Source organism: Bubalus kerabau, chromosome 14 (assembly GCF_029407905.1).
Source record: "Bubalus kerabau isolate K-KA32 ecotype Philippines breed swamp buffalo chromosome 14, PCC_UOA_SB_1v2, whole genome shotgun sequence".
Taxonomy (NCBI): Eukaryota; Metazoa; Chordata; class Mammalia; order Artiodactyla; family Bovidae; genus Bubalus; species Bubalus kerabau.
Window position 1 is genome coordinate 44694377 of NC_073637.1, and position 72089 is coordinate 44766465.

At 39.4% G+C, this 72089-nt stretch overlaps 1 non-coding gene across 1 annotated transcript; it reads left to right on the forward strand.

Annotated features, from left to right (window-relative positions):
- Nucleotides 1-29936: 29936 nt before the first annotated feature.
- LOC129627491 (small nucleolar RNA SNORA61) lies at nucleotides 29937-30068 on the forward strand. Its single transcript, XR_008702630.1, has one exon. It is a non-coding gene; the product is annotated as a small nucleolar RNA SNORA61 (small nucleolar RNA).
- The last annotated feature ends 42021 nt before the right edge of the window (nucleotides 30069-72089 follow it).

Below are 72089 nucleotides of genomic sequence, written 5' to 3' on the forward strand. Positions count from 1 at the left end.
AAGGGGTTTTGGCAAAGACAAATGAAGCTGATAGACCTTCCAGATACAGGGTCAAAAGTTTTCTAATAAGGAAAGATTAAGGACCTGGCAATGAATTTGCTGTTAATTCAGCCTCATGCAGTAGGAACCTACTTAGGCTGACAAGACCTTTGTCATGGAAGGCAGATGACGGGGCTACTGCCAAGGGTATTTCTCAGTACCAGTACTTGGTGGCTGTTGTCTACAGCCGTGTGTGTGGGGGGGAGGGGGGGAGGAAAAAGTTTTCTTCGGCCCAAATAATTCAAATTGATTTAAGAATCAAATTCTTAAGAATTTGAGAGAAGTTTCCTCTACTTTTCCAGATTTTTCTGGTTGGTCTAAGAATTAAATTGTCATGAGGCAGATTAACAAGAAAATATCAAACATAAGTTTAATAGCACGTATACATGGGACAGACCCAGGGAAACTGAGTAATTCACCAAAATGACTGAAACTGTCACCTTAAACACCATTTCAACTAAAGACCAAGGAGGATCTTGTGGATAACGGTTTGGGACCTCGAAAGAGAAGAAGGCAATTGACAAGAAAACAGAAGAGCAAGTGTTTGGTAACAAATGTTTCCTGGGCCATAAAGAGACCATAGGACACAAAGAAGAATTTTAACACAGAGATTTTGCTAGGTTCTTCCTTGTCTATACATGCAGTTCATATTATAGTTATCTACTGATAGCTCATTTCCTGGAAGAGTTTCTCTATCTACATTCTTTAACCAATTAAGGGGAAAGTCAAAGGTTCTTCTGAGTTTTTTGGGCCATGATTTTTTTTTTAGCTCAAAATAATCTGCATGACAAAGAGACATACTTTGGGGTGACAAATTTTGCTTTTCTACAGAATATATGTATATATACACTTACATACACACATATATACATATTTATATATATATATATTTATACACATATATATAATAAACATATTATAAATGGGAAAGTATATTATAAATATATAAATAAATCTAAAACAATGATATGATCTAATATAAATATTTTAAACATGAAAAAATTAAATTTTATTTGAATTTAATAAAAAAGGACAGAGGAAATTACTAGTCTTTTCAGATAAATACAGCTCATTAAAAACACGTGATTTTGTAGCATCCTTCTAAGTTTCAGGAAAAAAGATTATCTGAAATACTGATATTAGAACAATTAGGGCATTTACAAAATACTTCTACAGTTCAGACACCTTTGATTTTCTTTCTCTGGTGAAAGAGGAACTGATTAGCATTCTCGTGTTTCTGCCTATCTCATCTTGCCCTCATATTTCAATCTTTGATACTTGTAATTATCTTTACTTTGTCTGGACAAACGAAAAACATTCACATTCTGATCTGCTATCACAATTTCTTTTATTATTTAGTCTTTCATTTTTAAGTTTTCATATTTTAGTGGATTAAATATTTACTAAAAAAATTTTAGACCTTTAAAGCCATTTACCATAGCTCATCCCTTATTATATTTCATCTTTAGATACAGTTTATATTATTCTGGATTCAGGTTTATTTGATTTTCTTTTTTTCCCCTTTTCTCCAGAGGTATTTACAGGTAGCATATGACCTTCCTTTCCTCTTTGAAAAAGCCTCTCTGTGGTATTTATTATCAAACTATGACTTGGATGAATACAATGAACTTGTGTCACACTTTTAACCCTTCAGTAATATGTGGACATTTCTTCAATGACATTGCTATGGGAAAGAAATGAAGTCACTTGAATATGCTCCCCTTGTGGGTAATATTATTTTTTGACTAGATGAACCGGAGAATTTTTTAATTTTTGAGGTCAATGACTTACCTGGGATGGGTCTCAGTTCCTATAATTCTGAATCAATTTGTCTTTGTATATAAGTATTCCTTTCAATTGATCAATCTAGTCTTTATAGTTCAGACAAAATTTCAATCAACTGGGTCTTTGAAAACCCTTTTTCCTATTTCATTTGCTGAATTCTCTACTTCAAAGACTTGTACTTCTATGCTGGATTGTCCTTGTGTCCATTGGTGGAATATTATATATTATTTCCTAGAGCTAATTTAACCTTTAACATTTTTTTCTGTATTCGGTGTGATTGATATTGTCCCCTAAACTATTTTAGATATTAGCAGATTATACATCAAAAATACTGGAGCAGACTTCCCTCCATTGGCAGGCAGATTCTTAACCATGGGACCACTATGGAAATCTGAGCACCACAACTAGAGAGTAACCCCTCCTTGCTGCAGCTAGAGAAAGTCCACTCACAGCAGTGAAGAAAGACCCAACACAGCCATAAATAAATCAGTAAATACAATTTTTAAAAAATACTGAGTCTCAGCACTTCCTGCATGTGTCTGAAATGATTTATTTTCTGGAAGGGGCAAGAAAACCCACTTTTAATTAAAAACAAAGAAACAAAAATTTCTCAGGTAGTTTGATTCAGACTGGAAATCACTGGCCTTTAACCACTCTCTTTCTTGTGTCCTCAAAGCAAGGGAATTTCTCAGTTCAGTTCAGTTCAGTCGCTCAGTCATGTCTGATTCTTTGTGACCACGTGGACTGCAGCACGCCAGGCTTCCCTGTCCATCACCAACTCCCAGAGCTTGCTCAAACTCATGTCCATGAGTTGGTGGATGCCATCCAACCACCTCATCCTCTGTCATCCCCTTCTCCTGCCTTCAATCTTTCCCAGCATTAGGGTCTTTTCCAAGGAGTCAGTTCTTCGTATCAGGTGGCCAAAGTATTGGAGTTTCAGCTTCAACATCAGTCCTTCCAATGAATATGCAGGACTGATTTCCTTTAGGATTGACTGGTTTGATCTCCTCACAGTCCAAGGGACTCTCAATAGTCTTCTCCAACACCACAGTTTGAAATCATCGATTTTTTGGTGCTCAGTTTTCTTTATAGTCCAACTCTCACATCCATACATGACTACTGGAAAACCATAGCTTTGACTAGACAGACCTTTGTCAGCAAAGTAATGCCTCTGCTTTTTAATATACTGTCTAGGTTGAACATAGCTTTTCTTCTAAGAAGCAAGCGTCTTTTAAATTTCACGGATGCAGTCACCATCTGCAATGATTCTGGAGTTCAAGAAAATAAAGTCTGTCACTGTTTCCATTGTTTCTCCATTTATTTGCCATGAAGCAATGGGACTGGATGCCATGATCTTCATTTTTTGAATGTTGAATTTTAAGCCAGCTTTTTCACTCTCCTCTTTCACATTCATCAAGAGGCTCTTTAGTTCCTCTTCACTTTCTGCCATAAGGGTAGTGTCATCTGTGTATCTGAGATTATTGATATTTCTCCCAGAAATTTTGATTCCAGCTTGTGCTTCATCCATCCTGGCATTTCACATGATGTACCTTACATATAAGTTAAATAAGCAGGGTGACAATATACAGCCTTGACATATTCCTTCCCCAATTTGGAACCAGTCCATTGTTCCATGTTCGGTTATAACCATTGCTTCTTTTTTTTTTTTTTTTTAACCGTTGCTTCTTAAACAGAGTTTATTGGGAACTCCTTGGTGCCTCCTAAGTTAGTTCCTTATCAATATATCAGCACCAGCCATGGTACACTCACCATACAATCAGGTCAGCTAAAAGTCAGACAGTGTCATGGCCAGACAACTCTCATATGTGAATATCTGACAGGAATAATAAGGGACACTCTTAACACATGGAAGTGGTCCAGAATTACATGGCTGAATTTTTCTGAGGCCGTATTTTCTGATCTTTATCATTATCTATTAATACCATGAACTGAAGTCATAGAGATGTCAGGATCATCTTTTCCTCCTTTTTTAAAATATTTCTCTAAAATTCCAAATAATGGAAAAGCCTAGGGTACTCAATCATACCAGTTTTTGATTCAAAAGTTAAAAGCACTGTAGAGAAAATTTTTTCCAGTGCTCTGAACTCTTATGTTTATAGATATCACATCTGAAATAGATGAAAGGTCAGGTAGGAAGAACATTGTGGGGACAGCTCTGTTTGGCCAGGATTGCTTATTGCCTGAGGTGACAAAAGGCCTGGGGTCAGGCTTATTTTATACTTTTGCCTGACCCTTCAGGACACTTGTTTTCCTTCTTCTTTGATTGGACGTGCTTAGCTGTATGAATCATGTGATTTAGCTGAGGCTATAAACACAGCCTGCTCACATCATTCCCCAACGTGTCATCCTTGGAAGGTACAGAGACACCTCTGCCCTGGGAAATGTGTGGCAGTCCTCTGCCTCCACCCTGATAAGAAGAATTACAGGATGACCAGTGCCTGTAATCTCTCACTGAGTCAACATGCTTTTGATTTTCTGAGGTTTAATTTCTCTTCAAAAGAAAGTTTCTGTATCCCACATAACCTAATGTCAACATTGCCCTAGGGACAGTAGATTTAGAGAAAAGAAGTAAAATCAGAATTACAGAAACTCTGATTTTTGCCAGTTGCCCAAGAGCACCTTATACACCTGTCTGATAGTTTTCACCATTTTTAAGAGTTTGTTTTTGCTTAGCTTCTGGATTCTCATTTTGATATCATTGAAACCAGTGTTGTATGCTGAGGGCTACATCAGTCTTTGTTCTTAGTTACTATTTTCTCCCCAGGCAAGAGATGCTGAAGGTCAGAGTTGGCACAGAAGCAATAGTTATGAATAGAAGACATAACAGAGAGATCTATAGAAGTGAAAAGCATTTGTACTTGAGAGAGCTGATGGGGGAAGAAAGGTCAGATGTGATTTCAGGTTAGGTGACAGCATAGATCATGTGTCTCTAACTGAAAATAAAAACCTGGAAGAACAGGTATTAAAGGAAGATGGAACTTTAAGTTCAGTCTTGTATGGATTTTAGGTACCTGAGGAACATCCCAGTAGAACTGTTTCCTGGCAATTTTATATGCTGGGGTCTTAAATTCCAATAACCTTAGAATGTGAATGTGTTTGGAAATGGCATCTTTTCAGAGGTAATTAGTGAAGAGGAGGTCATACTAGAGTAGAGTAGACCTTCAATCCACTATGACTAAAATCATTTTACAAGGGACAGATTTGGACACAGACACACACAAGAGATGAACACCTTGTGAAGATGAAGGTAGAGACTGGGTGATGCTTCCAAATAAAGAATACCAAAGATTTCTAGAAAGCCACTAAAAGTTAACAAAGAAATGTGAAACAGAGTCTCCAGTACAGTTCTCAAAGGAACCAACTTTTCTGATTCTTTGATCTTGGCTTTCTAGCTTTCAGAACTGAGAGATGATAAATTTCTATTGTTTACGCTATTCAATTTGTGCTTCTTTGTTACAGTAGGACTTCCCTGGTGGCTCAGATAGTAAAGCGTCTGTCTACAATGAGAGAGACCTGGGTTTGATCCCTGGGTCGGGAAGATCCCCTGGAGAAGGAAATGGCAATCCACTCCAGTACTATTGCCTGAAAAATCCCATGGACAGGGGACCTTGGTAGGCTACAGTCCACGGGGTCACAAAGAGTCGGACACAACTGAGTGACTTCACTTTCACTTTCACTTGTTACAGTAGCCATAGCAAGCTAACACACTCTCCACCTCATCCTCATCTCTATTTTGAAATCACTGGTAATAAAACAAGCCAATACCAAACCAGGAAGCTCCATGACATCAAAGGTAAGGTTGCCATTGTTTGCCACAGTGCCCCTCAGCACCTAGAACCATGCATAATACAGAACAGGTAGTTGATAATTATGTTTTCAGTGATTGGTTAAATTTATTCAACCCTTTTGCCAGTGACCATACACATACTATTTTTAACTTCTGCAGCACTTGTGCAAGTTAGACACTGTTAACCTCATTTTGATGACTATAGAAACTATGATTCACGAAAAATGATGTATGAGACAAAATGATCATAGACTTTAGAGATAAAATGCTCTCAGATTGAGACCTGTCCCTGTCACTCAGTCATGGCATGACTTTAAGCAATTGGTTTCAATGGTGTGATCTGTAAAACAAGGATGTTAATACTGGAGATGGTGACTGCAGCCATGAAATTAAAAGACACTTACTCCTTGGACGGAAAGTTATGACCAACCTAGACAGCATATTAAAAAGCAGAGACATTAATTTGCCAACAAAGGTCCATCTCATCAAGGCTATGGTTTTCCCAGTAGTCATGTATGGATGTGAGAGTTGGACTATAAAGAAAGCTGAGCACCGAAGAATTGATTCTTTTGAACTGTGGTGTTGGAGAAGACTCTTGAGAGTCCCTTGGACTGCAAGGAGATCCAACCAGTCCATTCTGAAAGAGATCAGTCCTGGGTGTTCATTGGAAGGACTGATGCTGAAGCTGGAACTCCAATACTTTGGCCACCAGATGCCAAGAGCTGACTCATTTGAAAAGACCCTGATGCTGGGAAATATTGAGGGCAGGAGGAGAAGGGGACGACAGAGGATGAGATGATTGGATGGCATCACCGACTCAATGGACATGGGTTTGAGTAGACTCCAGGAGTTAGTGATGGACAGGGAGGCCTGGCATGCTGTAGTTCATGGGGTTACGAAGAGTCAGACAGGACTGAGTGACTGAACTGAACTGAACTGAACTGAATAATACATACTTCAAAGGGTGGTCATGAGGATGAAATGAAATACCATACAAGAAACCACACAGAGCAGATGACACACAAAATTTCTTTCTTTTTTTTTTTTTTTGCTAGTGTTCTAGGAAGAGCATTTAACATAAGCACCTCCCTCTTAATTTCTGCAGGGTGCCATACAGTATTATTAATAATAGACACAGTATTGTGCAACAGAACTCTAGAACTCTTTCATCTTCCTTAACTGAAACTTTATATATCTTAAATAAACAACTTCCCCCTCCTCTCTTTAGCTCCTCAGATCAGATCAGTCGCTCAGTGGTGTCCGACTCTTTGCGACCCCATGAATCACAGCATGCCAGGCCTCCCTGTCCATCACCAACTCCCGGAGTTCACTCACACTCATGTCCATCGAGTCAGTGATGCCATCCAGCCATCTCATCCTCTGTTGTCCCCTTCTCCTCCTGCCCCCAATCCCTCCCAGCATCAGAGTCTTTTCCAATGAGTCAACTCTTCACATGAGGTGGCCAAAGTACTGGAGTTTCAGCTCTTTAGCTCCTAGCAACCATCATTCTACTCCCTGCTTCTATGAGTTTGACGATTTTGGAGACTTCATATGAGTGGAATCATGTAGTATTTGTCCTTCTATGATTGCTTTATTTCAATTAGTATAATGTCTTCCAAGTCTATCCATGTTGTTGCAAATGGCAGTATTTCCTTCATTTTTAAAGCTGAGTAACGTTCTACTGTATGTATAGACCACATTTTCTTTTATTACCCAAAGTCAGACATTTTGATAAACAGCTGAGTCAAAGTTAAAGCTCTGATGTATAGATTCCAAGCCTCTATTATTCTCTTTAGAGCAAGCCACAAAGCTGAGTGTATCTTGTCTATTCTTTACCAAATGAACAACCTCTAGAAATTAAAACTCCATTTGTATTGGTGAGGACTTAAACTTTCCACCTTCTCTCTGAGAGGACTTCACATGACTGAGAGTTCTTTGTTGTTGGAAGCAGAGAGCTTCAGCCTGGGAGGAATACACCACAGAAAACTAAATGAATATCAGCAGCTAGATAGGACCAAGTGACCAACACCCATGTGTTGCAAAGGGTAATGAATGGATCCAGAAGGTCCACAGAGGCCCATCTCTTTGAAGAGGCAGCTCAGCCAAGAGCACAGAGCCTTCAGCTTTCTCCAAAACTTTTGTTCTAGACCTTACTAAAATGGAAGAATGAAATTTATTGGCATGTGGCTACTTTCACACCATAAAATCACTATAACATTTTCAATTTTGCCTATTTATTTTTATGCCAAGAAGCACCAGTTGAAATACATTAGTGACCAATCATCACCCAGTGTCCTTCTCCTTTATTGCCAAGAATTTTCTCATTAAAGATGACTAAGACCAATATTGCAGTTCTTGGATGCAAACTGGTACAGAGACTGTCATGAGTCACACTCAAGCTCAGCAGGTCAGGAGAATGCAGTCTGCTTTATTTATTTGTTGAAATCAAGCATAACATTTGAAATCCAAAGCATTCATTAAATTATTTTCTCTTAAACAAATTTGAGCTAATGTGTATTTAAGGGAGGTTCATTTAACAGATGAAGTATTTAATTGTGCCTCTTCCTTTTCTCTTTAACATATGTTTATGCCCAAGTAGGGTAGTATATCAATTCAGTACATGCAATAATCCAGCCAGAAGAAAAGAAAAGAAAAGATCATTCCATACTTACATGATGCTTTCTTTGCATACCAAGAAATGAAAGTCTCTTTCCAAACTGCTCTGTTTCATTTGGTGAACAAAATAGAGCTCCCCAAAACAATGGAAAATGAACTCTCGTAGAGTGTTGAGAACCTGCTGTTAATCAATGCTTTCTCCCACAATGTGAAAAACACACACATCATTCCTTCTTCCTTTCTGCCCTTCGCTCTCCTCCCTCTTGCATTTTAATGAGGTTCACTGTTACTATTTCCATTATCCTGATTTTAGGATTTCACAGGCAGAAGATGAATGGCTGTGCAATCCTGGCCTCCTTGGTTCATGACAGATACTGGATTTTAATAAACTCCACAGGGAAAATACTCATTGAATTTTAGCAAATATTTTATGCAAAAATGACTACAACCTTGCTGATGCTGAGAAGAAATAGTATAACAGCACTATAGTTAATGCTCCTTCTGGATCCAGACTCCCAAAATGCGAACATAGATAATTGATAACAAGTTTGGATATAGAAAAAAACAAAACAAAACTCTGCAGTAAGGGAACATCTGCAGTGTTACATACTGGGGGAGGCTATTAATAGACTCTTACCGGCTTCTGCCTGGGGAATGAAGAAAGAAGTTAAATCTTGTATATCTATAGAAGCTTCCTTTTTAAAATGGCTTTCTCTATCTCTCTGTATGTGTGTGCCTGCATTTGTATAATTCCAGTATTTTTTCTCATAAATAGCAAGTCAGGCTTTTGAGTGTTATATAAGAGCAGGGACACTGAAGAACAGTGTATTTATTCATTCACTCAACTCTAACTGGTATGTCCCAACCTTCACCAGCTTTGGAGAGGAAATCAGCTTACATTTGATCTCCCAAATGTTGTTTCTGATGCTGCAGATGCTCATGCGAGAAAAATCCATTCTTTCCACAGATTCTCTTGTTCAAATGGTTCCAAGCTAGCTCACTGAGAATCAGTTCTGGTCAGCCTTTTAGCCCACCAGGGACCATATGAATTGTCCTTGAAGGCAGTGTTGACACCCGCTGGCCACAATGCTGGTCACATAGAAAATGTGTTGCTTCTGTGGTCCCTGATGAGGAACTCTACCTCCAAAATCCATGAAACAGTCAAGGATGGGAAATGGAGTAGAGAGACAGGAGGAGATGGGTCTATGATAAAGTTTCCTCATCTGTAATTGTTTGTGGTAGCAAAGCAGTCCTCAATGCCTAAATCCTAATCCCTGGAACCTATAAATAGGTTACCTTACCAGAGAAAGGGGACTTAGCATATGTGATTAAGGTTAAGGACCTTGAGATGAGTGGACTATTCTGGAGCATCTAATTGTATGAGTGCTTCAGGGCAGTCTTTCTCAGCCAAGGTCAGAGTCAAAGGGAGATATGACAAAGAAAGATCAAAGGGATATCATGTTGCTGGCTTTGAAGCTAGAAGAAGGCCATGAGCCAAAATGTGCAGGCATCTTCAGAAGCTGGAGGAGGCAAGGAAACAGATTCTCCTCCAGAAGGAAAGGCAACCCTCCCAACATCTTGATTTTTACTCAGTGACACCTGTGTTTAATTTCTGACTTACAAAATTGTAAGTGCTGCTTAAGCTTCTGACTCAATGATATGATAATTTGTTATGGCAGCAATCAAAAACAAATACAGAGTTATCCTGATTTAGCAATCTGGCTCTTTTCTTCTGTCATTATCTCAGACTAGTGCCTTCAATCAAGCTACTGCCTCCTGTTGACAATGGGCTCACACGTCAGAGGTCAGACCAAACCCAGATGGAGAGGGACATTGGCTTCCATCACATAAGCTCAGACAGCGGTGGCCATCAGCCAACCTGTGACAGCTTTTTCTAGTCACTCATCCTGTGGCACAAACTCATCAACAAGTTCCTGACTGTCAGAAGTAGCAAATTCTTGATTTCAGAATCAACACTGCTTTTTAACCTTCACCTTTAATCCTGAAATCAATCTTCAAGTCAAATTCTGTATGCTCAGCTCTTCACAGCATCTGTGACCTGAACTTCTGTGACACCTTTACCACTAGAATACTGTGGGGATAATATTGTGCCACTTCTGGCCATAACCCTTTAACTCTCCCTGCTTGTTAATCAGCAACACATAACCAGACTAGAAGCATCTGCCCAAGCACCTCCCTCAGTTACTTCTAATCTAGTGTTTCAAAGTCATGTTAAACATATAGCCACACAATTGTGGGGTTTCTCCAAGAGGAAAGCAGTATGTCCAGGCTTTATCTAGGCAGTGACCCCCCAGCAGCTGGCACCCAGAGCACCCAAACATGCATGGACATTTCTCCCATCCCTGGTTTTTAATCTAAGAGTATTTGAACACTTGCACTTGAAACTCTTCTCTCTCTTTCTTTCTCTCTGTCTCCTTTCTCTAACACACAACACACAAGTTAGTGCATCTGTTTCCACTGATCAGATCCACTGGATGGTTACTGTGCTTTCACTTTACAGTTTGTATAACCTTATGTACAGCATTCAGACAAGGTAGTGGCAACCCACTCCAGTACTCTTGCCTGGAGAATCCCCATGGACAAAGAAGCCTGGTAGGCTATTGTCCATAGGGTCAGAAAGAGTCGGACACGACTGAGCAACTAAGTACACACACATGTGCAATAATACCATAGATCAACTGGTAAAATGTGAGTGGTGAGAAACAATTATAACTCAAAAAGTCTTTTCTGAAAAAGAATATGGTAATTGTACCTGTTCCCATCTCTGCCACATCTCCTTACTATATATATATATATATATATATATATACACACACATATATATAATCTATATATAATTTATTTGTTTATTATTTAGATGTGGCACTCAGGATCTTCAATCTTGGTTGCACCGTGCAGAATCTTCTAACTGTGGCATGCGAATCCTTAGTTGCGGCATATGGGATCTAGTTCCCTTACTGGAGATCAAATCCAGGTTCCCTGCATTGGGAGAGTGGAGTCTTAACCACTGGACCACCCAGGAGGTCCCCACATCGCCTTACTTTTCATGACAACCATATGAAAGGAGCAATTACAACTATCTATAAATTTTCAAGAAGGAAACTGATATCCACATGTACTAACTCACTGAAAGTCTCATACTAGAAATGTTGAACCAGGTTCTCAACCTTGGTTCTCATCACTCATTTCTATAATTCTTTCTACTCTTTCATTCCTCTTGACCTGGTTCCACCCAAAAGTGAGATAGCCATTTATCTAGACAAGCATCTTGCTTAGATTCATGATCCTTTCATTAAAAAAAACTCTTAAACCTATATCAAACAAATGAAGTTGCTCTTAATCAGGACATAGAATAACAGCATTACAAATCCTTGCAACGACTACAACCTTGAACTCCTGCAATCCCAGCCTTATCAGCTGCCAACCAAGTAGATATGCTATTCCTGAAATAATTTTTATTTTATGACCTTGCCCGTTAGCTACCAGGGATGCTTGACTTTAAGCAGTATTGTTTTTGTTGTTGTTCTTGTCTTAGTTGCTTTAACTCAGCATTAAAGAACCATAGAAGAACAGCTCTGTGAAAGTTTATATTTAACCTCATGTCAGATGCTCTGAAGAACAGTCTTCCTTATTAGATCCCAGAAGACAAATTTCAGAATTTGGAAATGCTGGACTCCTTCTAAATATTACCTAGTTTTTCAACTTTTGGGACTCTAAATCTCATAAACAACTATGTTTCCCACGCTGTTTTGGCCTTTAAGGAAGTTTTAAATCAAATTTGCAGGCAAGTTTCAGGATCATAGGGTATGTCTGGCTGTGTCACAATTTTAGTCTTTTATCACAGTAGTTTTTCTTTTATCATCTTCATCTTTTCCCCTTCATCTTGCCTACATCATTTATTTATCTCTGTGTTTTAGTTGTATGCATTTTAATAATCTTAAAACATTTTATGGAACTTGGTGGTTAAAAGAGATAAGATAAATTTCTGGTTTTGTAAAGTCAATTTAATAATCAAATCATGTTGCTTTTTATATTTCTCTCTTAATACTAACATAAAGCTTGTATAATCCTAAAACGATATGATTGCTATTTGGGGGGTTATCATTTATGAATGCCCACTGATCCAGCTGAGATTTAAAAGAGGTTTGGGGTAGGGGGGGAAGAGCTTTAGGGAAAACTCTGCAAGATAAGGATTGCTGGAAAGAATTATGCTATCTCATATTATGTAGGTTGTGCTTCAAGTGGGTAGAATGTTGAAGTTTTATTTTGAACTAGGATTATAGATATACCCTTTGGAATTGATTAATTTGAGCCAAGTCCCAAATTCCTCACCCTCCTCCCTCTTACTGTATGCCTAAGCTGTAATCTACTCTCTGCTTGCATTTCTGAATGTTTTCACTGTTAAAAATATTAAGTTGTTTGGATGATTAAATAAGATAATGCATGCAAAGCACTTAGCACAGTGCCTGGCATAGAGTAAGCTGACAAATAGAAGCTATTATTGTTATTATCATTAGTATGGTAGCTATCTCAAAATAATAAATGTTAGTTATTGTTGTTAGTACTATTATCATCTCAGAACATAAGAGTGGCCCACACGGACACCTGAAATCAAGGATAGGACTTTACTCAGAGGTAGACTGGATCTACTCTAATGTCACACAATTATGTGATAGAAACTCCAGATTTTTCATGTCGGCAAATTAAAGCAGCAGAACCTTTTGAGGGCAAGACTTATCAAACACCTACCAGAATCATGGTATAACTTTAAATTAGCTTCTATAACATGTATACATTTGAAAGCATCCTTAGATACCTCTCAGGATTGATTAGCTTCAAAGTGAATCCCCATACAACTAAGTGGTTTAACTTGTTGGATAGAGTTATTTAGTTTGCTATCTGGTTGCCAAAGCAATTGTGCCAAAAATGATTTTAGCTTTGGCACACATCAAACTTAAAAACCCTTCTTAATTACTATCCATCAATTGAACTGCTTCTGGAGAATATTAGAGGAACATGTGTAAAGAACATTGTATTTGTTTTTCTATTTATCAGTCTATTTATCTAAGTGAAAGTGAAAGTCACTCAGTCATGTCCAACTCTTTGTGACCCCATGGACTATACAGTCCATGGAATTCTCCAGGCCAGAATACTGAAGCGGGTAACCGTACCCTTCTCCAGGGGATCTTCCCAATCCAGGGATCAAATCCAAGTCTCCAGCATTGCAGGCAGATTCTTTACCAACTGAGCCACAAGGGAAGCCCCAAAATCCTGGAGTGGGTAGCCTATCCCTTCTCCAGCAGATCTTCCCGACCCAGGAATTGAACCAAGGTCTCCTGCACTGTAGGCAGATTCTCTACCAACTAAGCTATCAGGGAAGCCCCTATTTAGCTCTTCATTTACTTATAGTTTGTTTTTTGTTTTGTTTTTTTACTTAAATGAAAAAAAAATGTGAGAAATTATAAGTCAGATTTTCAGTTTAGGAATATATTTTTCCCAGAGAAGTGAGTTCCAAAACATTGCAGGTCAATTATGCCATATGTGAAAATATCTTGACACTTTATTCTTCTTAGGGCAAATGTCATTTCCCAAATATTTCTCAGTCCTAAATGTAACCAATGTTTATTAAAAGAAATGAATTTCAGCCAATATGACACATGTATTTTCATACATATAATTTTACACTTATCTGATGGTTTCATTCACAGTAGGGACTCTTCCTTCCTGTTTTGTTCACTTCTGAATGGCCAGTGCCTAGAATGGTCTTATACATGGTGGGCAACTATTCACTGAATGAATAAATGAATGAATAGATATATTAGCACTTCAACCTGAGAAAGCAATAAATAATACTTATAATCACAGTTCTGACTAACAATACTTTCAGTAGAATATGATGAGATTCCTTCTGTGGACAGTTAAATAAACAGCAAAATTGGATGTAATGCTGTATGACTCATTTCTATATTTTCCAAAGGGTTTCCAGAATTACAGGTATCATGAACTTGGCCTATCTAGAATAAATATTTACTTATCAAATCTAAAATATTCCCTTTTAGATATTAAAATGGTAAATTAAACTATGAAATTATCCCTCTTAGGTTTAATGTCACTGTCAATCAAATATTTATTTTTGAATCCTTTTCTTACCTTTACAATAGTTTAGTACATTTCTAGACTTTTTTTAAAAACCTAGATAGATTTAAGTGATTCTAATGATTTAAATTCGTTTTGCAAATATTCTCCAGCTTTGTGACTTAAAGAAATGTTTAATGTGTCATTTTTAAAGACATGCTATTAACTAAGCTGAAATATTCTCAACACATTTCATTATGTACAAAAGCTCCAAAACTGTTCTGAATAAAAATGACTTGCTAAGATTTAGTAATACATTATCTTATATTTACATATTTCTTTAATAGATTTACATATAACTATCAAATAATTGTTCTGACTATGCTTAGAATTTAAAATTTTACTTGTCTTTAAGATAATAGAAAATAATTTCTGTAGTAATTCTCTTCATATTTGTCTTATCTGATTATATGCATGCATGGTTGACATTTGAAGAATGTTAATCATACTTTTAAAGAGCAAAAAATAGATTATTTTTCATACTAGAGATTACTGATGACTTCTGCATAAGTTTTGAAAAAAGTGATTTTTTCCTCAAATTTACCACACAAGATATTCAATGCTTTATTTCCAATCAAAATACTAAGTACAAGCCCATCGGCAACGCTAGAAAAGTACCATTGCTTTTACAGATATTTCATATAAATTTTGCTTTAAAAAATGATGATGGTTGCTGATATTGGTCAAGATCCACCCAACTTGGTTCTTCAACAAGGCAAATGATCCTGACTTTCCAAAATGTTCACAAACACCCACAAAATAAGTGACATTGGAATTCCAGGTATTCCAGGTGGTTACACTGGAAATATATGCCAACATGCAAGTAGAATAGAACCTGCAGAACTCTCTCCATGCTTACATGAGGACCACAAATCACTGCTTAATATGGACCCTGTCTTCTCATAAAGATAAACGTGAGAAGAGGCATCTGAGTTACCATGTGTGTCTGAATCTGAGTTTCCAAATCACCAAATGTCATAAGGCAATTTATTTTCCTTATCTCTGCAGACATTTATGATCACCTCTGCCAATGACGAGTATGCTACACAGCAGCTTGCAACCTCGTTTTTAAAAACAAAGTATCTGTTTGCACAGAACTAGATTCACTAGCAGGGGGAAAAAAAAGAGGCTTTTATTAAAAAAAGTAGTTATGTGACAAAATTTAATTTTCAAAGGTAAATGTATTAAGCTTTTCTGTAAAGCCTCTGAGAAAACAATACTTGTCTCCCCCAATTCAGGTATGTCATAAGAATTCCTGGCACATTGGCTAATAACAGAGTGATTACAGAACTTCTTTCTAAATAGAAAAAAAGCAAATCCCAATAGCTAAAAAAGCTTACATTTTACAAATAAATAAACAAATTTTCTCAATATATCATTAAATATTCAAAATTAATTAACAAATAAATTTTTTTGCTTTAAAATTGATATAGATTTAAGTCCAAGGTTTTCTCAGAGCCTTGCCATTTGATGGTTCTAATAACTTAAGAGGCTTCCCTGGTGGCTCAGACAGTAAAGCGTCTGCCTGCAATGTGGGAGACCTGGATTCAACCCCTGGGTCTGGAAGATCCCCTGGAGAAGGAAATGGCAACACACTCCAATACTCTTGTCTGGAATATTCCATGGACAGAGGAGCTTGGTAGGCTGCAGTCCATGGGGTTTCAAAGTTGGACATGACTGAGCGACTTCACTTCACTGGTACCTCAGCTGATAAAGAATCTACCTGCAGTGCAGGAGACGCCGGTTCCATTCCTGGGTCAGGAAGATCTGCTGGAGAAGGGATAGGCTACCCACTCCAGTATTCCTGGGCTTCCCTGGTGGTTCAGCTGGTAATGAATCTGCCTGCAACGCAGGAAACCTGGGTTCGATCCCTGGATTGGGAAGATCCCCTGAAGGAGGGAACCACTACCCACTTCAGTATTCTGCCTGGAGAATTCCATGGACTTTGTAGTCCATGGGGTCGCAAAGAGTCGGACACTACTGAGTGACTTTCACTTTCAATAAGTTCAGACTCACCTGTGTTTCTCCAAAAGTTTTGTTTTGGCCTCATGATATATGGAACATCTCTCTCCCCGTCTATTTTCTGTGTAATTTCTGAAATTAAAATTTAGAAACAAGCTTACATAATTCTGTGTCTATTTTTAGGCTATTAATTCAACATTGATATAGAAGAGAAGCTCTGATAAAGAAGAGAAATATTTCTTCTACAACAGGCACATCCTGCTTTAGTCCCTTCAGCAATAAATCCTTCCTCTGCTCCATGCTTTGATGTTGTCATCTGCTTTGATGGCCTTGTCTTACATGTACACCAAGGCATTTCCTGGTGAAGTGTTCTGAGTCATTAGTGGCATGTGAATTTTCATTAGATTAACAACTCCAATGGAGTTTAATTCTTTTATAAGAAAATAATGTCCTCCACCCCAAATGTCTCTGCTAATGGCTGCAGTAACTTAATGATCTGCATCATGTTCATTATCACTGCCATAACTGAACCCTAGCGGTGTACCAGCAGCAAACCAGTGGAAGACTGTAGCATGACATCATCATTTCTAGCAAAAATCAATCAGATCACCAGAGGCTGGGAAGGAATGTGAAGAGTATTCTTGGAAGATGTTCAAAAACCAATCATGATCACTAATGCTCTAACTTGCAGCATCTGCTGTCTGCTTGCTCTCTCATTTAAATGACCCATGCTTCCTTTTCAAAGTCAATGCTGGAAAGATTTCAAATGCAGATGACATTCAACAGGAAGGAAGACATAAACAAAACACAAATGGGTACTTGACATCCTTAATGCCCAAGCATATGGGTCAGAGTTCCTTTGGGTATTTAATCCAGCCATGCAAATTGGCTTATGCCTAGGGTCTGAAATAGTCTGAGCCTGAAGAAACTTGGACAATAGCTCAAAAAAATACCTTGCTTAAATTCTCTGGAATATGAGGGTCAATTCCAGCTCAAGGACTCTGCACTCACTGTTCTCTTTGCCTAGAAAGATTTTCCCCAGAAATTTTGACTTATAATCTGAGTATCAATCCAAAATCCAGCACTTCTCAAGAAATGTTAGCACTGAATTAACTTTCCTGTGCATTTGTCTCTTTTATTTTCTCTATAACATTTATTGCTAACAGAAATTATTATCAGTCTTAATTATTATCAGTCTCCTTCTCCCCACCAAGAGGGACATTCTACGAGAACAAGTACATTTATCTGCTTTGTTCGTCAGTGTTTTCCCCAGTGTTCTGAAGAATGCCTGAGAGAGAGGAGGCGCTAAATGTAAGTCCATGGAGGAAAAAGCAAATGAAAAGGAATGAGTATCTAAGGACTAAATAGTCAAGTTTAGCACATAATTGACACTGAGTGAATGAAAAGTAAAGTCATTATCCCTTTAGTTATTATGGGGGAAAATATATTATTTCAAAATGGAATATGATAATTAACAAAGGAAAAAATTCTAGTCAAATTGATAATATGGTAAAGCTTTTGAATTTTTACCAGCCTGGAAGTTATTGTGATCATTGGCAATTCCAGGACTAAATTGAGTTTACTATGGTAATAGGGTTACACAAGGATTGTCAATTTTTCACAGAGGGGTTGCTTTTCTTTCAATGCTTGGGAAGGGACAGTTGCAGCATGGTATATGGATATACCAGGTATATGGATACTAGAATCAGTGGGCAGGGGCTATTACTGCTCACTAGACAAATGAAGTTACTTTACCTTCCCAAATTTCTTCTACTTCATCTGTAATCCTATAGTACCTACCTCATGTCTCAGTCTGCTCAGTATGCTATAACAAAATAGAAGAAACATTTCTTTCTCATTGTCTTGAAGGTAGGAAATCCAAGATCAGGGTGTCAGCATGTTCATATTAAAGGCGAAAGTGAAAAGTGAAAGTGAAAGTCTCTCAGTCATGTCTGACTCTTTGTGACCCCACGGACTATGCAGTCCATGGAATTCTCCAGACCAGAATACTCGAGTGGGTAGCCTTTCCCTTCTCCAGGGGATCTTCCCAACCCAGGGATCGAACCCGCGTCTCCCGCATTGCAGGAGTGAGGGCTCTCTTTCTGGTTTATAGACAGTTATCTTCTGTCCTTACATTGCAGAGAGAGATAAAAAATGATTGGAAGCAAACTCTCTGGTATTTTCTTATAAGGCAGTAATATCTTGATGAGGGCCACACCCTAAAGATTTCATCTAAACCTAATTACCTCCCAGAAGCCTCACCTCTAACACAACTGAATTCGGGGTTAGAGCTTCAACATATGGATTTTGGAGGAACACAAATAGTCTGTAACACTTCAGGAATGTGTTGTTGGCTTATGGGAAATAATAAATTTGAAGTGCTTAGGGCACTTTTGGTGCATTATAAGCACCCAAGTGTGTTGTGTGCTCATTCGCTCAGTCGTGGCCTACTCTTTCCAACCCCATGGATTGTAGCCCACCAGCCTACGCTGTCCATGGAATTTTCTAGGCAAGAATGCTGGAGCGAGTTGCCATTTTCTACTCCAGGTATCCTCCCCACCCAGGGATGGAACCTGAGTCTCTCATGTCTCCTGTATTGGCAGGCAGATTCTTTACCAGTGCACCACTTGAGAAGCCTAAGCATTAGCATCTGTAATTAAAATACATAGCTAATATAAATTTCATTTATGATTCATAAATACATAATTTCTGAAATATAGTTTGAATAGAGATTTTAGATTTTACATGTGGATTTTATTTCAGTTCAGAAAAAAATACACTGATCCCATTACTTTACTCTTTGTTTAAAATTCAGTTCATTTCACACACTGAAATCCAGTCCTTTGGCTTACATTTCCTAGCCAAGAGTGATCAGAATTCGGTCCATCACCCACTTTAGGGTTAAAGCTAGGGTTGATAAATGACAAATGATAAACCAGCTTTCGTCTGAGTTTCTGACTACCTGTGAGCTTAATAGGCTGAAAAAAGCTTCTAAAAATAGTTCTTCTGAAACCAATTCACAAGTGTTTCATTAATGATCCCCAGCAGAGATGGTACACAACACAAAGCACTCAGGAACCCTTGGTGATTTTTCAGTGGATGCTCAGGGGTTGGCAGGAGGAAAGCAAAATAGCCAAAATTAAATCCATGTTCTCAATGACAGAATCTAGGACCTGAGGGGGAAAATGCCACACATAAATATATGCCCCAAACTGGCTGATAAAAGTCAGTAAGTATAAGAAGCCATGTATCATATCCTGACATTAAAACATGACTAGAAGAAAGTCACTGCACCTCCCAAAACCTGGAGTTCCTAGACCCAATTTTATAAATATTCAACACTATATAAAAGATAAAATTTAAATGTGAAAACTCAAAAATGGAAAAATAGTAGTGAACCCAATTTTGTTTATATAGTTGACCCTTCTTATCCTCCAGTTTAACTGATGGCAGACCAAAAATATCCAGAAAAAAAAATTCCAGAAAGTTCCAAAAGGCAAAGCCTGAATTTGCTATACCAAAGCAACTACTTTATAGCATTTACATCAAATTAGGTATTATAACGGAGAAGGCAATGGCATCCCACTCCAGTACTCTTGCCTGGAAAATCCTATGTATGGAGGAGCCTGGAAGGCTGCAGTCCATGGGGTCGCTGAGGGTCAGACACGACTGAGTGACTTCACTTTCACTTTTCACTTTCATGCATTGGAGAAGGAAATGGCAATCCACTCCAGTGTTCTTGCCTGGAGAATCCCAGGGACGGAGGAGCCTGGTGGGCTGCCATCTATGGGATCACACAGAGTCGGACACGACTGAAGTGACTTAGCAGCAGCAGCAGGTATTATAAGCAATCAGGAGGCTATTTAAAGTATTCAGGAGTATACGTATAGGTTATTTGCAAATACTATGTCATTTTATACAAGCAGCTTGAGTATCTGCAGATTGTGATATTCTCAGGGATCCTGGAACTAATCCCACAGACACTGAGTGACAACTGTATACTTGCATTTTTTAAAATACAGCAGAGTGTTACCAAAGAAGCCCTGGGTATGGTATGATAAATGAGTTTATCTCCTGGTTTGATGGGAAGCATATGATTTGTTAGTGAATGTTTATGACTTTTAACAATGAGAAAAATTAAAACATTATAAAATCTTACATCAACCCTGTAAGTGAAGAAAAACAATGCTTATTTGGAGAATTTTTAAACATGGGTATATTATATCACCAAGCACTGTTTCGTCATCACTGTGGTCTGTGTTGGTCATACCTAGATCACAAAGTTCAAAGGAGTAACAGCGAAAACTAGTTCAACCGCAATTTGTCCAAAGTTACTCATTCATTTAACATGTGCTTGTTTCTTTTTTTTTTTTTTTTCCTTACCTGGAGACTCTTCTGGACTATAAGAATACAAAGAAAAGTTGGAACGTCCTTGCCCTCAAAGACTCAGTCTGAAAATGGGAAGCGCTGGACAATGAGGTAAACACACAACGGCAAATAGCGAAGTGAGAACAGAGGTACCTACAGAGAATGCAAGAGGTCAAAAAGAGGAAGGAAAGTCAAGTCAAGGAAGACTTACAGGAAAACAATGAGTAAAGGAGTTTTGAAGTTTCCTAGAAGTTCTTCCGGAAGATTGAATTAGGAAAGGTCCTGGTAGGGAAATAGGAAAACTCTCTTGATCAAAGAGACAGGTGAGTCCTGTTCTAGCTCTGAGTGGGGAAAAAAAGATCATGTTTGCTGGAAATAGCATTATTATTATTTTATTTTATTTCCAGTAAACATGATCCTTTTTTCCCCCTTTCAGAGCTGCAATAGGAGAATTCAGATAAATGGTTGATATAATAATTAAAGTCAAAAAGTCACATACCAGTTAGTAGGTAACATAAAGAGATTATGGGTAATGAATAACAGCTCATTAATTTAGGAACCTTGGAAATTATATACATATACTATTTATATATTTATATGTACTATTTACATATATATGAAATACAGAATAAGGAATCATAATTAATTATATAATCTCAAACAAATCATCTCAAATCATGGAAATAATAGATGCAAGCAATAGAAGAAAAAGGGTCAAGCTGATCTACAGATGTCATCTAAAAAATAAAATGGAAAGAGAAAGATAGAAAGCAAAGAAAAACATGATGATCCAGAGGGCAACTAAAATGAGGTAAAGATTAACCTTGGCAGGAACAGTCAAAACACAAAGAAAGTACTTAAAACTAACAAATAAATACACATTCATGAAAAGAATAACTTTTTTTTTAAAGGAAGATCAGATATGTACTAATGCAAGTGACACAAAATGAAAGAGGTGCAAGAGGCGGGGAGCTCAGGATACAATCACATTCAGTAGTAAACTTGTGACTCCAACAGATTGGAAACTTAACCCCTCAAGTACTCTGGCACCTGACACATGGAAATTGCAGAATTATGATTGTGGACATGGGAACGTAAAAATGGCTGTTAGGTTTTTTTTCAAGGTGTCCAATGTGGTAGCCACGAACTGAATTTTCCAAAGAATAAACAAAACAAGTTACACTTTCAATATGACGCAGGTTGCTATAGAACTTAAGCACAAAGATACAGATTTCAGATCCTGGCTCTTCACTTCCCAGCTGTGTGACATTTTCCAAGTTTTATAACCTCTCTGTTTCCAATTTTCCCTGTTTAAAATGGCAATAATAATACTATATACTTCAAAGAGCTCTGTCAAATGACAATAATAAAATAGTGTACTTCACTGGTTGTCAGTACCGTAAAGGACTTAGAACTGTGGACTAACACATAGTGAGAATTGTTTGCTGCGAAGTCACTTCAGTCATGTCCGACTCTGTGCAACCCCATAGATGGCAGCCCACCAGGCTCCCCCGTCCCTGGGATTCTCCAGGCAAGAACACTGGAGTGGGTTGCCATTTCCTTCTCCAGCGCATGAAAGTGAAAAGTCAAAGTGAAGTCGCTCAGTCGTGTCCGACCCTCAGCGACCCCATGGACTGCAGCCCTCCAGGCTCCTCCATCCATGGGATTTTCCAGGCAAGAGTACTGGAGTGGGGTGCCATTGCCTTCTCCAGTGAGAACTGTTTAAGAGTTAGGTACTGATGATGACAGTGGGGATCATGATGATGGTGATGGCCTAGGGGTTAACTCCATGGTCCCCAGTGTTAGACAAACCCCTGCTCTTTTGCATTACCTTTGTGACCTTCAACAAATCTAATCATTCTAAACTCTAGTGTCTTCTACTGTCACTCTTCTAAAAGGGAGTGACAATAACCACTTAGCATCTTGTGAGAGTTAAGTGTAAGGGTGCATGAGTAGTGTGATGAATGTGAGTCTGCCGAGACCCTTCAATTTGGAGCAAAAATATGTCATCAAAATTGATGCCATGCCTACAAGACCTCATGCTTATCCAGTCTTGTTTCACTTGTGTTACAAGCTGCTATTAGGTTTAGTATGATTATGGTGGGATCTATTATTTTAAAAAGCTTCCTTGGTGGCACAGTAGTAAAGAATTTGCCTATCAATGCAGGAGATGAGTTAAATCCCTGGGTAGGGAAAATCCCCTGGAAGAGGAAATGGCAACCCACTCCAGTATTCTTGCCTAGGAAATCCCATGAACAGAGGAGACTGGTGGGCTACAATCTATGGAGTTGCAAAAGAATCTGATGCAAATTAGTAACTAAACAACAACAACAAATTATTCTAAGAGAAACAAAGATAAAAACACACTGATAGAAGCTTCTTTTCCTACATACTGCAGCCAAGTCACTTCAGTCATGTCCTACTCTGTGCCACCCCATAGACGGCAGCCCACCAGGCTCCCCGTCCCTGGGATTCTCCAGGTAAGAACACTGGAGTGGGTTGCCATTTCCTCCTCCAATGCATGAAAGTGAAAAGTGAAAGTGAAGTTGCTCAGTTGTATCTGATTCTTACTGACCCCATGGACTGCAGCCTACCAGGCTTCTCCGTCCATAGGATTTTCCAGGCGAGAGTACTGGAGTGGGGTTCCATTGCCTTCTCCAAATGTAGACAATTATTTGTGAGGAAGAGATGGCTGGATGGCACTACCAATGCAATGGACATGAACTTGGGCACACCTCAGGAGATGGTGATGGACAGAGAGGTCTGGCATGCCTCAGTCCATGGGGTTGCAAAGTGTCAGACACGAGTGAGTGACTGAAGAACAGCAACAATGATACTGCATTGGTGAATTAACCAACATCCTAGAAACATGGTGAGGAAACTAGCCATGGCTAATTTGAGGGAAATTCCAGTGAGAAATGTGAACCGAAACTGAACCCCCAGAGCTTCAAGACAGTCCGTTGCACTGTTCAGAGGTTGTCATGATCAAGCAGAGGAGGCCCTCTTGAGGTGTCCCTCGAAAGTCACCTTTTAAGTTTATACAATAGTGAAACGGATCAAGAGGATAAATCTCTTCCTGTGGAGAGGAATGGGGCTTCCCAAAGGAGCAGGAAGGGGTTTTGAGAGAGCGATGTATGTTGGCGGCTGCAACGGGCACGCCATAGCACAGGCGGCTGCAACGGGCACGCCATAGGCGGCCGAGAGGAGCCACCCCACATCCGAGGTCAGGGGCAGAAGCCAGGAGGACCCCATGCCTGATGGGCGGCAGCCAAGAGGAGTTACCCCACGTCCGAGGTCAGGGGCAGCGGCCAAGAGTACCAGACTGCGACGGCGCAGGAACAGCCGAAAAGGAGCTACTCTAAGTCCAAGGTCATCGGGGGGGCGGCCGAGAGGAGATACCCAGCGTCCGAGGTCAGGGGCGGCGGGCGGGAGGAACTACCCCACACCCCCATGCCGGAGGCCAGGGGCGGCGGGCGGGAGGAGCAACCCACGCCCAAGGCCAGGAGCTGCGACGAGAGGAGTTACCCGCGTCCGAGGTCAGGGGCAGCAGCCAGGAGAAGCTACCCCACGCCCCTAAGCCCGAGGCCAATGGCCGCGGCGGGGAGGAGCAACCCCATGTCCAAGGAGCAGAGGTTGCGCAGGCGCAGGAGGGCCCAGGGGAGCTATCCCACATTTAAGGTCAGGAAGGGCGGTGGTGAGGAGATACCCCTCATCCAAGGTAAGGAGTAATGGCTGCGCTTTGCTGGAGCAGCTGTGAAGAGATACCCTGCGCCCAAGGTAAGAGAAACCCAAGTAAGACAGTAGGTGTTGCAAGAGGGCATCAGAGGGCAGACACACTGAAACCATACTCACAGGAAACTAGTCAATCTAATCACACTAGGACCACAGCCTTGTCTAACTCAATGAAACTAAGCCATGCCCGTGGGGCAACCCAAGACGGGCAGGTCATGGTGGAGAGATTTGACAGAATGTGGTCCACTGGAGAAGGGAATGGCAAACCACTTCAGTATTCTTGCCTTGAGAACCCCATGAACAGTATGAAAAGGCAAAATGATAGGATACTGAAAGAGAAACTCCCCAGGTAAGGCAAAATGATAGGATACTGAAAGAGAAACTCCCCAGGTCAGTAGGTGCCCAAGATGCTACTGGAGATCAGTGGAGAAATAACTCCAGAAAGAATGAAGGGATGGAGCCAAAACAAAAACAATACCCAGCTGTGGATGTGACTGGTGATAGAAGCAAGGTCTGATGCTGTAAAGAGCAATATTGCATAGGAACCTGGAATGTCAGGTCCATGAATCAAGGCAAATTGGAAGTGGTCAAACAAGAGATGGCAAGAGTGAATGTCGACATTGTAGGAATCAGCGATCTGAAATGGACTGGACAGGGTGAATTTAACTCAGATGACCATTATATCTACTACTGCGGGCAGAAATCCCTCAGAAGAAATGGAGTGGCCATCATGGTCAACAAAAGAGTCCGAAATGCAGTACTTGGATGCAATCTCAAAAACGACAGAATGATCTATGTTCGTTTCCAAGGCAAACAATTCAATATCACAGTAATCCAAGTCTATGCCCCAACCAGTAACCCTGAAGAAGCTGAACTTGAATGGTTCTATGAAGACCTACAAGACCTTTTAGAACTAACTCCCCAAAAAGATGTCCTTTTCATTATAGGGGACTGGAATGCAAAAGTAGGAAGTCAAGAAACACCTAGAGTAACAGGCAAATTTGGCCTTGGAATACGGAATGAAGCAGGGCAAAGAATAATAGAGTTTTGCCAAGAAAATGCACTGGTCATAACAAACACCCTCTTCCAACAACACAAGAGAAGACTCTACACATGGACATCACAAGATGGTCAACACTGAAATCAAATTGATTATATTCTTTGCAGCCAAAGATGGAGAAGCTCTATATAGTCAGCAAAAACAAGACCAGGAGCTGACTGTGGCTCAGACCATGAACTCCTTATTGCCAAATTCAGACTTAAATTGAAGAAAGTAGGGAAAACCACTAGACCATTCAGGTATGACCTAAATCAAATCCCTTATGATTATACAGTGGAAGTGAGAAATAGATTTAAGGGACTAGATCTGATAGAGTGCCTGATGAACTATAGAATGAGGTTCGTGACATTGTACAGGAGACAGGGATCAAGATCATTCCCATAGAAAAGAAATGCAAAAAAGCAAAATGGCTGTCTGGGGAGGCCTTACACATAGCTGTGAAAAGAAGAGAAGTGAAAAGCAAAGGAGAAAAGGAAAGATATAAGCATCTGAATGCAGAGTTCCGAAGAATAGCAAGAAGAGATAAGAAAGCCTTCTTCAGTGATCAATGCAAAGAAAAAGAGGAAAACAACAGAATGGGAAAGACTAGAGATCTCTTCAAGAAAATCAGAGATACCAAAGGAACATTTCATGCAAAGATGAGCTCGATAAAGGACAGAAATGGTATGGACCTAACAGAAGCAGAAGATATTAAGAAGAGATGGCAAGAATACACAGAAGAACTGTACAAAAAAGATCTTCACGACCCAGATAATCACGATGGTGTGATCACTGACCTAGAGCCAGACATCCTGGAATGTGAAGTCCAGTGGGCCTTAGAAAGCATCACTATGAACAAAGCTAGTGGAGGTGATGGAATTCCAGTTGAGCTATTCCAAATCCTGAATGATGATGCTGTGAAAGTGCTGCACTCAATATGCCAGCAAATTTGGAAAACTCAGCAGTGGCCACAGGACTGGAAAAGGTCAGTTTTCATTCCAATCCCCAAGAAAGGCAATGCCAAAGAATGCTCACACTACTGCACAATTGCACTCATCTCACATGCTAGTAAAGTAATGCTCAAAATTCTCCAAGCCAGGCTTCAACAATATGTGAATCGTGAACTTCCTGATGTTGAAGCTGGTTTTAGAAAAGGCAGAGGAACCAGAGATCAAATTGCCAACATCTGCTGGATCATGGAAAAAGAAAGAGAGTTCCAGAAAAACATCTATTTCTGCTTTATTGACTATGCCAAAGCCTTTGACTGTGTGGATCACAATAAACTGTGGAAAATTCTGAAAGAGATGGGAATACCAGACCACCTGACCTGCCTCTTGAGAAATTTATGTGCAGGTCAGGAAGCAACAGTTAGAACTGGACATGGAACAACAGACTGGTTCCAAATAGGAAAAGGAGTTCGTCAAGGCTGTATATGGTCACCCTGTTTACTTAACTTATATGCAGAGTACCTCATGAGAAACGCTGGACTGGAAGAAACACAAGCTGGAATCAAGATTGCCAGGAGAAATATCAATAACCTCAGATATGCAGATGACACCACCCTTATGGCAGAAAGTGAAGAGGAACTCAAAAGCCTCTTGATGAAAGTGAAAGTGGAGAGTGAAAAAGTGGGCTTAAAGCTCAACATTCAGAAAACGAAGATCATGGCATCTGGTCCCACCACTTCAGAGGAAATAGATGGGGAAACAGTGGAAACAGTGTCAGACTTTATTTTTGGGGGCTCCAAAATCACTGCAGATGATCATTGCAGCCATGAAATTAAAAGACACTTACTCCTTGGAAGGAAAGTTATGACCAACCTAGATAGCATATTCAAAAGCAGACACATTCCTTTGCCAACAAAGCTTCGTCTAGTCAAGGCTATGGTTTTTCCTGTGGTCATGTATGGATGTGAGAGTTGGACTGTGAAGAAGGCTGAGCACCAAAGAATTGATGCTTTTGAACTGTGGTGTTGGAGAAGACTCTTGAGAGTCCCTTGGACTGCAAGGAGATCCAACCAGTCCATTCTGAAGGAGATCAGCCCTGGAATTTCTTAGGAAGGAATGATGCTGAAGCTGAAACTCCAGTACTTTGGCCACCTCATGCGAAGAGTTGACTCATTGGAAAAGACTCTGATGCTGTGAGGGATTGGGGCAGAAGGAGAAGGGGACGACAGAGGATGAGATGGCTGGATGGCATCATTGACTCGATGGACATGAGTCTGAGTGAACTCCGGGAGTTGGTGATGGACAGGGAGGCCTGGCGTGCTGCAATTCATGGGGTCGCAAAGAGTCGGACACGACTGAGCAACTGATCTGATCTCATCTGATCTGTATGTTGGGAAAGTGGAACATAGAAAAAGAAGACAGTGAGGATAAAGGAGCAGACATTTAAGACTTCCTTTTTGGAATGGTATGTTGTTTGTGATTAAGGCAGTACCTACCCAAGAGGTGTGTACTCTTCAACACAATAATCATGTTGATGAACATATTATGGACATATATCCACACTTAGAAGCATCTGTAAGGGTCTCCACTGCCACTGCCTTGCTCTAATAGTGAAACAAAGAAATAATTTACACTTCTATTAAGACGAAAATGGTTAGGTAAGCTAATATTGACACAATGAAAGAATTTTAGAAATATATTCATATGAAAAAATACCACATATACAACAGCAAAAAATGCAACCATTAGAGTCATGTTTGTGAAGAATGATGAATGATAGAATGAATGTGTGTAGCTAGATCTGCTGCTGCTGTTGCTGCTAAGTCGCTTCAGTCGTGTCCGACTCTGTGTGACACCATAGACAGCAGCCCAACAGGCTCCTCTGTCCCTGGGATTCTCCAGGCAAGAACACTTGAGTGGATTGCCATTTCCTTCTCCAATGCATGCATGCATGCTAAGTCGCTTCAGTCGTGTCCAACTCTGTGCAACCCTAGGGACAGCAGCCCACCAGGCTCCTCTGTCCATGGGATTCTGTAGGCAAGAACACTGGAGTGGGTTATATTTCCTTCTCTATGTGCACATATATGCAGAAGGACAAAAAAGCAAAATGACATGATATAGTATAATCTCCGATACATGGTTTTTTTCTTTTTCTTTTTAATGCACAGGAAAAGAAACAAAGCAAAATACAAAACAAATAACAATGCTGCTCATGTTGCCTATGAGTGAGGAGATGCTGGTTTTTCTGCTCCTTTACCCTGGTGAAGCCCTCCCTGCTCTGAAAGATGCAAACCTCATAGATGATGATAAGGGCAGAGATACAGACTTCGTGGAGAGCTGTCAATGCTTCTCAGCACCCAGCTCAACTATGTAAAGATACCAGGAGAGGGAACATCTGCAGTTTTCCCATCCATGGTGCTGCTGTACAATTATGCTGAAGCCAAGACAACCCTTGATGCTAGAGGCAAGAGGAGAAACAATACGCTGGCAGTGTCTAGATGCTCCTTGCTGCTGCTGCTGCTAAGTCACTCCAGTCGTGTCCGACTCTGCGCGACCCCATAGATGGCAGCCCACCAGGCTCCACCGAACCTGGGATTCTCCAGGCAAAAACACTGGAGTGCGTTGCCATTTTCTTCTCCAATGTGTGAAAGTGAAGTCACTCAATCGTGTCCGACTCTCAGTGATCCCATGGACTGCAGCCTACCAGGCTCCTCCATCCATGGAATTTTCCAGGCAAGAGTACTGGAGTGGGGTGCCATTGCCTTAGCAGCTTTTAAAATAACCCTTGTGATACCTAATGCTGATTCATGCTGATGTATGGCAAAAACCATCACAATATTGTAAGGTAATTACCCTCTAATTAAACTATATATATATATATATATATATATATATATATAAAAATAACTCTGTGAGCTAGCTCTTGGTTTACATCACAATGTCTTCCCAAATTCCTTCCCAAACCATGCCTTCATGGTGGAGCTACTTATACTATTGTGGCTCCACCTCTAATTACTGGATGCATTTTGTGAAAATTAATTGATATGTCAAGTGCAGGAGAGAAATTCCTGGCTAGGGAAACTGAATCGGACATGCACAATTCAGCCACAGATGGAAACTGTTTTGAGGGCCAAAATGCCATTGAGTTGATCCATCTTCTCTCTTTGTTTTGTCCCTCTACAAATTCTAGAATCCCTTGGAATTTCTCCTAAATGTTGCAATGTAATTCTTTTTATTTATATTCCTTAATTTTTATGCCTTTTATATCTCCAATAATCATTTTGATTAAATGTCCCTGACCCCCTTTACCCTCACTCAAAAGTCTTGGATCTGCCCAGGGTGAGGAGTAGAACATGAAGTCAGTGCACACATGACTACACTTTTGCATTTTATACTAAGAGCATGCTTTACTTTAATAATCAAGAAAACAAGTAATATGTTATCAAGAAAATAATCATAAGGTAAAAATTTAAAAATAAATTAAAGCCTCCAGTGCCCTTTCCCATCGGATCTGAATTCCGGTCTCAGTGGTCATATTAATATAAGGAGAAATAGTAGCACGGAAGCTGTGCTCATAGTATCTGCTATATAGCATGTGGGCTAATTTCAAACAAGGTAAAAATAATATAATTAAATTTTAAAAAATAAGTACATATTAAGATGGCTGGCATTTTCCTCAGAATTAGAAATAAATATAATTTTATATACATATGATACAATGAAAGTCTTTTATACACAGATATGTGAATGTAGACTATGCCTAAATAATCAAATAAAAATTAAAGAAAGCTTTTCTTAAGTTTATATGTCTACAGAAAGTATTTTGAAGTAATCTTTTATTGATGACTTCCTACATAATTCCCAAGACTATTACTTATGGAAAAACAGATATTCCCTTTTCTTTTTAAATGCTATCTATCTTTTAAGAATATTTACCTGGTGTCAAAATGAGAGTCCAGAGATTTATAGTAATTATTAATCTCTTTGAAATAATCATGAAATATTTTCCCTGAATCCAATAAAATATTGATACTTAGTGATAGAACTGGAATGCAGTTGTTTTATTTCCGTACTCAATTGAGAAAGCAGGGGAATTTGGGAGGGATTTTATTGTTATTATTATTATTATTTTCATAGTATTTCAGAAAACAACCTTAGTTTTCTATTTCCCCCATGCTCTGTGATCTTTCCTGCTACCAAAACATGCTACAGAAAGCTTTCTTAGCATCTCTTATCTCATAATGCAACCTTCAAGAGGAGAAAGAATTTTCTTTAACAATTTCAGAAACATTCTTATCATTTCCGGATAGAATTTTAGAACTATGAAAATTTGTCTAACTGAATTTCAGCTAGTCAGCTTAACCTCCAGTCATGTTGGCCAAAACCTACTTAAGTGTTTGTTATTTTATGTCTAAAACTATGCATCAGTTCAGTTCAGTCACTAAATTGTGACAGACTCTTTGAGATCCCATGGGCTGCAGCACACCAGGCTTCCCTGTCCTTCACCAACTCCCAGAGCTTACTCAAACTCATGTCCATTGAGTCGGTGATGCCATCCAACCATCTTATCCTCTGTTGACCCCTTCTCCTCCCACCTTCAATCTTTCCCAGCGTCAGGGTTTTTCCAGTGAGTCAGTTCTTCACATCAGGTGGCCAAAGTATTGGAGCTTCAGCTTCAGCATCAGTCCTTCCAAAGAATATTCAGGACTGATTTCCTTTAGGATGGACTGGTTGGATCTCCTTGCAGTCCAAGGGACTCTCAAGAGTCTACACCAACACCACAGTTCAAAAGCATCAATTCTCCAATGCTCAGTTTTCTTTATGGGCCAACTCTCACATACATACATGACTACTGGAAATCCATAGCTTTGATAGATGGACCTTTGTAGACAAAGTAATGTCTCTGCTTTTTAATATGGTGTCTAGGTTGATCATAGCCTTTCTTCCAAGGACCAAGTATCTTTTAATTTCATGGCTGCAGTCACCATCTGCAGTGATTGTGGACCCCAAGAAAATAAAGTCTCTCTCTGTTTGCCTTGCTTCCCCATCTATTTGCCATGTAGTGATGGGACTGGATGCCATGATCTTCGTTTTCTGAATGTTGAGCTTTAAGCCAACTTTTTCACTCTCCACTTTCACTTTCATCAAGAGGCTTTTTAGTTCCTCTTCACTTTCTGCCATAAGGGTGGTGTCATCTGCATATCTGAGGTTATTGATATTTCTCCCAGCAATCTTGATTCCACCTTGTGCTTCACCCAGCCCATACATATATATTCTCTGTTTTTGGTGCTTTATATTGTATCTTCATATTAAACAATTTTTAAATGAATTTTCCAGGTAATGGCAACTTCCTTTCTATTTCCTAAATATTCCGCATACTGTAGTCCTTATAGCTGATTTTGCATTAATATCACTACACTAAGTTGTTCTCAAACTTTTATATAGATCACCTGTCTGTTGGGGGATAAATTCATTTCACTGAAGCAAATACCAGGTCACATTTTCTATTTAACATTGTAAAAATGCTTAGGGACATGTTAAATGAAGTTCCATAAAGCCGCAATTGCATATTGCCTATCAGGGTAGAGTTTAAAAGCTAATTACATATTCATCGATGCTTAGTTGCTGAACCATAGAAACACCTAAATAAGCAATTTGTAGTTATCCAATGTGAAATAGTCATCCTATTAACACTTAATTCAAAGCATAGAAAAAGTGTCTTTCCTAAAAACCAAAGATAAAATAGAAACAAATGTTTTCTATAACAGCTAATGGAGCCCAGTGCAGTGAAACTAACGAAGGGAGTGTGTTTTCTACTAACTGTTCTGTTTTCCTATTCACCAGAAAATTATACATAAAATTACAGAGATTCTTGCTAGGAATTTACAAACCACCTGTTTTTATTTCCATTAACATTTTTTCTTAAACCTCTTTTCATTTCTTCAATCTTTATATTAAAGCAGAAATACCTTTATCTTTCAGAAACTTGAAAATAATCTACTTAAGAATCTTATTTTTCCACCTCTAATTCTTTCTGATGGGTGTTATCTGAATTCAAGAATATTCCTAATACAACATTGTCACTTATAAAGCAAGGATCCTGGGAGTTTTATTTGGCTGTCTTCATTTGAAGAATTTGTGTTTTGTGTATCCTGGTCTCAATGCAAAGTTAATTCCCCAATCATCACTTCTGTGTAAGCTCAGAATAGACAGAACTGTACCATGTAAATTAGTGGTTGCACAGTACCTAGTGCAAGGCCTTGACTTCAAGTGCTTAACTGATACCCCTCAAAAATGTATCTTTTTCCCCAAAGATTGGAAGAGATATCCATATTAAAATTGAATAACTCTGAATACAAAGAAAAGGAAAAATGAAACTACAGTGAGAACAGAAGCAGATTATATCAATTCATGTCCCAATTCTACTTTGTACCAGCCATCAACAATGCTCTGTGATCTTGCAAGAAGTTGAGATTCTCTGAACCTCAGGGATTTGTTTTTATTGTATTTTCTAAAAGCACTATACCTATCAATGGGGGCTTCCCACGTGGCAAGGTGGTAAAGAATCTGCCTCTAATGCAGGAGACACAAAAGACGCATGTTTGATACCTGGGTCTGGAAGATCCCTGCAAAAGGGAATGGCATCTCATTCACAAGGTCGCAGAAAGTCGGACACAACTGAGCACATATACACACATATCTATCAATATAACAAATTTGAAATTTTAAAAGCTGGCTGCTGGTTACCATTTGAGAAACAAAGTTGCCTACTTTATTAAGTCTCTATGAGCAACTTAGTCATCTTCAGCCTACCCAGTAACCTACAGGGCTGAAAAAACAGTGCCACAATTATGTTAAACTTCAGAAAAAGATTTCTGCAGAGACCCGCAGTCCCTATTAACTGCAGGCTAGCCATAGATCTTCAGTTCTCTCCAGAATTGAAGAGTATGAGTCACTGGGAAAAGTTATTGAGAGAACAGGATGCATCTGTTCAAATCTTCTTCCTATTAGTTACTAGTATCTGCTTCTTAATCCATCTTATCCTGTATATCAGTCATAAAACTGGACAAGCATCAGTAAAATTCAGCATAAAAGCAAATACACCTCCACTCTCACATAGATGTACAAAAAATGCACATTCTCTTTATTTTTTTTTAGAATGCCTTTGGCACTAGTGGTAAAAAAAAAAAACCAGTCTGCCAATGTAGAGGATGGAAGAGATGGAGAGTCCATCCCCAGGTTGAGAAGATCTACTGGAGAAAGGACTGGTTACCCACTTCAATATTCTTGCCTGGAGAATCCCATGGACAGAGGAGCCTGGCAGGCTACAGTCCATGGGGTTGCAAAGAGTCTGACACAACTAAAGTGACTTAGCATGTACACATGCATATCTTTCTCAAAAACCCTCAAAACCTCTGTAATAGAGAAGGAAGACCACATTTAATCTGTCTAATCTCTAAATACTAGCCTGATGCAATAATTTAAATAGTGTTCTTACACAAAATATGCAATCACCCATATTTCACATTTTCTTCTCTCCTGGCACAGGTTTGTGGCTCACGCGACCTCATAGAGAAAAAGGAAAGAAAATCTTGCATCCTTGGGCTGTCCTCTGATTCCTTTGGTTTCCATGGTGATGTTTTGTTCCACTGGTTGCTGTTCATCCTGCTGGGAAAAAGCTAGCAGCCTGTATAAACTCCTGATCCACATTTTCTTGTCTTGGTGAGGACCTGAAATCTTGGCCCACCTGCATTCCAGACCTCAGCTTTATTTTAACCCCATGCAGTCTTATCCCCAGCAGTCTGAGTAAATCAATATTTCTGATGCCTGTAACTCATTTTTGAGACACCAGTGTGCTGAGGTACACAGCTCTGTATTAATAGAATACAGAAGATCTTCATATTTGAGAAGAAAATGGCAACCTATTCCAGTATTCTTGCCTGGGAAATCCCACTGACAGAGGAGTCTGGTAGTCTGCAATCCATGGGGTTGCAAAGAGTCAGACATGACTGAGAACACACACACAGATTTTCACATATGAAAAGGCTTTCAAGTCTATTGTCAAATATTGAATGTTTTGCTGTTTTGAATGTTTTTCAACCTCATTGTAGCAATTTATTTTCACTCTCATGCCCACCTCATCCCTCCTCCAGAGGGATGCTATAAACTTTCTAAGGTGTGTGTGCTCAGTCGCTTCAGTCATTTCCAACTCGTTGTGACTCCCTAGACTATAGCCCATCAAGCTCTTCTGTCCTTGAGATTTTCCTAGCAAGAATACTGGTGTGGGTTGCCATGCCTTCCTCCAGGGGATCTTCCCAATTCAGGGCTCAAACCCGTGTCTCCTGCATCTGCTGCACTGCAGGCATTTTCTTTACCCACTGAGCCACCAGGGAAACCCAGACTTGCTAAGGAAAACATCAAATAGTGGAAGGCAAAAGGGAAAAGCATACAGATATTTTAGTTAAAAATATAAAAATAATGGAAGGACCTATAAATAAATTCAACATGTTTCACCTCTCTTTTCCAGTTCATTCACTAGTTCACAGAAGAAAGTGCAGAGAGGAGGAGAAGGGATGAACAGTCCCCATATGCTACATCAAGAGAGAACACCAACAATGGCCTGAGCTGGCAAGTGACTGAATCAGCCTGGCCAGGAGAGTAAGTTTTTCAGAGTTCCCCAATACTGGATAGCAAAATCCCTGCAAACATCCCTGTATTTCTAAAATTGTTTTTTCAAATTATTTGCAAGAATCACTGATCTGAAAAGTGTGTGTGTGCGCGCACGCACATGCGTGCGTGTGCGTGAATGCTAAGTAGCTTCAGTTGTGTCCAACTCTTTGCAACCCCATGGTCTGGAGCCTGCCAGGCTCCTCTATCCACCAGATTCTTCAGGCAAGAATACTGTAGTGGGTTGCCATGCCCAGTTCCATGGGGATCTTCCCGAACAAGGGATCAAACCCGCATCTCTTAAGTCTCCTGCACTGGCAGGCAGGTTCTTTACCATTAGCATCACCTGGGAAGCCCCCAGATCATCTTAATTGGTCTTATAGGTATTTTTTTGTTGCTCTTTGTCCCTTTCTTGCTGACCCTGGAATTCCTTCACATGCTGTTCCATTGTTGGTTGTAGAGCTCAGAACATGAGAAAAATGATAAATACCATTCTCTGTATCTACCATACATTGTGTGCAGCTATATTTCCCATGAATGAATTGTGAGTGTGGCATTTTAGAGTACTTCTGAATTTTTCTTTATTGTCTTCTATTTTCTTTATATTTTTTGTGTCTATTGCTTTCAGAAAGTCATATGAACATCTTTTTCAATATTTTTTATTAATAAAGCTATTGTCAACATATGTTTTAAGGACAAAAACTGTGTTGATATTGTTTTATTTTCTAAATGTACATTTAGTCTGATTTTGATCGATTATTTATCTTATACTGAGCTTTGACCTCTGGGAGTAAGGTAATAAATATTCAAATTGTGTTCCAAACTGTCTTAAGCCCCTTGCACATAACTATCCTTGTAGAAACATCAGTGAAACATTTTCAGCCCCATGGCTATTACAATAAAGCATGAATCAACGAGTACAGAGCTTTCTCCTTTGGGTGTATTAGTTTTCGAGGACTATAATAGCAAAGCACTGTAGGCTGGGTGGCTTAAACAAGAGAAATTTACTGTCTCACAGTTTTGGAGGCTATACGTTCAAGATCAAGTTGTTGCCAGAGTTTGTTCCTTCTGGAAACTGTGAGGGGGAATCTGTCCCCTTGCCTTTCTCTTAGCTTCTGATGATTGGCTGGCAATCTTTGTTGGCTTTTATATCTCTGCCTTCATCTTCATGTGGTGTTCTCTCTGTGTCCATTTCTCTTTGGCTAAATGGCCCCCTCATAATGAGGATACCAATCATATTGGATTAAGGCTCACCCTAATAACATCATCTTAACGGGTTACTTTGGCAACAACTCTATTTCCAAATAAGGTCCCATTGTGAGGTTCAGGGACTGGGACTTCAATGTGTGAATTTGGGTGAACATGATGGTGGCCCAGATGGGAAAAACTTTGGCTGCAATGCAGGAAACCTGAGTTTGATCCCTGGGTCAGGAAGATCCCCTGGAGAAGGGAATGGCTACCCACTCCAGTATTCTTGTCTGGAAAATCCCATGGTCAGAAGAGCCTGATGGGCTAGAGTTCATGGGGTCTCAAAGACTAAGAATGTTTCAAGGAGGCAAAAACTGCAAAACATATACAAAGGTTGTTATTAGAGACACAGCACAATGTATGGGAAAGCACACAGAGAAACAGTTTATTCTGTCAGAGGCAAGACAGAGCTACGCATCCGCAGAGGAGTGCAGGCGTTTTGAGTGAAGAGTGCTGTAAAGAGGCGATTTACATCACTTTTAAGGACACCCCTTCAGGGTCTTTGTTTGCATTTGGCCAATTAACTTGTTTCTATCTCCACACCCGAATGGTCCTGGGAGCCTCCCCAAGATGTATGTACAACTTTTTTCTAAGATAGATCTCACCCACTGCAGAGGCCTATGGGTACATGTCCACACTTATTATGGGATGATGCCCCCTCCCTTCTTGACACCCAAGTAGCCTGCCCATGCATGTGCAGACAGGGAAGTCTTCCTTGATCTCAGGAGTGAGCACCTTATTTCTGCTTTAGCAGAGCTCAACTTTTACCACTAGCCTTGTCCTTGGAGTGTCTGGGTGAGAACAAAGCTTAAATTTTACTCACTTGATAAATACCAGGTGTCCATCCCAGGGTCTCATCTATCTCCTACCTTGCTTCCTCAAAGGTCTTCTTGTGACCAGAGAGACCTGTTACCCTGGCCAGAGGGAAGGTGATTCTCAGGAAAATGAGCTTGTCAGGTAATATGCAACCTAGGAGAGAAGTTCCCAGAACAAGCTCTGGGACAGAGTAGGTATTCAGTGCTTACTGGATGAACAAGTTGATTGATGGAGTGTGAAGGCCAAGCACACATGAAATGCAGTCCCATGAAGAAAAGAAATGACAGAGGTTGTTTCACCAAGACTAGAATATATTTTCTGTTGTTCAGTCGCTCAGTCATGTCTAACTCTTTGTGACCCTATGGACTGCAGCACACCAGGCTTCCCTGTCCTTTACCATCTCCCAGAGCTTGCTCAAATTCGTGTCCATTGAGTCGGTGATGCCATCCAACCATCTCGTCCTCTGTCATCCCCTTCTCCTCCTGCCCTCAATCTTTCCCAGAATAGAATATATACATAGAGTGAAATCTACTATAGTCTTTTGATTTCACCCTACCAAGATGAATTGCTTGGGAGCTATACTATTGTCATCTATTTAGATACTATCTTTGCATTTTATAAATAAAGAAGCAAAGAGCCAGAGAGGTTTAAACAGATTGATTTCCTTACTATCAGCATTAAGGTTAGTACTAATAATGAACCTTCCCAAAATTCAGTCAGTTGCTTCATACCAGCAAGTGTCCTGAATTTTTCTTCACTCTTTCAACCAGGTAGTTTCAACCAGGCACCGTTATGGGTACCATTGAGGGCTGGGTCATAAAGACTCCCCTTGACCAAATTTAAAATTCTGAGCCAAGTTTTATATCCAGACTTTGGGCTTCCCCATTCATCTTTGCATTGCCCATTCTTAGCTTGGATTTTGTTAAGTCATTTAACCACACTTTTGATCAAATTCTTCATCCTCTATCATCCTCCAGATGACATCTAATCACCTTGCTCAGCCTTCAGCACAAATCTTATCAAGTCATTTAGCCAGAATACCCCCTTACCTTTGAAGTCTCTTCTTAGTAATGTTCCATTCACCCTACCCCTTTGCTATAAATCTCCATTTGTATTTGGAATTCAATCCAGTTTTATTCAGCATGGTTGTATATATTTATGTGTATATACACTCATATACTGTTTTTTTTTCCCTTAGAAATGCCAATACCACTTAAAATAAGCTTAATTACAAAGCACCTAACTGCTCAAGTCCATACTAGCCGCATACAAAATGCCATAACCTCTACCTTATAATGCAGTGAGGGCCTCTACTCATTGGTAAATTAGATTTTAGAATATTTTAGGATTAGGGCCTACATATTACCTACCATTGTTACTAATATCAAAGTCTGACCTTTACATCTTAAATGAAAATTAGTGGAGACATTAATTCACAAAGGATGAATAAGTGAATTAATTCTCTGTTCTTGATTTCAGTACCAACGCACTCACTGAACTACATTTATTGTAACTTTATATTCTATACTCAGATTACTTCAGGGGAAAGATATGTCACCATGTCTAGTCAAAGAATGCGAATTTTAGAGGAAGATTAATACACACACATCAGGTGAACCCCAGTCACGTGTCTTGAGAAGTCACTTCCTAGACTAGCTCTGCCTTCACGTTTCACTACGTTGAAGTGGACTTGGTGCCGACGGTGTGAATAAGGTTTAACATTCTCACTTACTGCTGTGGCAGCTGAAGTGCTCAAGGATAGTGAGATGGTGTCCTGTTACTGTTGTCTCCATGGTGACAGGAACTCTGCATCCTGTGCTTGCTTCAGATGTGTTAGTGCCTGGATCTTACATCCAAGGTTTTCTCTGGTGAGTGATGCTTTAGACAATTAGCATGAATCCAGAGCAGCATATTTTGTTTAGCAGATTTCAGCAAGTATTTTATTTGGTTCCTTGATTTCTGGGCTCTGTCAATACTTCTGTAATTGTGAGGTCTGAGGGCTTTGGCTTTACTGTCTTTAGAAAGGGAAAATCTGATATAAAGACTATAATAAATTTTTATAGACATAGTAAGTAATTGTCTGCATATTCTAATTTAAAGGTTATTGTCCCATTTCTCCAACACCACAATTGCTGGAAAACCCCTTCATGTGAATTTAAATATTCCAGCTAAAAGAGCTTTGGGAAAAATGTAAGTGCACAATCAGAAAGTGGGATATTGTGTAGGAAAGATTCTGATTAGATGGAGAGGAGGACACAACTGTCTTGGGAAGCATTGGCTTGGTCATCGCATCGGCATCAGTAATCCAAGTGTTAGTCACACAGTCGTGTCTGACTCTCTGCGACCCCATGGACTGTAGCCCGCCAAGCTCCTCTGTCCATAGAATTCTCCAGGCAAGAAAACCGGAGTGCGTAGTCACTCCCTTCTCCAGGGGATCTTCCCTACCCAAGGATCAAACCAGGGTCTTCTGCATTGAAGGCGGATTCTTTACCATGAGTCACCAGGGAAGCCCCATAAGATATGGACCACATTTTGTCAGAACTCTCCACTATGTCCTGTCCATATTGGATGGCCTTGAACAGCATGGCTCATAGCTTCATTGAGCAGCAAAGGCAGTAGCCTCCAAAGACAGGAATAGTGTAAAAAGAAGACTGTTCAAGGGAAAAGGTCTATTTTATACTTTTACTCAAACTTAGCCTGAAAACTGCCATAGTTTTCTATGTATTGGGTTGGCCAAAAACTTCATTTATGTTTTTTTGGTAAGATTTTATGGAAAAAATGGGATCCCCTGCTGGCTTAGATAATAAAGTATCTGCCTGCAATGCAGGAGGTGCAGGAGACTCGAGTTCAATCCCTGGGTCAGGCAGATACACTGGAGGAGGAAATTACAAGCTACTCCAGTATTCTTACCTGGAGAATTCCATAGACAGAGCAGCCTGGCCAGTTACAGTCCATGGGGTTGCTAAGATTTGGACACAAAAATGGCAACCCACTCCAGTACTCTTGCCTGGAGAATCCCATAAATGGAGGAGCCTGGTGGGCTACAATCCATGAGGTCTCAATGAGTTGGACACGACTGAGCAACTTCACTTAAGCAACTAACACTTATGGAAAAACTGGAACGAACTCTTTAGCCAACCAGTACTAGTGAATGACAGAAGGAACACTCATTTTAACTTCCAAAACAATTTTGCAAAGCGTTTTCAAAAATCCCCTTGCATTATCAGTGAGGAGAACAATTGTTTCACAGAATAGGATAATCCTAACCATTTTTGTGTAAGTTTCATATTCTTCTCTTGAAACAAAACACAGGTATCCATCTGAGACCCGTAAAGCCATAAGAGAAAGAAATGAGTTTATTATTGTTCCTATTAGGGCTGCTGTCCTATTTCTATTTGACCTACTCTGGGTTTTTACCCCAGTGTCCACAGATGAGGAGGAAGGCAAAATGAGTTCTGCACTTGGATATAACTGCAGCTGCCATCTATAATGGATCCTGACCATTTTCAAATGTCAGGCTTCATTGAGGACTAGAGGAAATATGGCCTGTGCACAAGAACAAGACTAAATTAGAATTACACTTATCCCCTATTTTCATTGACTAACTCTCTTTGGGACTCCAACTGACCACAGAGGGGGGCTATCTCATGTACACTGTCTCCCAGTCTTACTATGACACCTGGTGCTTCCTTCCAGTCCTGTCACATGCCAGCAGCTCACTCTAAATCCTCAGGGTTAGGAGGTGTGATCAAGGTCCTGCTGAGTCTTGATCATAGTCATTACTCCATGATTCTCTGAAGCAGCCATCCCCAACATTCTTGAGACTAGGGACCGGTTTCCTGGAAGACAACTTCTCCATGAATGGGGCAGGGGCTGATTTCCAGATTATTCAAGTGCATTACATTTATTTTGAACTTTATTTCTATTGTTAGTACATCAGTTCCACTTTAGATCATCAGGCATTAGAACCCAGAGGTTCTGGACACCTGTTCTAAAGCGATCATCTTGAAAGACATGCCACCTGGAAACACCATCCTTTTCCATCCTGTTGCTCTCATATACAGACCTCTCACTGAACACTCCTCATTCACAGCAGGCTCCCATGTCTAAGAGAGATTTCACTCACTCCACATGAATGTGACCTTACATTTACTCCAAGTCTTCCCATAATTCTTCAAGAATTCAGTACTCAGGTGGCAACCATCCAGCTCCCTGGCCTCTCAATTTTTCAGTGGCCTCATATACACCCTGATGTATCCCTCTCTTCCACTATAGCTACTCACCCCCATGGCCTCACCCTGATCATTTTTCTTACTTGTAACCACTCTAATTCCAAAGTATCTTACTATGTGCTCATAAAAATTTTAACACCAGCTTAAAAAAAAATCATTATTCCTTTTATGATCCTCCAGCCTTCTATAATGGTTTCTCCCAATCCAGGAATCATATAATGACTATTGCTTGAGCTAACAAATGAGTGAACAAACTCATGAAGAGGAAAATGCCAATAACCCAGTTACAATAACATTTCTTCTTCTACTGAACAGAAAATCCTGTGTTGAGCCTGGTCCTGAGTTGCTGGGCTACACTGCTCAATCCATATATAAGCTAGGCTTCCTGCTTCCCAAGGGAAATTACTAAATACCTGGACATCACAGATGGATGGGGGATGGGAACAGAAAGCACAAAGAGGACCAGGAAGTGGTCCCTTTCCACATTAACACTGAAATAGACTTTTTATTTGAAATATGAAATACTCCTTCAAATGTGTCCTTTTATATCTGAAGAGACAGAATATATATGTGTGTATGTATATATGTGGGCTTCCCTGATAGCTCAGTTGGTAAAGAGTCCACCTGCAATGCAGGAGACCCCAATTCAATTCCTGGGTTGAAAAGATCCCCTGGAGAGGGGATAGGCTATCCACTCCAGTATTCTTGGGCTTCCCTTGTGGCTCAGCTGGTAAAGAATCTACCTACAATACATGAGACCTGGGTTCCACCCCTGGGTTGTGAAGATCCCCTGGAGAAGGGAAAGGCTACCCACTTCAGTATTCTGGCCAGGAGAATTCAATGGACTGCAGAGTCCATGAGGTTGCAAAGAGCCGGACACAACTAAGTGACTTTCACTAGCGACTAGCAACTGTGTATGTATGTGCATGCTAAGTCTCTTCAGTTATGTCCAACTCTGTGCAACCCCCATGGACTGGAGCTCACCAGGCTCCTCTGTCCATGGGACTCTTCAGGCAGAAATACTGGAGTAGGTCTCCATGCCCTCTTCCAGGGGATCTGCCCAACCCAGGGATCGAACCCATGTCTCATGTCTTCCATATTAGCAGGCAAGTTCTTCATCACTAGTGCCACCTGGGAAGCCCCACGTGTATATGTACAACTACACAAAACTTCTTTTCTTCCATTTTTCTTTATTTTTTCTCCCTATAGTTAAAATATATATAAATCCTGTCCTTTGACCAGCTGATTAAAAGGGAACTCCACTCTAGAAATACTTTGCTTGTTTTTCTTCCTTCTGACTATGTGTTTTGCTTGTTTTTCTTCCTTCTTTGTCTTTCTGTTTATGTTTTTACATTTTAAGCATAAAACATCTTGACATTTGCCTTCACAGAACCAGATAAAGAGAATGTTGGTTCTCTTATTTTCTGCAGTCATAATAAAATAATATTTAGAAATGAAAATAAGAAAAGCGATATACTTAACCCATGGTCTTTATGAATGCATGTAATAGGATTTTATTTGGTAAATATCTGTTAGTTTCCTTGGATGAACAAAAAGACTCTTTATTTATTTTCCAGTGATACTAAGAAAATAGAATAATATTGAGAACACATTTTCCACATGTTTCTGGTAAAGCCTGATATTTTCTAGCATGCTAATTCAGAAGAATCCAAATAAAACATCAAAAAGAGGGAGAGCTAATTTGTGGTCCACACCCACTGCAGACTTCATCAATTGTCACTGCCTTCTTTCCCACTGAGCACATGAGAGGTTTATAATGCTTTTCAAGACTGAAATTTGCCATGAGAATAAAATATATTTTTACAAAGGTCCTTATTATTTTAATATGCTTTGTAATACTTCTTTAATTTCTTACATGCTTGAAGTTATTCTTGAATTAAATGATATACTAGGGATTGAAATGTTTTTCAATTTCTCCAACTTCCTAGATAACTTACATTTTCCTGTGTTTTAAGGATGTCACATCACTCTCCATTCTTTGCTAGCTTTCTTCTTATTTATTTCTAATATTAAAATATATACACAGATGTTAATCAAAACAGATTTGAAATTTAAGTCAGAGCTGTTTCATGTACACCAACTGTTTATAAGCACTTTAATAAATATACCTGAAATGGGAATATCAAGAGAAAAAAAGGAAGTTGCTCAATTATCTAATAGCCCCAACTCAAGTGCCTAAAAACATCTAGTTAATAAGAAATTTTGGCAAATGATAGTTCTGGTTTCATGTGTGAGGAAAAGCTTTCTGTTACTCAGTTCCAAAGTTTCCAGTCCCAAAAGAATAAGCTCAGAAATGAATTTCACCAAAAGTTAATATTCTGACATATCTTGTAACAGTACATCCAATAATCATAGTATTTAATCAAATTCTTTCTGTCCATCTGATGGCCAATTTCATATCATAAGAAGATAGAAATTGCAAATATATGCTTCTATTCTGCTGGAATAGGACCGCTAATGATGTCCATCTATGGGCTTCCCAGGTGACTCAGTGGTAAAGAATCCGCCTGATGAGCAGGAGATGTAGGTTTAATCCCTGTGTTGGGACAGTCCCCTGGAGAAGGAAATGGCTACCCACTCCAGTATTCATGACTGGGAAATCCCGTAGACAGAGGGGCCTGGTGGGCTACAGTCCATGGGATTGGAAAGAGTCAGATATGACTTATCGACTAAACAACAATGATGGCCATGCCCTAAACCCCAGAATCTGTGACTGTGTTGCCTTACATGGCAAAAGGACTCTGCAGAAGTGCTCAAGGATCTTGAAAAGGGGAGATTTTCCTGAGTGTCTGGGTGGGTCCACAGTAATCAGTGTAATTATAAGCAAAGATTTTTATAAACTAAAAAGAGAAGTGGTAGTCAGAGATTTGCAGATGCTATGTTTCTGTTTTTGAAAGTGGATGAAGGAGCACCAGATAAGAAATACAAGTGACCTCTAGAAGCTGGAGCAGTCAAAGGAATGGATTCTGCCCAAGAAGCTCCAGAAGGAACACAGCCCTGCCAACAACTTGTTAGCCCATCTCAGACTTGAACTGAAGCCCATTTCAAACTCTACATCCAGGTCTGTGAGATAATAAATTGGTATTGTTTTAAGCTGTTTCCTGAAAGCATAACAAGAATATTTTGGATTCAAAGCAACACAGTATAAATAAATATCTACTGTCTGAATATGTAGCAGATCATCAGAACAGGGCAATGGGAGCAAAGTTTGTTTGTAAATGAACAACTTGTTCAGGTTTAGTAAATAAAACTGGAGATACATTTCTGGATCACAGACAAGAGTATAAAGAGAGAAAAATGATGAGGATAAATATGAGAAAATGAAGCAAAGGCAATATCCCTCTTTTAAGGAAATAATAGAACTCATGAATAGAATCCTGAGCAAAAAAAAACAACAAAAAAAAAATAGTAGAAATGGTTTCTGAACTGAAAATGGCATGGTTCAAGAAATTTATGAAAAGCTTGATTATCTACCCATATTCAGGGCATTAAAATTACCTTATACATTTAGGAGTAAATTAAAAATCAGTACAACTTACATTGACTCTAGATTTCTTTGCACAGTCTGAGCTTCTGGAAAACAGTAAAATAAAATTTACTACTCATGATATCTTTGTGTAGCCAAATTGATTTTCATGGGTGAAATGTATAGCAAGGTGGTTTAAATGTTTGTGGAAATAAAAGTAGATTTTCTATCAAGCCATCCTTCCTAGATAGATGTCCTTCAATTATTGAATCAAAATTTAGAATCTAACGATGATGAGTTGTAGATAAAAGAGACTGATGATAAATATTTAAGCCAAGAAAAAAAGCCAATGAAATAACTTAAATACCTATGGAATTTGGATCCAAAATTAAATGCATAACAATTATGTGGAAAAAAAAAAAAACTTGTTGTTGAAAAGAGTCTTTAAAAATAAAGATTTATATCCCCTGCATTATATTACATAAAACTAGGGAGACTGCTGAGGCATGAGATATAATGGATAGATGGATATAAAGAGAAAACAGATTCTCCTTGAATAAAATAATAAACTTTAAAAATCTCCTTATTATTTAAAAAATTAGATAATTTTAAGAATTTGAAGTAAATATACTTTAAGTGCTTAAAAACACAAGATAATCCTTAATGCAATTAAAAATTGAATACATGCCATTTAAATTATTGCAGAAATTATGGACAAAACATATTTAGTTTGTATAGTTCCTCCAAAAAACAGAATGGAAGATGAAAATAAAAAGTTCTTTAAACAAGAAGTATACCACATGAAGATAATAGAATCCAAGCTAAAATAACCTGTTAAACCTTATTGTTTTCCAAATTATGTACAATGAAAAGTATAAAGGGGGAATTCTAATAATTATGTATTTTCAGACTCATTCTTAAAATAAAATGTAAACTTTCTCTCCATACATATCCTCTGTCCTGTTTTTCATTTTCTCTGTCCATCTCTGCTTGATGTGCTTCTTTTCTGCTTCATTTAGCTGTCTTTCAGGCCTAAGCCTTGGATCTTGGAAAGGTCAGTTAGAGTAAGAGAAACATTGTCTCAATAATATGTGGCCTGACTCTTAGAGACCTCTAACCCATGTGCTGGTCCCAAAAACAGTGTTCTTATTCCTGGGAAGTAAATAAAAATATTTAGGAGAATTTGTTAAACTGAATATTTTTTTAAAAACTCATTAGAAAACAATTCTCAAATGATTTAAAGAACAAAACTTGGCTATATGCTACAAAAATTAAGATGCATGGTACAATATCATTGCAAATAAAGGGCTGGGCAAAGATAATATTAGGCAAATATAAACAGTGTACCAAATATATTTCCAACATCCAAACATTAAATAGGATATTCAGTGGAATAATAATCCATTTTGAAGTTATGACAAAAATTAACTTAAATGTATCAAGCAACATATTAAATATTATATTAATGTATTAAAATATATAAAGCAACAACAGATAGAAATATAAGGGGACATTAACATTTCAGCTAACAAAAAAATAAAATTAATAAAAATGGTTCTAAGGAATAGCTGGTATGCATGATCAGTTATTAAACTATCCTTCAGTGATGCTGATTATATGGCATCTGTCCTAGGTCTTTAGCACAATAAAGATGATAATAGCAATAGATAAAATAATTTAATCACAGTAATAAACATAAAGCCTTTTCCTGGATATTCTGAAAATATTTTCTTAATTAATTATTACAACTGCCTGACCAGGTAGATATAACATCCATCTGAAGTGTGAGAGATCTAAGTTGGGAAAGTCCAAAATAATATATCTTAAGTCACATACTCTTTCAAATAAGTGGATGAAATTTGAAATTGCATTTGTCTGATTCCTGAGTATCATACATTTTCTGCCATGCCATGATGTATTTTATACTCAAAGACATTCGTCACCACAGTAGATTCTATTTCACAGTAGAGTGGAATAGAAACGTCTAAGTCATGATTCTCCACTGAAATATTATATGACAATAAATGGTGTTTATGAATTCTTTACATCAATATTTTTATTTTTTCTACAAAAGTATAAAATTGATATATGATTTAGTCCTAACTGTTCAAACAAAAATCTTTTTTTTTTTTTTTTAAACTTTTGGTATTTTCTATAGGATGAATAATGGAGAAGGAAATGGTAACCCACTCCAGTACTCTTGGCTGGAAAATTCCATGGATAGAGGAGGCTGGTAGGCTACAGTCCATGGGGTTGCAAAGAGTCAGACACAATTGAGCGACTTCACTTTCTTTCTATAGATCCTTTTGGAGAAGGAAATGGCAACCCACTCATGTGTTCTTGCCTGGAGAATCCCATGGACAGAGGGGCCTGGTGGGCTATAGTCAATGGGGTTGCAAAGAGTTGGACACAACTAAGCAACTAACACATACATACATAGGATGAATAGGTCATATCTGTAAAAACTGCCTCTCAGAATCCACTCCACCTGGTGTTTAGTAGCATTCAGGTGGGTCTCAGGGTGAAAAGTGAAAGTGAAGTCTCTCAGTCATGTCCGACTCTGCAACCCCATGGACTGTAGTCTATCAGGCTCCTCTGCCCGTGGGATTTTCCAGGCAAGAGTACTAAAGTGGGCTGCCATTTCCTTCTCCAGGGGATCTTCCCAACCCTGGGATCAAACCCAGGTCTCTTGCATTGCAGACAGACGCTTTATCGTCTGAGCCACCAGGGGTCTTAGGGTACTTGCGATAAGAAGACTTTTGGCAGACAGAGGCAGACAGAATAGTTGAGCAATGCCTAAACTGATGAACACTATCAAAAAGATTTTTTGAGGATACCTTAGTAAGGAGGATCAGTTCAGCTCAGTTCAGTTCAGTAGCTCAGTCGTTTCCGACTCTTTGCGACCCCATGAATTGCAGCACCCCAGGCCTCCCTGTCCATCACCAACTCAAACTCAGCCATGAAATTAAAAGACGCTTGCTCCTTAGAAGAAAAGTTATGACCAACCTAGACAGCATATTGAAAAGCAGAGACATTACTTTGGTGACAAAGGTCCATCTAGTCAAATCTATGGTTTTTCAAGTAGTCATGTATGAATGTGAGAGTTGGACCGCAAAAAAAGCTGAGTGCCAAAGAGTTGATGTTTTTGAACTGTGGTGATGGAGAGGAGTCCCTTGGACAGCAAGGAGATCCAACCAGTCCATCCTAAAGGAAATCAGTCCTGATTATTTATTGGAGGAACTGATGCTAAAGCTAATGCTCCAATACTTGAGAGTCCCTTGGACAGCAAGAAGATCAAACCAGTCAATTCTAAAGGAAATCAGTCCTGAATATTCATTGGAGGGACTGATGCTAAAGCTCCAATACTTTGGCCACCTGATGCAAAGAACTGACTCACTGGAAAAGACCCTGACCATGACTAGCTAATGACGCACAAAAGTAATGTACCACCCTGTTTATGAAAGATTCAAGGCAGGAGGAGAAGGGGACAACAGAGGATGAGATGGCTGGATGGCATCACCGACTCAATGGACATGAGTTTGAGTAAACTCCTGTCGTTGGTGATGGACAGGAAAGCCTGCCGTGCTGCAGTCCATGGGGTCGTAAAGTATCAGACACGATTGAGTGACTGAATTGCACTGAACTGGGTTTTATAGAACACTTTCCATTTATTATGGAGGAGGTATTGTGGTTCTGAAGGTGATACTTAAGTTCTAGATACTCAAATTCAAGTCAACTGATCTAATTGCAAGAGAAAATATAGGCCAATATAGGCTTTTATTTCTTTTTCCAATAAAGATTGTATTCCCTTTCTACCTAATTAGATGAGTCATTCTGATTTGTCATTCTGACTACAGTTTGCAGTCTTCTCTTTATAGAGAGTAGAACTTGAAGCATCCCAACAGTCTCATCAGCAGTTTTTGTTTCAAGCCTGGAATTTCAATTCGTTGAAAGATGAGCCAAGGTGAAGAATCCTGCGTCAAGTTTTATACAGCAGAGCGTCTCTCTAAAAAAAAAAAAAACTAGAACCTTCATGGCTTGCTTTTCACTGTGTATGGAAGTAAATATATCAGAGCTTTCTAAGCTAGCCATCCAAGGTTAAGCAAAATTTCTCTAACGTGCAGGAAAGCCTGTTTTTCCTCCTGACACTGATGTAGTACAATTGGTGTTCACAGCTGCTACATAAATTATTTGCAAAATCAATGAAAGCATTACAGGGCCAGAGTTAGCATGTACTTCTCCTGGTGACTCTGGAAGCATGTTACTTTCCAAATAAAGTCATATTCCCAACATACGCACTGCCACTCTGGTTCCTGACCTCCCAGAGGACAATGACCATGACTAGCTAGTGACACACAAAAATAATGTACCACCCTGTTTAGGAAAGCTACCAACCTGTAGCCTTGAATAAGAGCTCCTATTAGTTAAGCAATCAGGGGTTGCATTTCTGCTCAGCAAGTACCAAATATTTAAAGTAACATCCTTGATTTTTAATAACAGAAGATTGATTACAGATCTAGTTTCGATTTTGAAAAATACTCAAGTAAAAGATTGACTAAAGAAAAGAATGGAGATAATATAAATAATAGGCTAACCATCCACAGTGAATTTATGAGGTAGATAGTGTGATAAACCTGGATAGTGGAGTGTCTATGAACATACTGATCACAAGTTGAAGAAAACATATAAGAAATGGCTCTTTCTAATTCAATTTTTCTTTAAGTCTTTTCGTATCTTCTAGAGTTGTGGGTCAATACCTTGAATAAACAGTGAGACTGTACAGTGCATTAAAGTGACCTAAACTATGACATTTCAGCTTTATTTTAGTGAGAGGTAGAGATCATGGTTGGACATGACAGCTAGAAGAGAGGCAAAGCCTGACACAGCAAGGAGAGGAAAAAGGTAAGCTCTTTCAGGACTTTTTGAGCTGAAAAATAAAATATTTTGTAGATCTTTCTCTGAATCTGATATAAAAAAGTTCATCTCTAGCCAGTCTTTGCCTATTTTATATGTGAAAAGGGCCGAGAAACACAATAAAAGAAGAACTGTTAAGGCCTGGGTCAGAGTTTGATATTTACATCAGCTGGATGTTTTGTTTTCCGTGGTTTTCAGAACTGTTACTAGAGCACTGGAGCACTTTCTCAACTACCATGTTGGAAAGGCCATGAGTTTTAGAAACATCCTGACACAAACTAAGAAGTCATGATATATCGAGTGTTATGGGTCTTGCCAGATAGGCATTGGATGAGTGCACAACATAAGCCTTCCAGGATGGGGATACCCAGCTGCTCTGAGCATTTTGACTAAGCTGGATCTGTAATACTAACTCGATTGTGCAGGCAGTAACTGCAATGAATGAGAAAAAAGTAATATTACAAAATTATTTTCTGCTGCAACATACCTGCATGCACATGGATTCATATGCACATACACACACATTCAAAAACAGGGTCTATATATCTTCTGAATTCAGTTCCCTCCTAAGGATTCCTGAAGATGCTGATCTCATTAATTTCTATCTAGAGTTTTGAAATAGCCTTTACATTTTAATTTTTAAAGTTATTGTCATTAGACATAGATTCAATCATGTCACTTAATTCTTAAAAAAAAATCTACATTCATATCTATGGTATATTTAAACCAGATTAAGACATTTTGCTCCCTCTAGTAGATTATTAATTTATCATTTCTTCAAACCAGCAGCCCTTCAATATTTGTCCATTTATTATCTATGGATGAGGCTGAGCATCCATGTGATAGGGGCAGAAGAAAGTACCCATCCTCCCTCCAACTTTTATACATAATTCACCTCTGGTCCCGAACTTGCTTAACTTATTCTGCCAAATAAAGTTCTATTAACATCCAGACTGATCTTTCAGGGGAGGGAATCAAGTTACTCACATCCTGTGATGTAGAATTCTATTCCTACATGTTTGCCAAAAAAAATAAAAACACATGTACACAAGAATAATTCAAAAGAAAATGTATAATTTCCCCAAGCTTGAAAAGAAAGCACTAATGACTTTCAGTAGGAAAATGAGTAAACAAATTGTTCTACATTCACACAATGAAATACTACTCAGTAATAAAAAAAGAACAAATAACTGTTCCATGGAGCAACATGAATGAACTTCAAAAACAGTATGCTAAGTGAAAGAAACTATAAAAAAAATTTTTGTACTTTATACTTCTTTTATATGAAATCCAAATATAAGCAGAGCTAATCTATGGTGAGAGAACAGATAGTGTGTGGGAGAGAGAACTAACTATAAGGTTATATGGAACTTTCTGGAAGATGAAGATAGTCTATATCTTATTTTGTTGTGGGAGATGATTTCAAAGGCATATACAGTTGTCAAGATCTATCCAACTGAATGCATGAGATGCTTGCTCTTTATTTTATACTAATTTTATTTCAGTACCTAAAGCAGTTATGAGCTGTCTCATCTGTTGTTGCTTGAAGGTATTCCTCTGGGGTTATCATCCTTTGTCCCAAGGAGCCAATCAGTTTTCTTTGACAATGCATTCAGAGTTTCTTTCTGAGAGGAATCCCGGTAAATATATTTTCCTCTATGATATTAACTTTCTCATAATTTGCTGGCACTTGGTGATGTTTTGCAGCTCTGTATAAATAAATGCTTGGAACAGCTACTCAGCTGGTATGGTACTAATTTGGGCTCCGTATCTGAGGATAATAACAAACATCCCAGCATACCATTCTAGCTTCCTCTTGTGACACTGCTCACTAGAAAACCTATATTCATTTCAGACACAAAGGATAGTTTATACTTCCTGGACATTTCTTACAGCGTATCTAGTGTTGCAAGGTGGTTGTGGAGCATGGCTGCCTGAGAGTGAACCTTTCTTTTCATATCTACCACTTATGTGAATTTTTCTAAACTACCTAACTGCTCTATACCTCATCTTTATTTAAATTGTGAGTATATATCCAACAGATAGGATTTTATAAGTATTAAATAAGTGTGTGTGTTGCTTTGAACAGAGCCTGACATATAATGCAATATGTGTGTTATTCATATCTTAATATTTTTATTTGTGCTTCCATACATTTGCACTCATTGTTTATAGCTATTGTTCTCCTTCTCATTTACTTTATTGTAAAGAATTATCTTCTTAGCTTGGACTTCCTTTAAAAAAAGGAATTTACTTTTTTTTTTTTTTTTTTTTGGCAAAAGTTTACATGGAACCATACAAATGGATGGAGGAGGCTGATAGGCTGCAGTCCTTGGGGTTGCTAAAAGTAGGACACAACTGAGCGACTTCACTTTCACTTTTCACTTTCATGCATTGGAGAAGGAAATGGCAACCCACTCCAGTGTTCTTGCCTAGAGAATCCCAGGGATGGGGGAGCCTGGTGGGCTGCCATCTATGGGGTCACACAGAGTCAGACACGACTGAAGCAACTTAGCAGCAGCAGCGTACAAGTGGAATCATATTCAAGAAAAATGTCTTGAGTTGTTCATAATTTTTTTCCATTGAGATTGTCATGAAAACTGATATTCTATTTCCTGGAATTTTATTCATATTAAGCCTCATGCCAAGATTGTCCACTTATTTAATGTATTTCATTTTAGCAGCACTATTATGGCACCATGGGTGAATAAAAGGCTGGGTGAGTATTTGCTTTGTCAGTCTGGCAGCTGTTTCTGCTCCTCAGTCTATCAACCCTCCTCTTTCTTTCAACACTCAGAAAGAAGATGCTATGCTTCCCAGGGTCAATAGAACCCACGTGGCAGAAACACTCAACTCTTCCTAACTCCACCTATTAGTATACCTGCTTTCCTATCCATCTTCACCTACATCCCTCCCCCTCCTGGTGGAAGAGGTAATCCTTCCATGTTCCAGATGCCATCTGCTCACAAGTTTTTCAAGGACCTCAGTCTATAGATTTTTCTCCTCCATTTGCTTTCTCCCCTGCATCTCTCTCATGTATTGTCAATTTCTTCCTCTCTACAGATTGTTATTTTAAGAATATTTGATATGCAGTATAACAACTTAACATTCTGGTTGTAACAATTCCACATGAAAATTTATAGCAAATCTTTGGATTGCCTGTTCCTATTGTTTCTTTATTTGTAAAATGATTTTATTGTGATATTAATATAATTCACTCACCAGCTGTTTGAAGTACACATTTGTGTATTTTAGTATATTCACAGAGCTGTGAAATAATCTCAACAATCAATTTTAGAGAATTCCAGTCACACCCAAAAGAAAGCCTGTTCCATTAAAAATCGTTCTCTATATGTCCCTAATTGTTCCCTGACTCTAAGCAACCATTAAGATTTCAGTCCCTACAGTTTTGCCTGTTTTAAACATTTTATATAGTAAAGAGCATTATACAAGTTCTTTAAACAATTCTAATACAGTTTGTTTCATTTAACATAGTATTGTCTAGGTTCATCCACATTGTAGCACATATCACTACTTTTTACTACTGAATATTCCATTGCATGCAGTTTCCACATTTTATTTATTTCATTCATCAGTTCAGTTCAGTTCAGTCGCTCAGTCATGTCTGACTCTGCAACCCCATGAATCGCAGCACACCAGGCCTCCCTGTCCATCACCAACTCCCGGAGTTTACTGAAATTCATGTACATCAAGTCAGTGATGCCATCCAGCCATCTCATCCTCTGTCGTCCCCTTCTCCTCCTGCCCCCAATCCCTCCCAGCATCAGTCTTTTCCAATGAGTCAACTCTTCGCATCAGGTGGCCAAAGTACTGGAGTTTCAGCTTTAGCATCATTCCTTCCAAAGAAATCCCAGGGCTGATCTCCTTCAGAATGGACTGGTTGGATCTCCTTGCAGTCCAAGGTACTCTCAAGAGTCTTCTCCAACACCACAGTTCAAAAGCATCAATTCTTCAGTGCTCAGCCTTCTTCACAGTCCAACTCTCACATCCATACATGACCACTGGAAAAACCATAGCCTTGACTAGACGGACCTTTGTTGGCAAAGTAATATCTCTGCTTTTGAATATGCTATCTAGGTTGATCATAACTTTCCTTCCAAGGAGCAAGCATCTTTTAATTTCATGGCTGCAATCACCATCTGCAGTGATTTTGGAGACCCCCAAAAAATAAAGTCTGACACTGTTTCCACTGTTTCCCCATCTGAATATTGAGCTTTACGCCAACTTTTTCACTCTCCTCTTTCATGTTCATCAAGAGGCTTTTTAGTTCCTCTTCACTTTCTGCCATCAGAGTGGTGTCATCTGCATATCTGAGGTGATTGATATTTCTCCCGGCAATCTTGATTCCAGCTTGTGCTTCTTCCAGCCCAGCGTTTCTCAGGATGTACTCTGCAGATAAGTTAAATAAGCAGGGTGACAATATACAGCCTTGACATACTCCTTTTATTTGGAACCAGTCTGTTGTTCCATGTCCAGTTCTAACTGTTGCTTCCTGACCTGCATACAGGTTTCTCAAGAGACAGGTCAGGTGGTCTGGTATTCCCATCTTTTTCATAATTTTCCACAATTTATTGTGATCCACACAGTCAAAGACCTTGGCATAGTCAATAAAGCAGAAATAGATGTTTTTCTGGAACTCTCTTGCTTTTTCCATGGATCCAGCAGATGTTGGTAATTTGATGTCTGGTTCCTCTGCTTTTTCTAAAACCAGCTTGAACATCTGGAATTTCACAGTTCACATATTGCTGAAGCCTGGCTTGGAGAATTTTGAGCATTACTTTACTAGAGTGTGAGATGAGTGCAATTGTATGGTAGTTTGAGCGTTCTTTGGCGTTGCCTTTCTTTGGGATTGGAATGAAAACTGACCTTTTCCAGTCCTGTGGCCACTGCTGAGTTTTCCAAATTTGCTGGCATATTGAGTGCAGCACTTTCACAGCATCATCTTTCAGGATTTGAAATAGCTCAACTGGAATTCCGTCACCTCCACTAGCTTTGTTCGTAGTGATGCTTTCTAAGGCCCACTTGACTTCACATTTCAGGATGTCTGACTCTGGGTGAGTGATCACACCATCAGGATTATCTGGGTCGTGAAGCTCTTTTTTGTACAGTTCTTCTGTGTATTCTTGCCACCTCTTCTTAATATCTTCTGCTTCTGTTAGGTCCATACCATTTCTGTCCTTTATCGAGCCCATCTTTGCATGAAATGTTCCCTTGGTATCTCTAATTTTCTTGAAGAGATCTCTAGTCTTTCCCATTCTGTTGTTTTCCTCTATTTCTTTGCATTGATTGCTGAGGAAGGCTTTCTTATCACTCCTTGCTATTCTTTGGAACTCTGCATTCAGATGCTTACATCTTTCCTTTTCTCCTTTGCTTTTCGCTTCTCTTCTTTTCACAGCTATTTGTAAGGCCTCTCCAGACAGCCGTTAATGGACATTTGAGTTGTTTCTACTGCTTGGCTATAATGACTAATGCCACTATGACATTTGATTACATAAATATTAGTGTGGACATTTGTTTTCATTTCATTTGGGTGTGCTGTGCTGTGCTGTGCTTGCTTGGTTAGTCGTGCCTGACTCTGTTAAGTCTTTGGATTGTAGCCCACCAGGCTACTCTGTCCGTGAAATTTTTCAGGCAAGAATACTGGAGTTGGTTGCCATTTCCTCCTCCACGGGATCTTCCTGATCTAGGGTCTGAACCTGTGTCTACTGTGTCTCCTTAATTGCAAGTGGATTCTTTACCCACTGAGCCATCAAGGGTAACCCTCTCTTGGATGAACAATAGGATGTCCAGTAGGAGCTGGATCATACTGCAATTTCCTTGGCTCAAATTTTGTGCCTCTTAAGTGGTCATTCTTCAAAATTCAATTGCATTTTCACTTTTCCACTCTCCTAAGAACAGTGAGTAAGTCTTTCTATCTTATCTGCTTTTATAACATTTCCTACATAAATATGTTGAGTGTTTTATTATTGTTGTTATAAGTTTATAAATCTGTCTCCCCACTCATTGTGAGACTTTCTGTGGAAGGAAAGAAATTTTGTTCATCTTTTTTTCCTTCCAGCTAATTAGCTCATAGTTCTCAATAGATGGTCAACTAATAAATCAAGCATGAATGAATAATCTGTGACTTATTCCAGTTTAATAATTCAAAAGCATTACATACTTTGGGTCAGGCATTGTACTGCCTTGAAAATACACAAATGAGTAAAAAGTGGCTCTTGATCATGAGGGCAAAACTAGAGAAACATACACAGAAAGGTTACCTGGAGACCCCCGCCCACATTGACTCACAAGCCCTTTCTTGGTACTGTGCAGCCTCCCAGCAGCTGTGCTCTGCTGGAAAGGAGGAGGAGGGGTTAGGGAAGGAGGTGGAGAGAAAGAAGGGGAACCAGACAGGAATGTTGGAGGAGGATCTTGCTGCTGAGTGGAAACTCAAAGGTGATCACTGTTGGAGGACCAAGGTAGACAGACAAGCAGGAATACAGGTTTTTGAATAGACATGATTTCTAATGTGATGAGATTTGTATTTATTGCAAAGGCAAAGGCAGCCCCACGTTATATCTAAAAGCAATTGACTAACCAAAAGTATTTTTAGCTAGACTGAAATATAGGGGAGATGGCATGGGAAAAGTGGAAAGTGAGAGCGAAGTCGTTCAGTCGTGTCTGACTCTTTGCGACCCCATGGATACCAGGCTGCTCCGCCCATGGGATTTTCTAGGCATGAGTACTGGAGTGGGTTGCCTTTTCCTTCTCCAGGGAACTTCCCGACCCAGGGATCGAACCCAGGTCTCGCGCATTGTAGACAGATGCTTTACAGTCTGAGCCACCAGGGAAGTCTAAGGAAAAGTGAAGGTTGGATTAAATCCAGAGATGTGGATAAGTTAGTTATTTATAGTGCAACTCACATTTCTTGAGCAAATATGAGGGCCCTTGGGAAAAAGAGTTGAATAAAGAAATTTCTTGACCAATATATGCATACATAAGTATGATATATACATGTGAATTTATTTCCTCATTTGTAAGACACCATCACAAATTTAATATTAACTTTGGGGGGAGAAAAGCAGTATGCTAAATGTAAAAGTCAATTCATTCCCATATTTGAAATATAATAATATGAAAAAAAAAGTGTGCTCTAAGGTTGAGGAGAGGTTTCGCCAGCGGCTCAGTGGTAAAGAATCCACCTGCAATGCAGGAGACGCGGGTTCCATCTCTGGGTCAGAAAGATCCCCTGGAGGAGGGAATAGCAACCCACTCCAGTATTTTTGCTAGAGAATCCCATGAACAGAGAAGTCTGGTGGGCTACAGTCCATGGAGTCTCAAAGAGTAAGACACAACTGAAGCAACTTAGCATGCAAGGTTGAGGAAATGTTACACAATATACTAAATATGTTGTATCTATAACATATTTATGCTATATAATATTCAAATAAATGAAACTGGATGACACTGAGTGCTAAATGCTCTTCAGATGTGACCTCATCCATTCCTCACCACAACTAAATTACAGTAGGGAACACAGACTGAGCACAAACAACATGCTCTTATACTTAATCTTACCATGACTCTACCAAGTAGGAAGTATATTACAGATGAGAAAACAGAGGCAAAGTTATTCCTCAAGGTCATGGAATAACTGGCCCATAGTCATAGAGTGAGTGGGTGAGCCAAGATTTCAATCCACATGGAATCTGTGCTATAATCTCTAGACAATACCACTTCTTATATGAAGGTACATTTTATCTTATTTTATAAATGAATAAACTGGAGGCCAGAGAGAGTGATATGATATTTATAATGAGTTCATAAAAAGTTTATGAGAAATTAAACTTGATTTTTAATGTTTTTGAGATATTAATATATAATATAACTTAGAATATAAGTTTAAGATGTACAGCATAATGGTTTGACTATCATGAAACAATTGCCCTAATAACTTTGATGAACATCATCCATCATATCACATAGATATGACATTAAAGGAATTTTTAAAAAGTTTTTTCCTTTTGATGAGAACTCAGGAATAACTCTCTTAACACATTTCATGGATAACATACAACAAGTGTTATATTTCTCATGTTGTACTTTACATCTCTGGTATCTATGTATCTTATCACTGGAAGTTTTTACCCTTTGGCTACCTTCACCCAATTCCACCTCCTCCTACCCTACTCCTGCCTCTGGTAGCCACTAATCTGATCTCTTTTTCTATGAGTTTGCTTGTTTGCCTGGTTTGAAGGATACGTGACCTAAAACACTATGTTAGTTCTGGTACCCAGCATAGTGATTAAATATTGCTACACATTTCAAAATGATAACCATGAGTAATCTGGTTGCCAAAAACGTGTAAGTTATAATATCTGTACATTTTGTACTATATTTTTGCTACACAACCAAGCTTTTGTGAATGAGCAGATAAGTAAATGTGCTTATATAAAAATCATTTTTGTTTTAAATAGGTCTCTTGGAAACATATATTTTAAGTAAATACCTATTGCACATCTTCAAGGTTAGGCTCTGTTGGTCTGGAGATATATTTAGGAATGAGAATTTTGCATGACACCCCTCAAATCACATCTGAAGGAATTGGGCAGCATTCTGTATCCTGAAACACACTGCCCTTTAATGTTAAGCTACATGTCATTAGTACAGACTAGCATGTTAGGGTTATATAAATGAATCTATAATATTTTAGCACTCCCAAGCTATAAAATTTAAATCAGAGAAAATGCTGTTTTTAAAAGATGTGAAAACATTGTTCAGAATATGTTCTGACCTTGCAAATGTAAACTCTTTGCTCTCTTTGTTCTCTTATGCTCACTACTAACTGGAATAACTTGCTTTGTCTTGAGAGTGTTAGTTTCCAGCTTTCACAGAAAGTTTTTCTTGAAGTCATAAAGAAAAATGTGTGTTTTTCAAACAATCAATAAAGGGCACACGTCCCAGTACCGTAACAGCCTATCAAAGGGAAATGGAAAAAAAAAATCCAGGATATTCTTAAGGGGTTCATTCTTTGGCCCAGGAAAAGGATTACATTGAGTTAGTGCCTTCTATTTTTCTTTTCTCTGGAATGTATAAAAAGATGTATTAGTTTCCATTGTTGCTATAACTACATCTCACAGTTCTTTCCCTTCCATTTCCTTCTGAAACCTTCTGCCATGTTTAAAACCATCCACTTCTGACTTTAATCTATGGTCCATCTACTAAAAAATAAAAATACATATATATTTATTAAATGTCTTTTTTTTTCAAATCTGAGAAGCTTTCTTCATATCAAAAGACACGGGGAAAGAGGGGGAAAAATTGCCATCCCTTTGGTACATTAGTTATCTGTTCCTGAGAAATACACTACCATAAACGTGCATCTAACACACATTTAAGTATCTCACACTTTTCATGGAGAGTCTGGGCACAGTTTTCTGCTTCAGGGTCTCACAGGTTACTCTCAAGGTGTCAAGTGGGCTAGAATCTCATCTGAATCTCAGGGTTCTCTTCCAAGCTCTTATGGTTGTGGCTATTGGCAGAATTCACTCATTTGAGCTAAAGACCTGAAATCCCTGGCTCCTAGTGGTTGCCCAAAGTCCCCTGCCATGTGGTCCTCTCCATTTGAGGTTCACAGCATAGCAGTATGCTTCCTCAAGGCCAGCAGGAGAGGAGACTGAGTAGGCTTAGAATCATATTGTACACAGATAATGTGCTATAATCGTGGGAATATTGTCCTTACCTTTACTGTATAATAGAACATAATCACAAAAGTGTCAGCTCATCCCAGTTTCTATACTTGATTTGTTCAAAACAAGTCACATGTCCCATGCACACCCAAGGGAAAATGGATTACACGCGCACACACACACACACACACACAAATGCTAATAAATAGCCTGACTCCATTTTGGATGTTTTCTGGGTCTTCCTTGCTGTATTGGTGGCAAGCAGGGGCTACTTTCTAGTTGCAGTGCAAGGCTTCTCATTGTGGTGGCTTCTCTTGCAGCAGAGCACAGGCTTTAGGGCTCAGGGCTTCAGTAGTTGTGGCACATAGGTTCAATAGTTGCAGCTTCCAGGCTCTAGAGCACAGGCTCAGTAGTTGTGGCACATGGGCTTAGTTTCTCTGCAACATGTGGGACATTCCTGGATCAGGGATCGAACCTGTGTCTCCTGCATTGGCAGGCAGATTCTTTACCACTGAGCCATCAGGGAAGCCCTTTAGTGTAGTTTTGATCAACTTAAAATTTGCTTATACTGCAGTAGTAAGTTCTATAACATAAAAAGGTATATTCACACATAACCATGTACATCTCTAGAGAGCAACATAGAAGAGCATGCTGCTGCTGCTACTAAGTCACTTTAGTCGTGTCCGACTCTATGCGACTCCATAGACAGCAGCCCACCAGGCTCCCCCGTCCCTGGGATTCTCCAGGCAAGAACACTGGAGTGGGTTGCCATTTCCTTCTCCAATGCGTGAAAGTGAAGTCGCTCAGTCCTGTCTGACCCTCAGCGACCCCATGGACTGCAGCTTACCAGGGTTCTCCATCCATGGGATTTTCCAGGTAAGAGTACTGGAGTGGGGTGCCATTTCCTTCTCCTAGAAAAGCCTACTTGATATTAAAATAATACAAATGAAATATGAATGTTCTATGAATCAGGGTTGTATACATGTGTGATATACAGTAAATAACACAACTTATTCTCTAATTGTTTTCAACTTATAGAAAAAAAAAAAAAAACATGTTGTAAGAAAGAAAGAAAGTGAAGTTGTTCAGTCGTGTCCAACTCTTTGTGACGCCATGGACTGTAGCCTACCAGGCTCCTCCATCCATGGGATTCTCCAGCAAGAATACGTTGTGGGCATTGGTAAATACATTTTTTATTCTAAGAAAAACAACTAGGATTTAGGAGGAAAGAGGATGTTGAAAATAATTCTTTTACATTTAAATAACCTTGAGCAAAGTCACTCAATCTGTCTGAAATTCAGTTTATTCAGCCAAGAAGTATATTAGACTGGATCATATGAAATTGCTAATACTGAGTTGATTTTTTTAACCTTTAAACACAGCAATTTTATGTAATTCAATACAACAGATAATAATATCAGCCCCACAATGGTTTTGGGGTGTTAAGAGTAGATATTAGTTGGTTTTGAATCAAACCAAGACATACAATGGTAAATGATCAGAGAAATACAGAAATTCATGATATTAAAACAGAACAATCTCTGAAGCAAAGGTGCAACCGCACTTTTCAGGAAGCATCTGCTCCTTTTTAATAGCTTTGATCAAATTTTTAAAAATAAGATTACATAAAAATTAGAGTTACTAAAATGGTTGGAGGTGGTGAGAAGAGGGAAAGAAAATGAAAAGAAATTCTTCAGAAATAGAACAAAAAATAGCACAAAGAGATTAAAAATGAATTCACCAGCTGTTATTCTGAAATATTTCTATGGGGGGAAAATGAACCTATTGTTCTTGTTGTTTTTAATTCTCTAAAGCAATCAATCTTACCCTGGAAATTAAACACAAAGACTAAAATGTTTCCTTTTGAAGCTGGATAAAAAGTGAGTCATCCTTCAAGGCAAGTTTCCTAAAAAGAGAATTTAATAAAAATGAAGTGATAAAAATACAGAATGACTACAAGTTTTTTATTAAATTCTTTGTTAATTATAAAAGAAGACTGTTTAACAGTAAGTCAGTTGGCCACTGTGTGTTGTTACACTCATTTTGTGATAAGTATAAAGCAAATAGTATGTATCTTGCTTTAAAAAGCAGTATAAAGTAAACACTGTAATATTTAGATTAGAGGTTCCAAAACCAAATTAATCATCAGACTTATTTGAGATACTTCTTAAAATAAAAAATAAAACACAGAGACCCCACCCAACTGACAAAATGAAAATCTGGGCTTGAGGTTCAAGAATTCTGTTGTTTAAGAAACTTCACAATTCATTTTTATCACTTACATTTAAAAATACTCAGTTAAGACTATTGTTCTTTTTTATTTATTTAAGTTGATTGCATTTTCACACAGGAGAGGCCAAGGTTCTTTTTGTTTTTTGTTTTTTGTTTTTCAAATTCTTACCCTTAGTCGCCTTTTAGTGTTCAACAAGTGACCCTTTATGTCTTCTCTACGCTCCCAGGTTCTGTTTGACATTAGACTAATGACTATTCATCTTCTACACTGCCATAACATAGTACAACAGAGAAAGTGGCTTAAATAGAAATTCATTTTCTCACAGCTCTTGAGACAGGAAATCAGATCAGAGTGGCAGCATGGTTGGTTTCTGGGTAGCAATCTCTTCCTATCTTGTAGACAACCAGTTCTCACTATGTTCTCACATGGCCTTTTCTCTACACCAATGGGGAATGAGAGAAAGAGCCTATGTCCTTTGGGATCTTTTTTCCTCTAAGAACACTAATTCTATGGGATCCTACTCTCATTCTTCTGATCTCATAAAGGCTTAATTACTTCCCTAGGGATCCCATCTCCTACTACAATCACATGGGGAGTTGAATACTTCAATATATGAACTTACTGCTGTTGTTTAGTTCCTTAGCCATATCCAATTCTTTGCAATCCCATGGACTGCAGCATGCCAGGCTTCCCTGTCCTTCACTATCTCCTGGAGTTTGCTCAAACTCATGTTCACTGAGTCGATGATGCCATCCAGCCATCTCAACCTCTGTCATCCCCCTTCTCTTCCTGCCCTCAATATTTCTCAGCATCAGGGTCTTTTCTAATATGTCAGCTCTTCACATCAGGCAGGCAAAGTATATGAACTTGTGGCCACAAATATTCAGGCCATAACAATAACCAATTACTTCACTCAGAAGAATCAAACTTGGTTTCAAGATGTGTTGAAGAATATCACTTATGATGGAAAAAAAACAAAACAAAAAACAACCTTAAATGAAAGGAACTGTGTTTACATCTTTTGTCTAATATGCACAGGTAATCCAAAACATTGTATAATGCCTAAAACAGTCAATAAGTGCTTGTGTGTTTTATAAAATGTCATTCTCTTTAAAGGAGCAAAAGAAAATACTTACGATGTTCCTTCCTTAAATATTGGCTATGTTCTCTGACCTCATCTGCTTCAGAACCCTATCTCTCAAACACGTGAGGTTGGAGGAGTTACTGTGTTTCTGCTGGAAGAATCTGAAGAAAGGGCGTGTGGAGCTATACATGCTCTTGGAGCAATCATCAGTTTACAAAGGAAAGTTTTTTACAGGTAGTTTGAAAGACAAGTTATTGATTTTTTTTTTCTTTTGGAGAAAGAAAAGCTATAGTTAAAAAAAGAAAACAATCAGGAACATTCACCTTATGCTTCTGATGAATTCAAGATCAGATTGAATAAGAAAGATTGGACCTTGGTTAGTTAGTTAAGACAAAGAAAAAAATTCCCAACTTTAGTCCTAGTGATTTCTAGGACTTAATTTGAAGAAAATAATCAGACATGAGATCAAAGGTAAAGAATAGATAAAGGGATGTTCACCAGCAAGCAATCTCCTCCACTGTATTTTCCTTTCAGATTCATTCTGAGTTTTGTCAGTTCTCAGAGTTGGGTTTTTTTCCTTCTCCTCTTCATTCATACCCTTTAAAAACAGAAAAATAAAAATTGAAATATCTAAAGTATCAATAAAAAGAGAATAATGAAATAAGTTATAGTATAATATTCAGACTGGAGAAGGCAATGGCACCCACTCCAGTACTCTTGCCTGGAAAATCCCATGGACGGAGGAGCCTGGTAGGCTGCAGTCCATGGGGTCGCTGAGAGTCGGACAAGACTGAGCGACTTCACTTTCTCTTTTCACTTTCATGCATTGGAGAAGGAAATGGCAACCCACTCCAGTATTCTTGCCTGGAGAATCCCAGGGATGGGGGAGCCTGGTGGGCTGCCGTCTATGGGGTTGCACAGAGTCGGACACGACTGAAGTGACTTAGCATAGCATAGCATAATATTCAGACAATGGGTCTGAATCACTAAATCACTAAAAGTGGTAATTACAAGAAATTATAAAAATATTCCCTATATAATATTAGTGAAAACTGCAAACACAGAGCAGTAGTTAGTATTATGGTGAAAGTGTGAAAGTGTTTAATCATTCTGTCATGTCTGATTCTTTGAGATCCCAGAAACTGTAGCCTGCCAGGGTCCTCTGTCCATGGAATTCTCCAGGTAAGAGTACTGCAGTGGGTTGCCATTTTCTTCTCCAGGAGATCTTCCCAACCCAGAGATCAAACCCAGGTCTCCCACATTGCAGGCAGATTCTTTACCATCTAAGCCACCAAACTGTACCTAAATGTAAATGGATAAACAAAACAGTATTCAATTCAGTATATTAACTATGCATAGAAAAAAGTTCAGAATGAAGTATAATTTTAAATTTTACTTGTTCTAATTTCTGGATGGTGACCTAAGAGCCATTTTTATTTTTCTCCTTATATATTTTTTAATATTCCAATTATTTGTTAATAAGCTTTTATTACATTTATGTATTAAGTTACTTCGATAGTGTCTGACTCTTTGCGACCCTATGGACTCCAGGCTCCTGTCCATGGGGATTCTCCAGGCAAGAATACCGCAGTGAGTTGCCACGCCCTCCTCCAGGGGATCTTCTCTACCCAGATATCAAAACTGCATCTCTTAAGCCTCCTGCATTGGCAGGCAGGTTCTTTACCACTAGTGCCACCTGCAAAGTCCATTATATTTATAATCAGGACAAAAATGTTTTTAAGAAATAAACATGAAAAAAAAAAAAAAAAAAAAAAAGAAATAAACATGAAACAGAACATAAGTGAGAGAGTCATAGTACTACTCCTTCCAAAACTTGGGCAGATGGCATGAATTTTATACCTACATGCATCTATTGACTTTTCCCTATGGTAAATTAACATTTAACACTCATAAAGCTGAATTTCCTACATTCTAAATTCTCCATCATTTGTGAAGCTTTCTTCATCTTGAGACAGCAGATTTGGCTTAAATTGTTGAGAATATAAGAACTATAGCTCTCTGTCCCCCATTTCTTTAACACTAGCTTTGAATGCATACAGTCTACAGAGCCGGCAGGAGAGATAAATGGCTCCAGTAATGAAACGACCTGCTCTGAGAGAAATTCTGTTGGAGCCATCAACTAGAGGCAGTAATTAAGAACTAGGGGCAGGTACAATCGGGCAAAAAAAAAGCCCACAAAACAAGAGCATGCAAGGAACAAAACCCTGAGAATTGCCGAAACTCAGAGGTGGGACTGAGAATAAAAATAAAATGACGGAAGAGATTGTGCAATTGATCAAGTAGGAGGCAAAACAGGGAAGAAAGGTGAAGAGATGGGTATTTCAGTTTGCGTAAGTGGTCTAAACAGGAATAAAGATATGAATCTTTTTGTTGACAGAGACTTTGAAAACAGAAACATAGGTCGACAATCAAATTGTGAAAAATGTTAAATTCCAGGTTAGAAAGATGAGACTTCATTCTCCAGGCTGTAAGAGCTGGAATGTTTAGTGAGTCTTAAAAGCCTGGGTTTGATGAGAGAACAAAGTTTCCTAAATCCCACAACCCCCTTGTATGTATTAAGAATAAAGCTTAGATGGAACTTTCCTGGTGGTTCAGTGGTTAAGAATCTGCCTGCCAATGCAGGGGACAGGGGTTCAATTCCTGCTCCAGGAAGACCCTACCTGTCATGGGATGACTAAACCTGTGCACCACAACTACTGAAACCCACATATCCTAGAGCCCGGGTTGCAAAACCAGAAAACCAGCACAATAATAAGCCCACCTATGGCACCTAGAGAAAGCCCATGAACAACAACAAAGACCCAGTACAGTCATAAATCAATAATTTTTTTTTTAAAGAATAAAGAGGGGTCTAAAAATACAGTTATTATAAGTAATACTTTACTGAGATGTTGAGAAATGCCCTTCTACTTTTGATGTCGAATCCAACCTCTGTAAAATAGACTGACCCAGACTTGCCTGTAAGTGTCCCAGAGTCTCTGGTGGAAGCATGGGTTGACAGTGGCCTGCTGCGGAGTCAGAGGCACTGACTACAACAGTCCTGGGAGCCACAGCACGCTGGCATGAGTCCTTTTAAACAAGGACATTACCTCTACCATTCCAGTCCCCTATAATGAAAAGGACATCTTTTTTGGGTGTTAGTTCTCAAAGGTCTTGTAGGTCTTCATAGAACCGTTCAACTTCAGCTTCTTCAGCATTACTGCTTGGGCCATAGGCTTGGATTACCATGATATTGAATGGTTTGCCTTGGAAACAAATAGAGATCATTTTGTCATTTTTGAGATTGCACACAAGTACTGCATTTCGGACTCTTTTGTTGACCATGATGACTACTCCATTTCTTCAAAGGGATTCCTGCCCACAGTCGTAGATATAATGGTCATCTGAGTTAAATTCACCCAGTCCAGTCCATTTCAGTTCGCTGATTCCTAGAATATCTATGTTCACTCTTGCCATCTCCTGTTTGACCACTTCCAATTTGCCTTGATTCATGGACCTAACATTCCAGGTTCCTATGCAATATTGCTCTTTACAGCATTGGACCTTGCTTCTATCACCAGTCACATCCACAACTGGGTATTGTTTTTGCTTTGGCTCCATCCCTTCATTTTTTTCTGGAGTTATTTCTCCACTGATCTCCAGTGGAATATTGGGCACCTACCGACCGGGGGAGTTCCCCTTTCAGTATCTTATCATTTTGCCTTTTCATACTATTCATGGGGTTCTCAAGGCTAGAATACTGAAGTGGTTTGCCATTCCCTTCTCCAGTGGACTACATTCTACAGACCTCTCCACCATGACCCTCCCGTCTTGTGTGGCCCCACGCAGCATGGCTTAGTTTCATTGAGTTAGACAAGGTTGTGGTCTGTGTAATCAGATTGGCTAGTTTTCTGTGAATATGGTTTCAGTTTGCCTGCCCTCTGATGCCCTCTCGCAACACCTACCGTCTTACTTGGGTTTCTCTTACCCTGGACTTGGGGTATCTCTTCACGGCTGCTCCAGCAAAGCGCAGCCGCTGCTCCTTACCTTGGACGAGTGGTATCTCCTCACGGCTGCCCCTCCTGACCTTGGACGTGGGGTAGATGCACCTGGCCACCACCCCTGACCTCCAGCATGCTGTAGCTCGTCCTGGAGTAACAGGCAAATTTGGCCTCGGAGTATGGAATGAAGCAAAGCTAAGGCTAATAGACTTTTGCCAAGAGAACGCACTGGTCATAACAAACACTCTCTTCCAACAACACAAAAGAAGACTACACATGGACATCACCAGATGGTCAACACCGAAATCAGACTGATTATATTCTTTGCAGCCAAAGATGGAGAAGCTCTATACAGTCAGCAAAACCAAGACTGGGAGCTGACTGTGGCTCAGATCATGAACTCCTTATTGCCAAATTCAGACTTAAATTGAAGAAAGTAGGGAAAACCACTAGACCATTCAGGTATGACCTAAATCAAATCCCTTATGATTATACAGTGGAAGTGAGAAATAGATTTAAGGGACTAGATCTGATAGACAGAGTGCCTGATGAACTATGGACGGAGGTTCATGACATTGTACAAGAGACAGGGATCAGGACCATCCGCATGGAAAAGAAATGCAAAAAAGCAAAATGGCTGTCTGGGGAGGCCTTACAAATAGCTGTGAAAAGAAGAGAAGCAAAAAGCAAAAGAGAAAAGGAAAGATATAAGCATCTGAATGCAGAGTTCCAAAGAAGAGCAAGGAGAGATAAGAAAGCCTTCCTCAGTGATCAGTGCAAAGAAATAGAGGAAAACAATATAATGGGAAAGACTAGAGATCTCTTCAAGAAAATTAGAGATACCAAGGGAACATTTCATGCAAAGATGGGCTCGATAAAGGACAGAAATGGTATGGACCTAACAGAAGCAGAAGATATTATGAAGAGGTGGCAAGAATACACAGAAGAACTATTCAAAAAAGATCTTCAAGACCAAGACAATCACGATGGAGTGATCACTCACCCAGAGCCAGACATCCTGAAATGTGAAGTCCAGTGGGCCTTAGAAAGCATCACTATGAACAAAGCTAGTGGAGGTGATGGATTTCCAGTTGAGCTATTTCAAATCCTGAAAAATTATGCTGTGAAAGTGCTACACTCAGTATGCCAGCAAATTTGGAAAACTCAGCAGTGGCCACAGGACTGGAAAAGGTCAGTTTTCATTCCAATCCCAAAGAAAGGCAATGCCAAAGAATGCTCACACTACCGCACAATTGCACTCATCTCACATGCTAGTAAAGTAATGCTCAAAATTCTCCAAGTCAGGCTTCAACAGTACATGAACCGTGAATTTCCAGATGTTCAAGCTGGTTTTAGAAAAGTCAGAGGAACCAAAGATCAAATTGTTAACATCTGCTGAATCAGGGAAAAAGCAAGAGAGTTCCAGAAAAGCATCTATTTCTGCTTTATTGACTATGCCAAAGCCTTTGACTGTGTGGATCACAATAAACTGTGGAAAATTCTGAAAGAGATGGGAATACCAGACCACCTGACCTGCCTCTTGAGAAAGCTATACGCAGGTCAGGAAGCGACAGTTAGAACTGGACATGGAACAACAGACTGGTTCCAAATAGGAAAAGGAGTACGTCAAGGCTGTATATTGTCACCCTGCTTATTTATCTTATACGCAGAGTACATCCTGAGAAACACTGGACTGGAAGAAGCACAAGCTGGAATCAAGATTGCCGGGAGAAATATCAGTAACCTCAGATATACAGATGACACCACTCTTATGGCAGAAAGTGAAGAGAAACTAAAAATCCTCTTGATGAAAGTGAAAGAGGAGAGTTAAAAAGTTGGCTTAAAGCTCAACATTCAGAAAATGAAGATCATGGCATCTGGTCCCATCACTTGATGGGAAATAGATGGGGGAACAATGGAAACAGTGTCAGACTTTATTTTTGGGGGGCTCCAAAATCACTGCAGATGGTGATTGCAGCCATGAAATTGGAAGACGCTTACTCCTTGGAAGGAAAGTTATGACCAACCTAGATAGCATAGTCTGGAGAAGGAAATGGCAACCCACTCCAGTGTTCTTGCCTGGAGAATCCCAGGGACGGGGGAGCCTTGTGGGCTGCCATCTATGGGGTCGCACAGAGTTGGACACGGCTGAAGTGACTTAGCAGCAGCAGATAGCATAGTCAAAAGCAGAGATATTACTTTGCCAACAAAGGTCCTTCTAGTCAAGGCTATGGTTTTTCCAGTAGTCATGTATGGATGTGAGTGTTGGACTATAAAGAAAGCTGAGCACCAAAGAATTGATTCTTTTGAACTGTGGTGTTGGAGAAGACTCTTGAGAGGCCCTTGGACTGCAAGGAGATCCAACCAGTCCATCCTAAAGAAAGTCAGTCCTGAATATTCATTGGAAGGACTGATGCTGAAGCTGAAACTCCAATACTTTGGCCACCTGATGCGAAGAACTGACTCACTGGAAAAGACCCTGATGCTGGGGAAGATTGAAGGTGAGAGGAGAAGGGGACGACAGAGGGTGAGATGGTTGGATGGCATCACTGACTCAACAGACATGAGTCCATTCTGAGTAAACGCCGGGAGTTGGTGATGGACAGGGAGTTCTGGTGTGCTGCAGTCCATGGGGTCACAAAGAGTTGCACACAACTGAGTGCACAGACCTGAACTGAACTGATCGTATCCCTTGAGGAGGAACCAGGATATTGCCCCAAGGCTGCACTATTGTTACTTGACTGCTCTTCCCTTGTCTCCTCATCTTCTCCCTTCCTCGATTAGCAAGTGTTTGAACATGCCCTTTGGAACTCAGGGAAAGTTAGGGAGGCTGAATGAAGCCTATTTCCTGTCATCAAGAAAGGGAGGAGAGCAGACGGATGTAGACACTGAAAGACTTTTGTGCCCAGGAGCCCCACTGGGTCCTGCTTGGTTCCAGTGTGGCAAGAGCTTGAGAGAGACTTTGAAGGGAATGTCCACCCACTCCAGTATTCTTGCCTGGAAAATCTCGTGGACAGAGGAGTCTGGCAGGCTACAGTCCACAGGGTCCCAAAGAGTTGGACAGAACTGAGCAACTTCACTCTTACGTTCACTTTCTTTATACATCTAAAGATGTTGCTTGAATCTCTGCAAAAGGGAGGAAGAAGCATAATAGAAACTCTGACAGAGGCTCCAAGAAAGCTTAGAAAGAACCCAAGAACATTCTGGCAGACTCTTTGCTTCCCCGCCTCTTCTAATATGGCACAAGAAGATGGTCTCCTGGGGAATCTGCCTGCATCAGTGCATCCTGGCCCATTGCTTGTGTGCAGGTGTCAGACTGGAGCCCCAGTAACACCAAGTAGAGTGCAGGGGTGTGAGGCATATAAAAGGCAGGAGGCCAGGGAGTTGCTGAGATTGTTATGGAAGGGGGATCCTTTACAGGGCCCAAATGGGGTTCTTGTCTAACACTCAGAAATGAATTGTCTGGGGAGACATACATGCTGACAAAGCAAGAGATTTTATTGGGAAAGAGCACTGGGGCAGAGAGCAGTACGGTAAGGGAACCCAGGAGAACTTCTATGCAACATGGCTCACAGTCTCAGGTTTTATGGTTATGAGAGAAGTTTCTGGGTTGTGTCTGGCCAATAATTCTAACTCAGAGTCCTTCCTGGTGGTGCAGGCATTGCTTATCCAAGATGCATGTCAGTGAGGATTCTGGGAGGTGGTCAGACACATGGTGTCACCTTTTAACCTTTCCCGAACTCTTCCGGTTGATGGTGGCTTGTCAGTTTTATGTTCCTTACCAGGACTTCCTATCATAAAACAACTCATGCAAATCGTTACTGTGGTGCCTGGCCAGGGTGGGCGGTTTCAGTCAGTGTGCTTCCCTAACAGGAGCACAAGTTTCAGCAATGGATGTCAGCATACTGTCCGGAAAGAAAGATGATGAGACCACATCTCACCAGAGACTACAGCAGAAGATGCCTGGGAATAGGAGATATGGAGGTATTCTGTTCCCCTGAGGTTAATGCAGACCCAAAGAAAAGCAAGAGGGCAAGAGGCTCCTTCTCCACCACTGTAAGGATAGCTGAGCTTTCATTCAAGCCTGGTTGCAATCGTGGGAAAAGGGAGCAAAGAAATCCTGGAAGAAAAAAAGGGTCTTGAAAGGGAGTTTAAATTGACTAAATACTTATCATAAAAAGAAACTTTTAAATGAGACATTTCTTTTTAAATGGCAAGGTCAAAATCTTCCTGCTTTGGGAAGCAAAGAAGCCTTAAGAATCAGATGAGATCGGTTATAGAAAATACAGAAAGTGGCAATTTCAATAGCCCTGATGTGAAATTATCATGACATGGACCAGACAAGGATCAAAGGGAAGTATATTTTGGGGGGGAAAAGAGAGAGAGAGAAACGGTTTGAAAACCAAGGAAATGACACTTGGAATTAGGGAGTCTAATACCAAGGATAATATTTTCTGCTAAATATTAGGCATAGTCTCAAATAGCTCAGTCCCTTTTAGCCATGTGACCTCTTGAAAGTTCATTGTAGATTTCTTGGAAGGATGAAATTATGTTTTGTAAAGCATTTGGAATAATATAGTAGACTTCAATAAAAATAGACTTCCATTAATATTACAGTTATCTCTCAATCACCTATTGATGAGAATACAATTTAGTACAAACGTTGGACCTGGAGGAAAGAAAACTGAACTTATCCACTCAAGTGTGTAGCCTGCTACCAGGCATTTAATTTCTCTGTTCCTCGGTTTCTTAGTTAGTAAAGAGTTCAGGAAAATTCCATCAGCAAGAAGCTAAAATATCCATAAGTATCCCTAGGGTGGTAGCCTGAGTGATGAGGCCATTAAATAAAACCAGACAATCTTCATATTTAAACATCATGCATAAGTAACATTCTAACTGCATGTAACTGGAAAAATTGTAAAGTGTTTGAGGATCTTACTTTGCAAACAAAATCCCAGGTCTGTCTGCAACAGCTTGCGACCTTTGAACCCCTAAATCCATCTCTAGGTCCCCAAAATTATACCCATGGGAGAGGGCTTAGAAAGCTGACTGATCAAGACATCCTCTTTACCTTAAGCCCACCTCAGAAGAACCAATGGAAAAAGGGAGCAAACAGAAATGCTCTCCTCCAACTTTCTCCCAATATGCATTGGGTAGAAGAAGCCAAAGAAAACAAAATGCAGAAATTCCCTAGATACAAAGGAATTGCCAGATCAGCTCTCTGATGCTGTTTGGTACCTGCCCAGATCTCCAGGCCCAGCTGCTG